General features: G+C 44.8%; 3 protein-coding genes across 3 annotated transcripts; 2 read left to right on the forward strand and 1 right to left on the reverse strand.

The window, feature by feature from the left end:
• The first annotated feature begins 23,363 nt into the window (after positions 1–23,363).
• Positions 23,364–24,414, forward strand: LOC124678753 (peroxidase 2-like). The gene has a single exon (XM_047214615.1). The coding sequence runs from the start codon at positions 23,364–23,366 to the stop codon at positions 24,321–24,323; it is 960 nt and encodes a 319-aa protein (XP_047070571.1). The 3' UTR covers positions 24,324–24,414.
• A 26,742-nt stretch (positions 24,415–51,156) lies between these two features.
• On the forward strand, positions 51,157–52,216 carry LOC124669998 (late embryogenesis abundant protein D-34-like). Its single transcript, XM_047206520.1, has 2 exons — positions 51,157–51,858; positions 51,961–52,216. The coding sequence occupies exons 1-2, from the start codon at positions 51,157–51,159 to the stop codon at positions 52,111–52,113; spliced, it is 855 nt and encodes a 284-aa protein (XP_047062476.1). The 3' UTR covers positions 52,114–52,216.
• A 16,997-nt stretch (positions 52,217–69,213) lies between these two features.
• Positions 69,214–70,820, reverse strand: LOC124673513 (peroxidase 2-like). Its single transcript, XM_047209581.1, has 3 exons — positions 70,679–70,820; positions 70,297–70,538; positions 69,214–69,966 (listed from the first exon to the last, which is right to left on the reverse strand). The coding sequence occupies exons 1-3, from the start codon at positions 70,818–70,820 to the stop codon at positions 69,214–69,216; spliced, it is 1,137 nt and encodes a 378-aa protein (XP_047065537.1).
• Between the last annotated feature and the right edge of the window lie 1,269 nt (positions 70,821–72,089).

The raw sequence follows: 72,089 nt of genomic DNA on the forward strand, positions 1-72,089 counted from the left end.
AGTGTATTTCCTTAAGAGTAGAATTCAGCCTCTTCAAGCTCGCAAATTCCCTCTCCGGAAATATACCGGCGACGAAGACGTGGATCGGCCGTCTGTGGATTTGGAAGTCAAGGACCCGGAGAGGCTTGTCCGAAAAATCACCTCCTCAAGCAAAAAGATTCCATCCCTTCTTCTTGTCGCGTGAAACCATACAAGGCCACCCATGCACTTCCTAAGGTAAACATTGTCGCGCAATTTCTTACCGCCTTGCTTTTTGCATTGTTTGCTCCTTTCCGATATCCTTCCCTCTTTTTATACAGTAACCACCCAAATCTTGTTTCACTTCCTCCTCTTCCCGAAGGTGGGGAAGTCGAAGAAAGGGCCGTTATCTCTAATGATAACCAAGAGGCTTCTTCTTTTGTGAATGAACCCGCAGATTCTCAAAAGTCTCGCGGGATCTGCTGAAAAAGATGCCGCCTCCGAAGACACTACATCGGCCCAATCTCCTCCTCCCGCCGTTTCTCCAAAGAATAAAAGGAAAAGAGATAGTGTCGAAGATTCCGGGACTTCTAAACCCGAAGAAGCTGCTCCTTTACCGCAAAAGGCAGCTTATGACCCATATCTTGCGAGTATCATCAGCTCGTAAGTTCCCTGTCTTTTGTATTTTCCTATTCGAAATTTTTTTTTGCTTGCCTTATTCTTTACGCTGCTGCCCTTTTTCAATAGTGATGATGACGAAGAAACGCCAGCTTTGGACGTGGCTGCTCGAACAAGTACGTCACGTACCCTAGTTATCTCGGAACCACGAGTTGAGGGGGAAGAGTCCTCGCCTCCTCAACAAAACATCGGCGGCTCTACTCCTCCGTCGAGCCCCCGAGCCTCTTCACCGAAAAGAGCAAGGACGGAGATTGTCTCGGAGCCTACTCTCCAATTGAGTAGCTCTTCTAGCTCTCTCATGGAAGATGTAAGTTCTTTACTTTTTTTGTCGGTGTCTATGTTTTCTCTGTTTGCTTCTGTGTATCAACATATTTTTCTCATACCCCCATTTTCTCTTTGTCTTCTTTTTTTTGGTTAACAGCCTGTGATCAAGGATCTTCTTCGCATCGGTACTCAATTTGTTGGGTACCGTGAATATGCGAATAAAGCTGAAGGTAATGCTCGCTCCTTCTTTTGCCTTTGTTCTTTTGTTCCTTCTTTGTTGTCGAGATTTGTAACTATATTTATCTTCCATTGTAGAAAAACCGGCGGAAGCCAATGAGCGTGCCAATACACTTGCTCAGCAATTAGAGCAAAGTGAAAAGGCTCGCAAAAAGGCTGAGTCAAATGCTATTGATGCGCGAGCAGAGGCTAATAAAGCCAAGGCCGATGCCGCCGGTGTCGAAGATCTCGAAAGAGGCTTCACACCGCTGAAACTTTCCCCGAGCGATCGATAGCTGCCCAATCTGCTCGCGAGGAGGCGATCCTGAAACGTTTAACGACGCAAAGTCGCCGCTTCGTAGGTAAGTACCACTTCATTATCTTTTGTAATTCTTTCTCTGCACTCTTTTGTTTGCTCAATAAATTTCTTTTTTGACAGCTAGAACAGCTCAAAAGTTTCAACTTGATGAACCCGCCAATGATTCTCTTCTTGACGCCCTTTCGCTCCTCGAAGTTCATGGATCGTAGGCACGCGAAGGCATTGATCAGTGCTAAAGCAGGGTTGTCGCGGCTTTTTCCTTATTTCTTCCCCAAGAAAGAGGAACCCGCAACTTTCCTTGACCTCGCCAAGTGCTTCAATCCATCAGAAGATCTTGGGCTAAGGGTGCGTCATGAGAATATGAAGGTTGCCGTGGAAAACACTGTCGCCTTGGTTGCTGATAGCCAGCAGTCTATTGACTGGACGAAAGTTGGCGACACTGATCAGATAGAGCAGTCAAGGTGGAGGTCTTTGATCAAGGCAGCTAAGCCCAACACGAGGAAAATCCTCGGCTTATATCGGGATCAAGCCAACCTCAACTCCTAGCTCATCAAAGCCGGAGGTCTAGTTGAATGCCTCGTGCTTTTTCCTTTTTAGTACCTCTCTTGCTTTTGTCTTTGTCGCCGTAGTGTTTTTGGCGAGAACTGCTTCAGTATGCCTCTAGGAGGTCCTTCTTTTGTAATAGACATGTATATATTTATGAAGATGAATGGAAATCTATCTTTGCTCAATGTTTGATGTCGAATTTTTTTTATTTTTCAGTTGATTTTTGACAACTATACGCCAGTTCCTGGTCCTTCTGAAGTGTTTCCTTCGTCCTTGTCGAAGAAATCCTCTGTCCCCGTAAATCTTGTTGATGATTCTGCGAGTAAGGATCTGGCAAATGAGTTGAAAGAACTTCGAGTAGAACTCCAGTCCGTGAAGAAACAATCGCTTATGCTTATGGAGCAATCCCGAGATTCTTCCGAAAGGGAAAAATTGCGCTTGAACAAGCTCAAACCGCCATCGCCGAAAAGGACTCTCGTCGTTGCCGAAGCCGCCGAAGCTACGTCTCGAGAAAATTCTATGCTTCAGCTGCTGATAGATTCTAGCTTGGATATGGCGGGTATGTTTCATTATCTTTGTCGTGCTTCTGCTGCTTATCTCCTTACTTCCCACTGACTTGTTTCAAGAAACAATAGGTGCTTTTTTGGATGCTGCTACTGAGGATGAACGTGTCGAGGCTCGTTCCAATGTTCTTCTTCGGCTTGCGCGTGAACATGGTTCGACTTTTTGGGGCACGCCTGAACGGACCCGCCAAATCGTCAGATTTCAAGATCGCGCGCTTCGTGTTCGCGAGTATCTTGACTTCGTACAAGGACTTTGTCTCTGGTATATGGTACCATGTTTCCTCGCAATAAGATGCCGTAGACCCTTCCCGCATTGATGGATAAATTTCGAGATGCTCCTCGCATCCATGGCTTTGTACGAGCCCAACTAGCTGCCGGCGCAAGGTTTGCGATGATAATGATAAAAATTTGCTACCCGAAGTTAGATGTGGGGCAAATTGTTCCAAAGTGCTTGGAGAAGATGTCGAAGAGAAAAAGAAACTTCGGCAAATATGATGACATTGTTACTCCTGTTGCCGAAGACATGATGGATGAACTTCTTCGGATGGATTCCGAATTCTTCGTGAAGGGTAGCTACGCTGAGCATAGCACTCGTGCTGTAAATAATGAGCGCTTAACCATAGACAATATATTGGGAAATCCTTGAAGACGAACTTATTCCGAAATTTGTATCCCGTATAGACGAGCTATATTGTAAAGTCATTGTGTTTTATTTTTATCGCCAAGCCCCCGGGCGTTTTGATTGCAATATCTTTTGTTTATTATCATGCGAGGTTGTCCCAAGGCAAGATAATATATATTGTGTACTATTTTGTGCGGGTGCAAGCCCCCGAGCATTTTGTTGATCACTATTTTGTCTATTTCTCTTTTTGTTTTGGCGAGGTATCTTTACCAAGGCAGGACGCTTCTTTTGCGTTTGTCGACGCTGTGTTTATATATATATATTGTATCATGTAGGGGAGAACCCCTGATCTTGTCGGGAAGAAGGTATATAATTCCACTATCTTTATTATATTGCAGCACCGCGAGCCCGCCTCATTAAAAACCTTCTCCGGCCCCACTCGGTGCCCCGAAAAAGGAAAAGAGTGCGTCTGAAAACTCGCGGGCGTTTCAGTACATTGTAGCTTTACAAAGGAGGACTATATTTCGACATCTAGGCGTAGAAACGCCTGAGCTGTGCTACGTTCCAGGGATTTGGCTCGTCAATCCCTGTCTTCTTGTCTTTGATTCTGTATGCTCCTCCTTCTATTACTTCTGTGACGATGTATGGACCTAGCCACGGTGACTCGAGTTTTTCATGGCTTTTTTGATTGAGTCGTAAAACCAGGTCCCCAACTTGGAAAGATCTTGGCCGCAATCGTCGACTGTGGTAGTTTTTCAGGGTCCCGCCGATATTTGGCGACTCGTGACAGCACTTCGCCTCGAGCTTCATCGAGTGCGTCGACATCATCCTCCAAAGCTATTCTCGAAGTTTCTTCGTCATATTCTCGCGACTCGTGGAGAATCGTGCTCTATTTCTATCGGCAAGACTGCTTCAGCTCCGTGGACCAAAAAGAACGGCGTTTCCTGCGTTGCTGTATTTGGCGTTGTTCGGATACTCCACAAAACACTTGGTAGCTCCTCTGGCCAAGTATGCCTAGCTTTTTCCAAAGGTCCTAGCAGGCGCTTCTTGATGCCGTTGCAGATGATGCCATTGGCCTTCTCGACTTGGCCATTGGTCTGTGGATGTGCGACAGATGCAAAACTTAGTTTTATGCCCACCTCTGCACAATATGCCTTGAACTCCTTGGAAGTAAAGTTACTGCCATTATCTGTGACGATGCTGTGAGGTACTCCAAAGCGAAAGACAATGCTTTTTACAAACTTTATTGCGGATGTTGCATCTGGTGAATTTATTGGCTTTGCCTCTATCCACTTTGTAAATTTGTCGACAGCCACTAGCAGATACTCGTATCCTCCTGGCGAAGCTTTGTGCAATTTACCCACCATGTCGAGACCCCATTGAGCAAAGGGCCAAGATAGTGGGATTGGCATAAGTTCCGCTGCTGGTGAGTGAGGTCTTGCCGCAAATCTTTGACACGCGTCGCAAGTGCGCACTATTTCCCTCGCATCCTCGATTGCCGTGAGCCAATAAAATCCTCGCTCCGAAAACCTTAGCCGCGATAGCTCGCTACTCGCGTGGTGCCCACATATTCCTTCATGCACGTCCTTTAGGATGATCCTTCCTTCTTCGGGTGTAACACACCGTTGTAGCACACCCGAGATGCTGCGTTTGTATAGCTCCCTTTTACCACAAGTAAAGGCTTTTGATCGCCTAATTATTCGCCTTGCTTCGACCGGATCGTCGGGTATGGTTTTCCTTAGGATATATGATATATAAGCTTGCATCCATGGAATTTGCACCATCATGACTAGCTCTTGCTCTTCTTCTTCTTCTCGTTGTGTCTTTGGCGATACTCGAGGGTTTCTCTTTTTCTCCTTCTTTGTTTTTGCTGGCTTTGTTGATCTCTCGCTAATCTCTTCCCGTAACACACCTGGAGGAATCGCGAGGCATTGTGACCCGATGTTTGCAAGAACGTCGGCTTCATCGTTGCTCATCCCGCCGATGTGGTTTACCTCACAACCATCGAATAACTTCTCCAGCTCATTGTATACCTCTTTGTATGCTATCATACTTTCATTGACTGCATCGCATTGATTCATGACTTGCTGTGCTACCAACTGTGAGTCGCCGAAAATTTTCAGTCGGGTTGCACCGCAAGCTTTCGCCATCTTCATCCCGTGTATGAGAGCTTCATATTCTGCTTCATTGTTAGATGCGTTTGGGAACGTCATCCGCAGAACATACTTCAACTTGTCGCCTTCAGGTGATACTAATATCACGCCTGCTCCAGCACCTTCCAATCTTTTGGACCCGTCGAAGTTCATGGTCCAAGTTCTCGATAAATCTGGAGGTCCCGTGTTTTGCAGCTCCATCCACTCTGCAATGAAATCTGGTAAGACCTGCGATTTTATTGCTTTTCTTTTTCATACGTGATGTCCCGAGGGGAAAGTTCTATTCCCCAAAGGGAGACACGACCCGTAGCTTCCGGGTTGTTTAGTATATTTGATAAGGGAGCCTCGTTGACCACTATTATCGGGTGTGCCGAAAAATAGTGTCGCAATTTTCTTGCCGTCGTGAATACTCCATATGCTAGCTTTTGATATTGCGGGTACCGCTGTTTTGACGGCGACAAGATTTCGCCGATGAAATATACCGGCCTTTGAACTCCATGAAGCTTGCCTTCTTCTTCCCTTTCGACTACTAGGGCCGTGCTGACCACCTGAGGCGTAGCTGCAATATACAAGAGGAGAGGTTCTTTCTCTTTTGGCGCCACCAATATCGGTGGTGTCGAGATTGCTCGCTTGAGATTCTCGAAAGCTCTGTCTGCTTCCTCGTTCCATTGAAATTTTTCCCCTTGTTTGATCAATGCATAGAACGGCAGCGCTTTTTCTCCTAGCCTGGCGACGAATCTGCTTAAAGCTGCGACTCGCCCTGTTAGCTGTTGTATTTCTTTCAACTTTGTTGGCTTTCTCATAGTAACGATGGCCTGTATTTTTTCGGGATTAGCTTCAATCCCCCTTGCTGATACTAAGAACCCGAGAAGTTCTCCAACGGGAACTCCGAAAGAGCACTTTGTCGGGTTCAGCTTTGAGACAGTAACTTGTCGAGGTTGTCGAAGGTTTCCTTCAAATCTTCGATCAAAGTCGATCCTTTCTTGGATGTTATTACGACATCATCGATGTAAACTTGTACATTTTTTCCGATCCGTGTTGCTAGGCACTTCGCATCATCCGCCGATATGTTGCTCCCGCGTTTTCGGACCAAAGGGCATTGTTTTGTAGCAAAACACGCCATAAGGTGTGATGAACGCTGTCTTGGCTTCATCTTCTTCTTTTAGTCTGATCTGGTTATAACCAGAATATGCGTCCAAGAAGGAAAGACGTTCGCATCCCGCCGTGGAGTCGATGATTTGATCGATCCTTGGGAGGGGAAAGTGATCCTTGGGACAATGTTTATTGAGACACGTGAAGTCGACGCACATGCGAAGGACTATTGTGTGTTTTTTCGGCACCATCACCGGGTTAGCTACCCATGTGGCTTCGTAGATATTTCTCTCGATGAATCCAAGCATCTTTGAGTCGATCTATTTCTGATAACATGGCTTTGCGACTAGGTTCCGAAAAACGCCGCAAAGGTTGCTTTATTGGTCTTGCGAGAGGATCCAAATTGAGGTGGTGCTCGGCAAGTTCCCTGGGTACTCCTGGCATGTCGGCTGGACACCATGCGAAGATTTTCCAAAGTGCTCACGGAGGAACTCGACGAGCGCGCTTTCCTATGCGACATCCATGTTTGCGGCAATGGACGTCGTTTTCTTTGGATCCGTCGGGTGGATCTGTACCTCCTTTGAATCCTTGGCTGTGTTGAAAGTTGGCTCCTTAGAAGATCTTCCTACTTCTGGCAGCACGTCATAATCAGTGAACCGTGGCGCCGCATATTCTGCTTGCATCCCGAAAGTTTCTGATAGTCGATGAAAATCCCTGTCGCACTTATCGATAACGCGAAACTTCCTTTGATTGTGATAGGTCCGTTAGGCCCGTGCAACCTCCACAACAGGTATGTATAGTGCGGCACCGCCATGAACCCGGCGTACGCTGGTCGTCCCAACAAAGCGTGATATTGTGACGGGAAATCGACAACTTCGAACTCAAGATTCTCTATCTCGTAGTTTTCTCGAGTTCCAAACTGAACGTCGAGGTTGATCTTGCCCAATGGGTAACTTGGCTTCTCTGGTGTGATCCCATGGAAACGTGTTTCAGTTGGTTTCAGATTTGCTAGAGATATGTTCATCTTCCTCAATGTATCTGCATACATGAGGTTTAAGCTGCTGCCGCCATCTATGAAAACTCTCGACACGTCAAATCCAAGCAATTACCGCGGGTAAGATAAGTGCCGATTGTCCCGGTCGCGGAACTTGCCGCGGATGGTCTCGCGATTGTGAAGCCGATGTCCTGCCCCGACCAATTTAAGTACTCGATCGTTGGTGGGGGCATCTTCTCTCGCCATGAACACTTGTCGCGAAATTACCTTCTCGCGCCCGTTTGATGGCCTAGCCTTCTGAATCATTGAAACCGCACCATTAGAGTTGGGGTCAACATATGGAGGTGGGTGTGGTGCTGCCGCTATTCTGAGCTGGTGTCGATTTTCTTCGGTAATTGCGGGAGGGGGTGGAAGGTGAATCTCGCTCCTTGGCTCCCGAGGATTTCGTTGTTTGCTTGGGCATTTGCGATTCCCGCGGCTCGCAAGCATTGCCTCGAAAATTGCGGCAGCTCTTTCCGGAGATGTCCCGACTGTCTCTTTCCATTGTTGTCGAGGTAAAAGTGCATTTGGCACGGACCGTTCATCATCTCTTCGGGAGACACATAAGGTCTTTGAATCCTTGGTCCACTATTTTGCCTCGTTGCCGCGAAAATCACCTCTATTGTCGCCTTGTTGCTCGTTGCTCCTTTGATAATCATCTCGACTATTTCCTCCGGGATTTCCCCGAAAACCAGCCGATATATGGCCGGGAGCGTCGTTGTTGTAGAACCGGCGAGAAAATCGCCTTCTATTTTGATAATTTCGACCACGATCCTCTTCTCGGCGACCTATGTCGCTTGTTGTATATTGCGTCTTCTCCATCCGCCCATTTATTGGCTATCTCCATGAGTGCTGATATGGTCTTAGGGTTAGTTCTCCCTAAGTCCTCGACAAAATCACCTCGGCGAATTCCTCGCCACGAACGCATCTATTGCCCTTTCGTCGATATATCTTCCGCCGAATTTTTTATGATATTCCACCGCCGTATGTATTTCCTCATCGACTCGTCGTGTTTTTGTCGACACGCTCTCAACTCCTCCAATGACGCAGGTTTTTTGCAGGTGGATCGGAAGTTTTTCACGAAGATATCCTCAAAGGTCTCCCAACTGTCGATGGAACTTGGGGGAGTTTCTTTATCCACGATCTCGCGGCACCGCTCGTATGAACTTGAATACTTTGCATAGCTGTTGCTCTGGTTCCTCCTACCAGCCTTCACCATCTCGAGATAATCCACGAGCCAATCCTCGGATCTTGCAGGCCGTCGAATTTCTTGAAATTTTCGGGTAGCTTGAACCCTTTTGGGACTCGAGTTTTTCGAACTCTTCTCGTAAAACACGGGAGCCCACACATATCTTCGTCGGCAACTTCGGTGAGTGCCGACGCTCCCTTCTTTCTTGTCGTGCTCTGTCCACCCTTACTTGGACTGCCGTGTCTCGAGCTCCACTTGTTCTTGGGGGTCTTGAACTCGCTGTATTTGGTCGTGGACTATTTTGCCTCGGGATTTTCTTCGGGAGGCGTTGTTGCGAACGCCGTTCCCATAACTCCTACTCCAGCCATCGCCATATTGAACAATGGTTCTCTCGGGTCCCCGTGAGGTGGTCCGGACGCGAGGATGTATGCCTCGTGTTGCCATGTAACCTCGCTTCGGTGTTTTTGGGATAATATTTCCCCTTTCATCGATCGTCATGAAGGACATGTCGAGATTTTGGATTAGGTTTCCTCTTTCTCCTTCTCGGTATATTTTGTAGCCGAGATCTTGCTCTCCTTCGAGCCTCTCCGTGACTATCTCCCGATGTTCCCGAAAGGCGACTTAGCTCGCTCGGCGTCTCGCTTGATGCGAAGCCGCTTCTTTCCTCCCGTTCAGTGGATGCCGTCTGTTTTTCCAACTCTCTCGCTTACTCGAGCAAGTCTATATTGATATGCTTGAAGTTCTTGTACGAGTAGCAGTGGTGGTCATAGGTTCTGAGCCATCCATGGCTTTCGCAGCCCTGTCCCACGCTTCTTGCGGGAGCTGTACTCTTGCGCGAGTTGAAGATCCGGCATATTTAGTGCCCAAGCCATGTCGAAGATCAGCGGGATCAACGTATGGGTTTCCCAATTCGTCGAAAGCCTCTGATGTTTGCGGCTCTGATGTGCCTCGCCCTTCTACCACATAGATCCGATGATATTTTGCGCATTGATTTTTTTCAGATTGGTGACACCATCATATAGAGTGGTGAAGACCTTTCCGATGGCAGCAGACTTGTCGATGAAGTTGAAGTTGTCGATGCTGTCGGAGTCGCTGCTTATAAAGGAGTCCGCAGACGACTCGAAGGATGTGTTGCTGAAGATCTTGGCGAGCTTTCCGCTTGCCTTGTTGTCGACGAAGTATGGCGACGAAAACTCCTCGTCACTCGATGAAAAGTTGGAGTCGACCGCTGAAGATTCCGACGAGATCGGAATTTCGAGACGGTAGGATCCTTCTTTATTGACGCCAAATCGGAATTCTCCGAACGCCATGATGATGGGCTCCTCCAGATAGGCACATGCATCCATACGGGAGGGCGGGTGAGGAATAAAATTGAATAGATCGGTTTTTCCCTTGTTACCTCGATCCATCGCGTTGCTTGCTGTTGATGAAGTCGAAGATTTTGAACGTGCCATCGAGATCAGATCCTTGCAGCCTCTAATTCCCACAGAACGGCGCCAATTGACAAAGGATTAACTTGTCAATGCCTACAGCATTGTAGACTAGGGTTTTGCTAGAAGTAGAGGGCAAGTAGATCTCGAAGGTTTAGGCGAAAAGTACTCGGCGATTATGAAAACTAGGGTTATGTTGACAGTAGATTCGATCCCTTTTTGTCCCTCGACTCCCCTTATATAGGAGGTGGAGCCGAGGGTTTCGTATTGTACAAGTTACGTAGTCCGGGATGGTTTCTAACTCATCCCGCCGGATTACAAATAACACTTCCTATTACAACTCTATGTTTCCTTAATATATCTTGGGCTCCCGAATCTTCTTATTCTTCGGATGATGGGCCTTCAGTAAATCCCGGGTACCATCTATGGCAGGCCCATTTGGGATGCCTATGTCACCCATCCTCTAGGTTCTTTCTTCCCCTTAGCCTGGCTCATAATAAGTGAATAAAGATCGAAATGTTAGAAATCCAAAAACATGCCAGCATTAGCCACTTGAGATTTCAAATGTTGACTAGATTAACATGGAGAAAAGAGATAACTTTAAGTTATTCAGAATATATACATTTAGAGAGAATATTAATGACGAAGATACATCAACAAGTCACACATGTTTTTGCTACTATCTCTAGAAATGGTTACACACAATTTTATTTATTTTGCACATCTAATTATATTCTAGAATTAAAGAGAAGGAAAAAACAAAAAGTTTTCTAACAAGCATGCAACATTGAAGATATCGTGGAATACACAGTACTCAGTACTGGTAAGAAGACCATGCATATTGGAAAACAGCAAGAGTTTCACTAGAAATACTGTCCTAGGATAGATGAAAGATGCAAATTATGTGTTCATTTCTATAACCAAACAAGAACATCAATTTACAACCGCAGTTTATCAGATGAGGGCTTGGGGCAAAATCATGGCAAAAAACAGCGATGCAGTGGTCAGTGTCTATCATTATTACAGTACCTTTACCTTTCCATTTTCCAGGCAAGGAATTTCCATAGATGCTTTCATCCTACCCATCTGCGCTGTTTTCCATCACATAATCATTAGACTTAATATTCTCAGATTTCGAAAGAAATGCTTCAATCATCAATTCAACATATACACACCAAGTTTGTGAGGTATCTCTTCACTGGACAGTACATTCTTATAGGGGTGGCTTCAAGAACAAGAAATAATTGGATGTGAACATCATATGTATGCAAAATTATGATCAATTAGAAATAAAAAATGGTGTGCAAAAAAGTACAGATTTCCAATATCTATTCCTTCTCCAGAAGAACAAAAACCACAATCCTTCAAAATCAACGAGACACGATCAAGAACCTCCACATGGGGCACTTGCATGACATAGGGGACAACCTGCATGCCATTTTCAACGCATGAGAGCACCGTAACATAACCAATAACTGATAGTTAGCAGGAAGTGTTGTTTGCAAAGGAACACATAATAAATATTACGGTTGTTCCTAAATACATGACTTCACAGAAAGTGTTGAGTGAAACTTTTCAAACATACTAATATTAGTAAGGTGAAAGCAATTCATTAGATTTGTCATGAAAAAAAATTCTGAACAAATCTAAAACTTTTTATTAACATGACCGCACAAAAAGTAAAAAAAAATGTCTACAACTCCAGCTCTTCACTAGTGGGGTGAGTAATACAAGTTAAAAAAATTTAACAGAAGTAAAATTGTATTATAGTTGCATTTGATTTTAAAAGTATGTTTAGATGCATGCTCAGTATTTGATTTCATTATTACTATGAAATGTATGTTTTTGATTCACAATATGAATTTAAATGTATTTGATTTTCTATTTTTTTGTTACCTAAAAGTACAATCTGTTAATATTTTCACACTTTTGAACTGAAGACAACAGTCCATCCAGGCTGAAGACTGACTCATAGACCGCATTGATTTATGTTTATGATACGTCTCCAACGTATCGATAATTTCTTATGTTCCATGCTACATTATTGATGATATCTACATGTTTTATACACATTATATGTCGTATTTACGCATTTTCTGGAACTAACCTATTAACAAGATGCCGAAGAGCCAGTTGTTGTTTTCTGCTGTTTTTTGGTTTCAGAAATCCTAGTAAGGAAATATTCTCGGAATTGGACGAAATCAACGCCCAGGGTCCTATTTTTGCACGAAGCTTCCAGAAGACCGAAGGAGAGTCGAAGTGGGGCCACGAGGTGGCGAAACACCAGGGCGGCGCGGCCCAGGCCCTGGCCGCGCCGACCTATGGTGTGGGCCCCTCGTGTGGCCCCCCGCATTGCCCTTCCGCCTACTTAAAGTCTCCGTCGCGAAACACCCAGTACCGAGAGCCACGATACGGAAAACCTTCCAGAGACGCCGCCGCCGCGAATCCCATCTCGGGGGATTCAGGAGATCGCCTCCGGCACCCTGCCGGAGAGGGGAACCATCTCCCGGAGGACTCTTCATCGCCATGATCGCCTCCGGAGTGATGAGTGAGTAGTTCACCCCTGGACTATGGGTCCATAGCAGTAGCTAGATGGTCGTCTTCTCCCGATTGTGCTTCATTGTTGGATCTTGTGAGCTGCCTAACATGATCAAGATCATCTATCCGTAATACTATATGTTGTGTTTGTCGGGATCCGATGGATAGAGAATACTATGTTATGGTGATTATCAATCTATTACTTATGTGTTGTTTATGATCTTGCATGCTCTCCGTTATTAGTAGAGGCTCTGGCCAAGTTTTTGCTCTTAACTCCAAGAGGGAGTATTTATGCTCGATAGTGGGTTCATGCCTTCATTGATACCAGGACGATGTGACAGAAAGTTCTAAGGTTGTGTTGTGCTGTTGCCACTAGGGAAAAAACATTGATTCTATGTCTAAGGATGTAGTTGTTGATTACATTACGCACCATACTTAATGCAATTGTCTGTTGCTTTGCAACTTAATACTGAATGGGGTTCGGATGATAACCTGAAGGTGGACTTTTTAGGCATAGATGCGGTTGGATGGCGGTCTATGTACTTTGTCGTAATGCCCCGATTAAATCTCACTATATTTATCATATCATGTATATGCATTGTTATGCCCTTTTCTATTTGTCAATTGCCCGACTATAATTTGTTCACCCAACATGCTTTTATCTTATGGGAGAGACACCTCTAGTGAACTGTGGACCCCGGTCCTATTCTTTACATCGCATACAATCTACTCGCAATACTTGTTTTACTCGTTTACTTCGCAAACAATCATCTTCCACACAATACGGTTAATCCTTGTGTTACAACAAGCCGGTGAGATTGACAACCTCACTTGTTTCGTTGGGGCAAAGTACTTTGGTTGTGTTGTGCGGGTTCCATGTTGGCGCCGGAATCCCCGGTGTTGCCCCGCACTACATCCCGCCGCCATCAACCTTCAACGTGCTTCTTGGCTCCTCCTGGTTCGATAAACCTTGGTTTCTTTCTGAGGGAAAACTTGCCACTGTGCGCATCATACCTTCCTCTTGGGGTTCCCAACGGACGTGTACATCTACGCGCATCAAGCACTTTTTCTAGCGCCGTTGCCGGGGAGATCAAGACACGCTGCAAGGGGAGTCTCCACTTCTCAATCACTTTACTTTGTTTTTGTCTTGCTTTATTTTATTTACTACTTTGTTTGCTGCACCTAAACAAAACACACAAAAAATTAGTTGCTAGTTTTACTTTATTTACTGTCTCGCTCTCCATATCAAAAACACAAAAAAAATAGTTACTTGCATTTACTTTATCTAGTTTGTTTTATTTATTGTTGCTAAAATGAATACCCCTGAAAATACTAAGTTGTGTGATTTCACAAACACAAATAATAATGATTTCCTATGCACACCTATTGCTCCACCTGCTACTACAGCAGAATTCTTTGAAATTAAACCTGCTTTAGTGAACCTTGTTATGAGAGATCAATTATCTGGTGTTAGTTCTGATGATGCTGCTGCCCATCTTAATAATTTTGTTGAACTTTGTGAAATGCAAAAGTATAAGGATGTAGATGGTGATATTATTAAATTGAAATTGTTTCCTTTCTCATTAAGAGGAAGAGCTAAAGATTGGTTGCTATCTTTGCCTAAGAATAGTATTGATTCATGGACTAAATGTAAGGATGTTTTTATTGGTAGATATTATCCTCCCGCTAAAATTATATCTTTGAGAAGTAGCATAATGAATTTTAAGCAATTAGATACTGAACATGTTGCTCAAGCATGGGAGAGAATGAAAACTTTGGTAAAGAATTGCCCAACCCATGGACTGACTACTTGGATGATCATCCAAACCTTCTATGCAGGACTAAATTTTTCTTCGCGGTGGATTCAGCTGCTGGAGGTACCTTTATGTCCATCACTTTGGGGGCGGCTACAAAGCTTCTTGATGATATGATGATAAATTACTCTGAATGGCACACGAAAAGAGCTCCACAAGGTAAGAAGGTAAATTCTGTTGAAGAAACCTCTTCCTTGAGTGATAAGATTGATGTGATTATGTCTATGCTTGTGAATGGTAGATCTAATGTTGATCCAAATAATGTTCCTTTAGCTTCATTGGTTGCTCAAGAAGAAAATGTTGATGTGAATTTCATTAAAAATAATAATTTCAACAACAATGCTTATAGGAACAACTACGGTAATAACTATAGGCCATATCCTTCTGCTAATGGTAATGGTCATGGTAATTCTTATGGGAATTCTTACAATAATAATAGGAGTGTACCCCTGGTCTTGAAGCCATGCTTAAAGAATTTATTAGTACACAAACTGCTTTTAACAAATGCTGTTGAGGAAAAGCTTGATAAAATTGATATTATTGCTTCTAGAGTTGATAGACTTGCCTCCGATGTTGATCTATTAAAATTGAAAGTTAGGCCTAATAATGATATTGATAATAAGATTACTACTACAGCAAATGCCATCCAAGTTAGAATTAATGAGAATATAAGATTAATGGCTGAATTGCGTGCTAGGTGGGATAGAGAAGAAAATGAAAAACTAGCTAAAGAGAATAATGTAGCTAAAGTTTGGACTATTACCACCATTAGTAATGATAATGATTCACATGTTGCTGCACCTCCTACTATCAATGGTAAAATAATTGGTGTTGGCAATGTTTCTACTCCTAGTGCAAAGCGTACAAAACTGCCTGAAATTGCTAAAGCTGCTGAAACTGCTTGTGATAAAACTGCTGAAATTTTTTCCAACCTTGGGGACAATGATCCCATTGCTGTAGCTCATAATGATTTAGATTTTGATGATTGCCACATCTCTGAAGTTATAAAGTTCTTACAAAAACTTGCTAGAAGTCCCAATGCTAGTGCTATAAATTTGCCTTTACAAAACATATTACAAATGCTCTCATAAAAGCTAGAGAAGAGAAACTAAAACTTGAAACTTCTATTCCTAGAAAGTTAGAAGATGGTTGGGAGCCCATCATTAAAATGAAATTCAATGACTTTGAATGTAATGCTTTATGTGATCTTGGTGCAAGTATTTATGTGATGCCTAAAAAGATTTATGATATGCTTGACTTGCCACCATTGAAGAATTGTTATTTGGATGTTAATCTTGCCGATAATGTTAAAAAGAAACCTTTGGGGAGGATTGATAATATGCGCATTACGGTTAACAATAACCTTGTCCCCGTTGATTTTGTTGTCTTGGATATCGAATGCAATGCATCTTGTCCTATTGTGTTGGGAAGACCTTTTCTTCGAACCGTCGGTGCTGTTATTGATATGAGGGAAGGTAATATTAAATATCAATTTCCTCTCAAGAAAGGTATGGAACACTTCCCTAGAAAGAGAATAAAGTTGCCTTTTGATTCTATTATTAGAACACGTTATGATGTTGATGCTTCTACTCTTGATGTTACTTGATTTACACTTTCTGCGCCTAGCTGAAAGGCGTTAAAGAAAAGCACTTATGGGAGACAACCCATGTTTTTACTACAGTACTTTGTTTTATATTCGAGTCTTGGAAGTTGTTTACTACTGTAGCAATCTCTCCTTATCATGTTTTTGTGTCAAGTAAAGTTTCTATGTTAAAGTTGATGTTATATTTGGGATTGCTGCGCAGAAACAGCATTGCTGTCTGTCACGAATTCTGGCATAAGTCTCTGTAAAAAAATTCAAAAAAATCTGCAAAATTACGAGCGTGATCCTCAGATATGTACGCAACTTTCATTAGTTTTGAGTTTTTCCATTTGAGCAAGTCTAGTGTACCTTTCAGGTTCGTCTTTACGGACTGTTCTGTTTTTGACAGATTCTGCCTTTTATTTCGCATTGCCGTATTTGCCATGTTGGAAGAATTTATTTGATCCATTAATGTCCAGTAGCTTTGTGCAATGTCCAGAAGTGTTAAGAATGATTGTGTCACCTCTGAATATGTGAATTATTAATTGTGCACTAACCCTCTAATGAGTTTGCTTGAAGTTTGGTGTGAAGGAAGTTTTCAAGGGTCAAGAGAGGAGTATGATATACTATGATCAAGAGGAGTGAAATCTCTAAGCTTGGGGATGCCCCCGTGGTTCATCCCTGCATATTTTAAGAAGACTCAAGCGTCTAAGCTTGGGGATGCCCAAGGCATCCCCTTCTTCATCGACAACATCATCAGGTTCCTCCCCTGAAACTATATTTTTATTTAGTCACATCTTGTGTTCTTTACTTGGAGCGTCGGTTTGTTTTTGTTTTTGTTTTTGTTTGAATAAAATGGATCCTATCATTCACTTTGTGGGAGAGAGACACGCTCCGCTGTTGCACATGGACAAATATGTCCTTAGGCTTTACTCATAATATTCAAGGCGAAGGTTAAAACTTCTTCGTTAAATTGTTATATGGTTGGAATTGGGAAATGCTACATGTAGTAATTCTAAAATGTCTTGGATAATGTGATACTTGGCAATTGTTGTGCTCATGTTTAAGCTCTTGCATCATATACTTTGCACCCATTAATGAATAAATACATAGAGCTTGCTAAAATTTGATTTGCATATTTGGTCTCTCTAAGGTCTAGATAATTTCTAGTATTGAGTTTTGAACAACAAGAAAGACGGTGTAGAGTCTTATAATGTTTACAATATGTCTTTTATGTGAGTTTTGCTGCACCGGTTCATCCTTGAGTTTGCTTCATATAACCTTGCTAGCCTAAACCTTGTATCGAGAGGGAATACTTCTCATGCATCCAAAATCCTTGAGCCAACCACTATGCCATTTGTGTCCACCATACCTACCTACTACATGGTATTTCTCCGCCATTCCAAAGTAAATTGCTTGAGTGCTACCTTTAAAATTCCATCATTCACCTTTGCAATATATAGCTCATGGGACAAAATAGCCTTAAAAACTATCGTAGTATTGAATATGTACTTATGCACTTTATCTCTTATTAAGTTGCTTGTTGTGCGATAACCATGCTTCCGGGGACGCCATCAACTACTCTTTGTTGAATATCATGTGAGTTGCTATGCATGTCCGTCTTGTGTGAAGTAAGAGAGATCTACCACCTTAATGGTTGGAGCATGCATATTGTTAGAGAAGAACATTGGGCCGCTAACTAAAGCCATGAATCATGGTGGAAGTTTCAGTTTGGACATATATCCTCAATCTCATATGAGAATAATAATTGTTGCCACATGCTTATGCATTAAAGAGGAGTTCATTATCTGTTGTCCATGTTGTCCCGGTATGGATGTCTAAGTTGAGAATAATCAAAAGCGAGAAATCCAAAATGCGAGCTTTTCTCCTTAGACCTTTGTACAGGCAGCATGGAGGTACCCCTTTGTGACACTTGGTTGAAACATGTGTATTGCGATGATCCGGTAGTCCAAGCTAAGTAGGACAAGGTGCGGGCACTATTAGTATACGATGCATGAGGCTTGCAACTTGTAAGATATAATTTACATAACTCATATGCTTTATTACTACCGTTGACAAAATTGTTTCATGTTTTCAAAATAAAAGCTCTAGCACAAATATAGCAATCGATGCTTTCCTCTTTGAAGGACCTTTCTTTTACTTTTATGTTGAGTCGGTTCACCTATCTCTCTCCACCTTAAGAAGCAAACACTTGTGTGAACTGTGCATTGATTCCTACATACTTGCATATTGCACTTGTTATATTACTTTACATTGACACTATCCATGAGATATACATGTTATAAGTTGAAAGCAACCGCTGAAACTTAATCTTCCTTTGTGTTGCTTCAATACCTTTACTTTGATTTATTGCTTTATGAGTTAACTCTTATGCAAGACTTATTGATGCTTGTATTGAAGTACTATTCATGAAAAGTCTTTGCTTTATGATTCATTTGTTTACTCATGTCATTACCATTGTTTTGATCGCTGCATTCATTACATATGTTTACAATAGTATGATCAAGATTATGATGGCATGTCACTCCAGAAATTATCCTTGTTATCGTTTGCTCGCTCGGGACAAGCGGAACTAAGCTTGGGGATGCTGATACGTCTCCAACGTATCGATAATTTCTTATGTTCCATGCTACATTATTGATGATATCTACATGTTTTATACACATTATATGTCGTATTTACGCATTTTACGGAACTAACCTATTAACAAGGTGCCGAAGAGCCGATTCTTGTTTTCTGCTGTTTTTGGTTTCAGAAATCCTAGTAAGGAAATATTCTCGGAATTGGACGAAATCAACGCCCAGGGTCCTATTTTTGCACGAAGCTTCCAGAAGATCGAAGGAGAGTCGAAGTGCGGCCACGAGGTGGCGAAACACCAGGGCGGCGCGGCCCAGGCCCTGGCCGCGCCGACCTATGGTGTGGGCCCCTCGTGTGGCCCCCCGCTTTGCCCTTCCGCCTACTTAAAGTCTCCGTCGCGAAACCCCCAGTACCGAGAGCCACGATACGGAAAACCTTCCAGAGACGCCGCCGCCGCGAATCCCATCTCGGGGGATTCAGGAGATCGCCTCCGGCACCCTGCCGGAGAGGGGAACCATCTCCCGGAGGACTCTTCATCGCCATGATCGCCTCCGGAGTGATGAGTGAGTAGTTCACCCCTGGACTATGGGTCCATAGCAGTAGCTAGATGGTCGTCTTCTCCTGATTGTGCTTCATTGTTGGATCTTGTGAGCTGCCTAACATGATCAAGGTCATCTATCTGTAATACTATATGTTGTGTTTGTCGGGATCCGATGGATAGAGAATACTATGTTATGGTGATTATCAATCTATTACTTATGTGTTGTTTATGATCTTGCATGCTCTCCGTTATTAGTAGAGGCTCTGGCCAAGTTTTTGCTCTTAACTCCAAGAGGGAGTATTTATGCTCGATAGTGGGTTCATGCCTTCATTGATACCTGGGACAGTGACAGAAAGTTCTAAGGTTGTGTTGTGCTGTTGCCACTAGGGAAAAAACATTGATTCTATGTCTAAGGATGTAGTTGTTGATTATATTACGCACCATACGTATCGATAATTTCTTATGTTCCATGCTACCGGTGATGCAACAATCATCGATGATGATGATTCAAGTGATGAAGGGAAGAAGAGAAGCTCCACTCCTCACTCCGTCAACAATGGGCGGAGGAATGTGCATGGTAGGAAGACCGCCAAGGAAATGAAGGGAAAGAAGGCCGGAGATGATGACATCGCCATGGCTATGGAAAGGATTGCAAATGCAAGGTTGCAAGCAAATGAAGATAGAAAGATGCAACGAAACTTGGAGAAAGAGGCTATGGATGCTATTGAAGCTAGGAGAGCCGCTTTGGAGGAGAGGATTGCCGCCAATGAGGAGAAGAAGTTGGCTTTGGAGGAGAAGAGGCAAGCCTCCGAGGAGCATGCACGCCTAGCGGAGGAGGAGAGGAAGCTTTTCTTGATGGATACTTCCCATATGGATGAGAGGCAAAAGGAGTACATCAACCTTCTTCGCGATGAAGTGTTGGCCAAAAAGAGATTGTTGGTAGCCAACATGAACACTTTCACTACCGGCATGTTTGGAGGAGGCATGTTTGGAGGAGCCATGCCGACGTTTGGAGGAGGCATGGGAGGCATGGCCGGCATGGGAAGCATGCCCATGCCCACCATGGGAGGCATGGCCGGCATGGGAGGCTATGGAGGCATGGCCGGCATGGGAGGACCAAGCTATGGAGGAGTCTTTGGAGGAACCATGGGAGACTCGGTGAGTGGTGTGTATGGGAGTATGGGAGCACCACCGGGAGGCTTCTTGTCTTCCATGAATGCTACTATTCCTCCTTCAACCCAAGATGACGAGGAAGAAGAAGAAGGTGTTGACTTGGAAAATGCGAAGTGTGATATGTATTTGTGATATGTGTTCCATTTTGTCCATTTGAACCATATGTCGTGTGTCATTGTTGAACTACGTCATTTTGTGTGTCGTTCTTGAACTATGTGATGTATGTTGCACTTTGTGTCCACTTAAATTATGGTACATTATTTGTTTCATGAATTATGTGTGATTATTTGATCTTTGTGATTGCAAAATAGTATAGAAAACTGTTTTCCGCGCCCGCGCGCGCTGTATTTTGCCGCGCCCGGCGGAGGACGATTTTTTCCGCTTGCGCACGCGCTGCATTTTGCCGCGTCCGGCGGGGGAAAATACGGCCTAGCGCGCGCAAGCTGTTTACAGCGCGCGCTAGCAGAGGTTTAGCGCGCCGCGATATAGCGCGCCTGTTGGAGATGCTCTTACAAACCATCGTATTTCGCTAATATTCAGCAAACTTTCAAATGACTGACAGCAAAACCGACAAGATGAGAGAGTTGGTGGCATTGCGGCACATGATTTATAAAGAAACAAAACTATGTGGCAACAACCCTCTGGCATGCATGGTTGGTGCATTGCGCACATGTATAATCCGACCTTACTACTACTCGAGATCTCTATCGGGTTCTAATCCTTTCCCTCACACGGCAAGCGCAAAAGGAGACGAAAGTCTAGGCTTTATTCGCCTTCCCAGAAAACGCAAACACGACCTACTTCATGGCCTGCAAAAAGGAGTGACAGAAATAGTTAGTCTAAGCCTTAAAGTAAAGGGGCTGAGTTCTAATGTATAGGACAACATGTGCGATTGTGCATGCATATGCATCCATGCAGCTGTATTGAACTGTCGTGTTGCTCATGCATGGATAAAGCTGAGTAACAGTAGTATATTGACGATTCCATTCGATTAAAGAAATCTTATTATACATAAGTATGCATGGGAAGCATTGTCATTATACCAATGTCGCCATAAGTAATGTTTGGTACTGCTAACTACTATGGGCATCCCACTCGATAGCTGTTGTGCTCATACTTTAGCCCCTCCCCAAAATAACACCCATACTGTATTATCATATCGAGAATTTCGACTTTTTGTTAGAAAGGTCATGATACAATCAAGTATTCTTCAAAATATGTACTCCCTCCGTCCTAAAATGTAAGGCGTTTAAGCCTCTAAAGATTGGTTAAAAGTCAACGTTTTAAAAGTTTGACCAAGTTTATACATAAAGATATAAAGATTTACAATACTAAATCAATATCAATATGTAGATTCACCACAAAGTATATTTTCTTAATATTTCCATTTGATATTGTGGATGTAAATATTTTTTCCTAAATATTTGATCAAAGTTAGTAAGATTTTACTTTCAACTAATCTTTAGACGCCTTACATTTTGGGATGGAGAGAGTATATTTTACACAATACCATAAGATTAAAGAAATATAACCCCTATCATTTACTTCCATGGATGCATAGAACTGTGAACCGAATATATGTTTACATAAGTAAAAGAAATATCTTCTCATTCTGATTTTTTTTTCAAAAACGAAAGATTTCATCCAAAGAAAATATTTAAATATTCTTTTGTCCATCCGATTTGTCAAAACCTAGCAAAAAATACGAAGGGACAAAACATTGGTCCTGCCAAACAAAGAACCAACATGAAAAGAATATTTTACAAGCAAACCTAGTTATCTAACGATCATGTCCTTGTGACCGAATCAAGATCTGAAACAGATAGATAGGAGGACGACAAAACCAAGAAACCGATTAGTAGGGTGGTAGTTCGTACCAGTTTTGTGAGTGTGGAACCATATGTCGACATGCATGACAAAATTTAAGTTTTGTGTGTGTTGGGTTTTGTGTCCTAGATGGCATATATCGAGATAAAGACGAAATTGCACAGAAAAATTCATGCGGATCTACCCTTACCCTTGTGTTGGGGATGTGGCCAACGCTCTGCACATGAGAGTGTATGATATGTTGGTTACGCAAATTGATGTCTCAAGCCCAACCTATTGTTGTTTGTCCATTCGCCTAACTTGAGGCAGCTTCCGGAAGTGCAGAAAGAAATATTGTGGGATGACAGTTGCTCAGAGTATATTCAGCCTTGCCGGTTGGCACCATACTAGCAGATTAATTACATGATGTTTAGCTGATATATGCTGGTTGATTCATGTCTCGATCTCGCACGATCCGTAAGTTGTAACAATTTGGAGATTAATTTTTTTTTAATAAAAAGCTGTGTGGAGGAATTGACGCAGAGACTGGAGTTATACTCTCCTTTTCGAGGAAAAAATAGCCTTGCCTAATACCTTATCCTTATCGAAAGATGTGGAAACATCAAAAGATTAAATGGAGCAAGGGACTGTGTTGTTGCAGTACATTTTTTTTTACGGAAATTACATCTAAGTATTTTGATGTAAGTCTGATATGTACCTCTCTTCCTAATTACTCTGAAAGTATAAGGTAAGACATTCTACCAATTTGAATTGAACTTCTAGGACATCTTATATCTGGGCATAGAGGGGGTAGTATATTTTTTGAGAACTAGTTTAGAAAAACATGGAGAACATATTTTGATCATTATGATCAAGTCCATACTCCATAGAGTCGACCGCAAAAATTTCCCATTCCCTCGAGAGGATTCCATATTTTCGTTAGGTGAACACATTATTGCAGCACGATAAACATTTTGTAGATAGAGATATGAACAAATTTATATGGTATTTTCCAAGTCTTCTTGATCTCATTCCATTGAAGTATATAGACAGGGACCCCATACCATTTGAAAAAATCGTTAATTTGAGGAAAGCAGCAATTGAAAGGCACAGAGCGTGTCGTCGTCTCTCACTTTCTCCATCTATAAATAATAAGATCCGTAAACATGGGCAGTGCACAACCATCTCCCCACATTCATCTGTACTCAGTAGCTAAGCTTACACACCATTCTCATCAGCTAAGGAGACATGGCTAAGCTTGCCATTTTCATCTCGTGCGCCTTGCTCCTAGCCTCGGCGTGCCAAGGCCTCCAGGTGGGTTACTACAAGAAGACGTGCCCCAATGCAGAGGCCCTCGTGCGCGCCCAGGTGAAGAAGGCCGTCCGCTCCGACGCCGGCTCCGGCGCCGGCCTCATCCGCATGCTCTTCCATGACTGCTTCGTTGAGGGCTGCGACGCGTCTGTCCTGCTCGACCCGACGTCGGCCAACCCGCAGCCGGAGAAGCTCGGCGCACCGAACAACCCGAGCCTGCGCGGCTACGAGGTGGTCGACGCGGCCAAGGCCGCCGTCGAGCGCGCCTGCCCGGGCGTCGTGTCCTGCGCCGACATCATCGCCTTCGCCGCCCGCGACGCGTCCTATCTCCTCAGCGACGCCAGGGTCAGCTTCCACGTCCCCGCTGGTCGGCTCGACGGACGCAGATCCATCGCCAACGACACGCTCCTGTTCCTGCCCGGCCCGTCCTCCAACCTGTCCACCCTCGTCTCCGGCTTCACCGCCAAGGGCCTCTCCACCGAGGACATGGTCGTGCTCTCCGGCGCGCACTCCATCGGCCGGTCACACTGCTCCTCATTCGTCCAGGACCGCCTCGCCTCCCAGTCCGACATCGGCGCGCCACTCGCCAGCCTCCTGCGTCGGCGGTGCCCGGCTAGCCCGACCACGGGCAACGACCCGACGGTGGTGCAGGACTTCGTGACGCCGAGGAAGCTGGACAACCAGTTCTACAGAAACGTGCTGGCGCGCAGGGTGCTGTTCACGTCGGACGCCGCGCTGCTGACGGCACCGGCCACAGGGAAGATGGTGCGCGCCAACGCCAGGTTCCCGGCGTCGTGGGAGAAGAAGTTCGCTAAAGCGATGGTCAAGATGGCCAACATCGACATCAAGGGCCGCGGCGTCGGAGAGGTCAGGAAGAACTGCCGCATCGTCAACTAGCAATGCAAATGCAAGCTACATTTTGGTTTCGTCTGATCCAATATCTGATTGGTTGTGAAGAATTTTCCTCTTCCCTTTATGTTGCATTTTTGCGGGGAGAAGCCGTATTTGTTGATTACTTTTATTTGCCGATTTGCACTTGTTGTCTGGCATGCACTGCCTTGCTGAAGAAATGTAGCAATGTCTCTTTGCTGTTCGATTTGAATGTCAGATTTTACTGCACTGCTAGTACTAGCTTTGCTAGAATTTCACATATCCAATTTGTATGTGCTTATGAAATATGAAATACCAAAGGGCCAAGGATCCGGAGTGCAACCTTTCCTACAATTTCACATCTCCTCCTCCTCCTCCCCGGCCCCCTCCCCTCCCGGGTCGCTCGTGCGGTGGCGGCTCTAGAGGGCCAATGATCGCAGGTGGGGCCCGGCCTCCAATCGGTGGAGGGCTAGGAAACACCCCTTGTTGATCCTCACCGCGTGGAGGTGACACTGCAATGCGTGTCGCGGAGGCAGCGTCCAGCTGGCAGACGAGGAAGACCGTCAAGGCTGCGCTGAAGGGCGGTGCGACGGCCAGCCCACCGCGGCGGCGGTGCGTTCTGCGCACTGCAAGAGATATGATAAACTATGACGAAAATCCTCGTGACGGTGGTCCATAACGTCATTGACTGCGGTAATATGTGACGTTCCGTACCTAGCATCATGGATTCTCAATAATCCGTGACGTCACACAATCACCGTCACTCAATGACATATTCCATGACAGTTTGGATAGCTTCCATGACGAAACGTGCCTCGTTACAAAAGAATTCAATAGTAGACTCGTGCGAGGGGGGTACGAGACCTACTAACTTAGTATAATTATATTCAATATATTCCCTCTATCCATACAAAGATACCATAGATGTGTCTAAATTCAGATATATCTATTCACTAAAAGGAGTCTAGGTATATCTAAATTTAAACAAACTTACGACATTCTTTTATGGACAGAGGTAGTATAACACATTTCTCCCGTAAATTTACCTCGAATCTTGAGGGATTTTGAGAGAATTATGGCTACATGGTACATGTAAGTTTGCATGTCAACATTTTGTAATTTTTTTTATTTTGATGTATTATCTCGTAAAAACATTATTTGTAATTTCAAAATTTGAGATAATATTAAAACAATATGTACAGAAAAAATTGAACTAGCTCTAAAATGTGCGGGGCAAAGATTACACGGTCCCATTTACACCCGCAATACACTAGCAATAAACCTTACGCTAGGAAAATTTCTCAAGTTGTCAAATTTGCTTTGTAAGGTACAAGTGCGGGAGCTGAAAACTGAAAGGCAACGCGCGATAACTCAAAATTTGGACGGTGTGGCCGCCATATTTTCCTCCCCCGTGTAAAAAAAAAGAAGAAAACTGCACTCCCCACGACCACGAACCCTAACCCACTGATACGTCTCAAACGTATCTATAATTTCTTATGTTTCATCCTACTTTTATGACAATACTTGAATGTTTTATACATACTTTACAGCATTATTATACATTTTCCGGCACTAACCTATTAACAAGATGCCGAAGTGCCAGTTGCTGTTTTCTGCTGTTTTTGGTTTCAGAAATCCTACAAAGGAAATATTCTCGGAATTAGACGAAATCAACGCCCAGGGTCCTTTATTTCCACGAAGCTTCCAGAAGACCGAAAGGGAAACGAAGTGGGGCGACGAGGCGGCCACACATCAGGGCGGCGCGGCCCAAGCCCTGGCCGCGCCGGCCTGTTGTGTGGGGCCCTCGCGTCGCCCCCGGACCTACCCTTCCGCCTACAAATAGCCTTCTTCGCGAAACCCCCTGTACCAAGAGCCACGATACGGAAAACATTATTGAGAGGCCGCCGCCGCCAATCCCATCTCGGGGGATTCAGGAGATCGCCTCCGGCACCCTACCGGAGAGGGGAATCATCACCGGTGGGGCTCTACATCATCATGCCCGCCTCCGGATTGATGCGTGAGTAGTTCATCCTTGGACTATGGGTCCATAGCAGTAGCTAGATGGTTGTCTTCTCCGCTTGTGCTATCATTGTTTAGATCTTGTGAGCTGCCTAACATGATCAAGATCATCTATTTGTAATGCTACATGTTGTGTTTGGCGGGATCCGATGAATATAGAATACTATGTTAAGTTGATTATCAATCTATCATATATGTGTTGTTTATGTTTTTCTTGCATGCTCTCCGTTGCTAGTAGAGGCTCTGGCCAAGTTGATACTTGTAACTCCAAGAGGGAGTAATTATGCTCGATAGTGGGTTCATGCCTCCATTGAATCTGGGATCGTGACAGTAGGTTCTAAGGTTGTGGATGTGCTGTTGCTACTAGGGATAAAACATCGATGCTTTGTCTAAGGATATTTGTGTTGATTACATTACGCGCCATACTTAATGCAATTATCTGTTGTTTACAACTTAATACTGGAAGGGGTTCGGATGATAACCTGAAGGTGGATTATTTAGGCATAGATGCATGCTGGATAGCGGTCTATGTACTTTGTCGTAATGCCCTGATTAAATCACATAGTAATCATCATTGATATGTATTGAATCTTTATGTGTCAATTGCCCGCCTGTAATTTTTTCATCCAGCATGTTAGTTATCTTATTGGAGAGACACCTCTAGTGAACTGTGGACCCCGGTCCATTCTTTTACATCTGAATACATTCCACTGCAATCATTGTTCTTTACTGTTCTTTGCAAACAAACACCATCTTCCACTCGATACGCTTAATCCTTTGTTTTTAGCAAGCCGGCGAGATTGACAACCTCACTGTTACGTTGGGGCAAAGTACTTTGATTGTGTTGTGCAGGTTCCACGTTGGCGCCGGTTTCACTGGTGTTGCGCCGCACTACATTCCTCCACCAACAACCTTCACGTGCTTCTTGGGTCCTACTGGTTCGATAACCTTGGTTTCATACTGAGGGAAACTTGCTGTTCTGCGCATCATACCTTCCTCTTGGGGTTCCCAATGGACGTGTACATCTACGCGCATCAAGCTTTTTTCTGGCGCCATTGCCGGGGAGATCAAGACACGCTGCAAGGGGAGTCTCCACTTCCAATCTCTTTACTTTGTTTTTGTCTTGCTTTACTTTATTTTATTTACTGTCTTGTTTGCTTCATACTAAAACATAAAAAAATTAGTTACTTTATTTACTGTCTTATTTACTAGCTCTATATCAAAACACAAAAAAATTAGTTACTTGTCTTTACTTTATTTGCTTAGTTTACTTTACTACTGTTACAATGGGTACTCCTGAAAATACTAAGTTGTGTGATTTCACTAGCACAAATAATAATGATTTTATATGTACTCCTATTGCTCCACCTGCTACTGCAGCAGAATTCTATGAAATTAAACCTGCTTTACTGAATCTTGTTATGAGAGATCAATTTTCTGGTGTTAGTAATGATGATGCTGCTGCCCATCTTAATAATTTTGTTGAACTTTGTGAAATGCAAAAGTATAAGGATATAGATGGTGATATTATAAAACTGAAATTGTTTCCTTTCTCATTAAGAGGAAGAGCTAAAGATTGGTTGCTTTCTTTGCCTAAGAATAGTATTGATTCATGGACTAAATGTAAAGATGCTTTTATTAGTAAATATTATCCTCATGCTAAGATTATATCTTTGAGAAGTAGCATAATGAATTTTAAACAATTTGATAATAAACATGTTGCTCAAGCATGAGAGAGAATGAAATCTTTGGTAAAGAATTGCCCAACCCATGGACTGACTACTTGGATGATCATCCAAACCTTTTATGCAGGATTGAATTTTTCCTCAAGGAACCTATTGGATTCAGCTGCTGGAGGTACTTTTATGTCCATCACCCCGGGCGCCGCAACTAAATTACTTGATGATATGATGATCAATTACTACGAATGGCAAACTGAAAGAACTCCTCAAGGTAAGAAGGTAAATTCTGTTGAAGAAACCTCTTCTTTGGGTGATAAGATTGATGCTATTATGTCTATGCTTGCAAATGGTAGATCTCATATTGATCCTAATAATGTTCCTTTAGCTTCATTGGTTGCTCAAGAAGAAAATGTTGATGTGAATTTCATTAAGAATAATAATTTCAACAACAATACTTATAGGAATAATTATGGTAACAACAACTATAGGCCATATCCTTCTAATAATGGTAATGGTTATGGTAATTCTTATGGTAATTCTTACAACAATAATAAGAGTGTACCCTCTGGTCTTGAAGTGATGCTTAAAGAATTTATTAGTACACAAACTGCTTTCAATAAAACTGTTGAAGAAAAGCTTGGTAAAATTGATATTCTTGCTTCTAAGGTTGATAGTCTTGCTCTTGATGTTGATCTTTTAAAATTGAAAGTTATGCCTAAGGAAGTTAAAGATGCTAGGTTTGCTAAAGCAAATGCCATCGAAGTTCGAATTAATGATAATATTAGACTGTTGGCTGAATTGCATGCTATGTGGGATAGAGAAGAAAAAGAAAAACTTGCTAAAGAGAATAATGTAGCTTAAGTATGGACTATTACCACCACTAGCAATGTTGATTTTTCACATGTTGCTACACCTCGTACTATCAATGGTAAAACAATTGGTGTTGGCAATGTTTATACTCCTAGTGCAAAGCGTACAAAATTGGCTGAAACTGCTGAAACTGCTGTTTGTGATAAAACTGCTGAAATTTTTCAAAATATTGGTGACAATGATTCCATTGCTGTAGAACATAATGGTTTAGATTTTGATGATTGTCATATTACTGAAGTTATAAAGTTCTTACAAAAACTTGCTAGAAGTTCCAATGCTAGTGCTATAAATTTATCCTTTACAAAACATATTACAAATGCTCTCATTAAAGCTAGGGAAGAGAAATTAAAACTTGAAGCTTCTATTCCTAGGAAGTTAGAAGATGGTTGGGAGCACATCATTAAAATGAAATTCAATGACTTTGAGTGTAATTCTTTATGTGATCTTGGTGCAAATATTTCTGTTATGCCTAAAAATATTTATGATATGCTTGACTTGCCACCATTGAAGAATTGTTATTTCGATGTTAATCTTGATGATAATGTTAAAAAGAAACCTTTGGGGAGGATTGATAATGTTCGCATTACGGTTAATAATAACCTTGTCCCCGTTGATTTTGTTGTTTTGGATATTGAATGCAATGCATCTTGTCCTATTGTGTTGGGAAGACCTTTTCTTCGAACTGTTGGTGCTATTATTGATATGAGGGAAGGTAATATTAAATATCAATTTCCTCTCAAGAAAGGTATGGAACACTTCCCTAGAAAGAGAATGAAGTTGCCTTTTGATTCTATTATTAGAAAAAGTTATGATGTTGATGCTTCTTCTCTTGATGTTACTTGATTTGCAGTTTCTACGCCTAGCTGAAAGGCGTTAAAGAAAAGCACTTCTTGGGAGAGAACCCATGTTTTATTTTATTTACTGTATTGTTGAGTCTTGGAAGTTGTTTACTACTGTAGCAACCTCTCCTTATCATGTTTTTTGTGCCAAGTAAAGTTTCTATGCTAAATTTGATGCTATATTTGGGATTGCTGCGCAGAAACAGCATTGCTGTCTGTCACGAATTCTCGCAGAGCTCCCTGTAAAAAAATCGAAAAAATCTGCAAATTTACGAGCGTGATCCTCAGATATGTACGCAACTTTCATTAGTTTTTAGTTTTTCCATTTGAGCAAGTTAAGTGCCCCTGCCAGATTCATCTTTACGGACTGTTCTGTTTTTGACAGATTCTGCCTTTTATTTCGCATTGCCGCTTTTGCTATGTTGAATGAGTTTCTTTGTTCCATTAACTTTCAGAAGCTTTGTGCAATGTCCAGAAGTGTTAAGAATGATTGTGTCATCTCTGAATATGTGAATTTGTAATTATGCACTAACCCTCTAATGAGTTTGCTTGAAGTTTGTTGTGGAGGAAGTTTTCAAGGGTCAAGAGAAGAGGATGATCATATACTATGATCAAGAAGAGTGAAAGGTATAAGCTTGGGGATGCCCCGGTGGTTCATCCCTGCATATTTTAAGAAGACTCAAGCATCTAAGCTTGGAGATGCCCAAGGCATCCCCTTCTTCATCGACAACTTATCAGGTCACTTCTAGTGAAACTATATTTTTATTCCATCACATCTTATGTTCTTTACTTGGAGCGTCGGTTTGCTTTTATTTTTGTTTTGTTTTGAATAAAGTTGGATCCCACCATTCTTATATTGGAGATATTACGCTCCGCTTTTTCATATGGAACACTTGTGTTCTTAATTGTGCTTTAATGTTCATGGCGAAGGCTAAATTGCTTCGTTAAATTGCTATTTGGTTGGAATCAGAAAATGCTGCATATGGTTTGGATTAACTTGGCAATTGTTTGAGCTCTCATAGATCATGTTTAAGCTCTTGCATCATGTAGTTTAATCTATTAATGAAGAACTACCGTAGAGCTTGTTTAATTTGGTTTGCATGATTGGTCTCTCTAAGTCTAGATATTTTCGGGTAAAGTGTTTGAACAACAAGGAAGACAATGTAGAGTCTTATAATGCTTGCAATATGTTCTTGTGTAAGTTTTGTTGTACCTGTTCATACTTGTGTTTGCTTCAAACAACCTTGCTAGCCCAAACCTTGTACTGAGAGGAAATGCTTCTCGTGCATCCAAACACCTTGAGCCAAAACCCATGCCATTTGTGTCCACCATATCTACCTACTAAGTGGTATTTTCTGCCATTCCAAAGTAAATTACTTGAGTGCTACCTTTAAAATTTTATTCCTTTATCTTTGCAATATATAGCTCATGGGACAAATAGCTTAAAAACTATTGTGGTGATGAATATGTAGTTATGTGTCTTAGTTCTTATAAGTTGCTTGTTGAGCGGTAACCATGTTTCTGGGGACGCCATTGACAAAGGATTACTTTGTCAATGCCTACAGATTGTAGACTAGGGTTTTGTTAGAAGTAGAGGGCAAGTAGATCTCGAAGGTTTCAGCCGAAAAGTACTCGACGATTATGAAAACTAGGGTTCTGTTGACAATAGATTCGATCCTCTCTTTGTCCCTCGACTCCCCCTTATATAGGAGGTGGAGCCGAGGGTTTCGTAATACACAAGTTTACAGAGTCCGGGATGGTCTCTAACTCATCCCGCCAGATTACAAATAACACTTCCTATTACAACTCTATATTTCCCTAATATATCTTGGGCTCCCGAATCTTCTTATTCTGCGGGTAGTGGGCCTTCAGTAAACCCCGGGTACTATCTTCGGCAGGCCCATTTGGGATGCCTATGTCAGTAGCCCCCGAGATTTTGCTTGAATCGTAGAGTCAGGGAAAATCTCCACTGTTTTATTTTTATTCGAGAGCTTCAACTTTTTTATACTTCTTCTCATAAAATTCTATATTGTACAGGGATAATGGTAATTGGGGCTAGTTCATCTGACGGATCAGGTACTAGTTAACTGCTCTAGTGGCAATCCGCAAAAACCTACTTCAAGATCACGTCCCCGGACATGATCTCGGGATACTCGGTGTAAACTTCGACGAGTGCCGCTTAAGGTCTTACCATTCGTCGAGTCCCGATCAAATTTATCGAGTACCTAACGCGTCCGTTAGGATTTTTCTTCGTATCTGTTGATACGGATAAAAGTAGCAGAGCGCAGTCTTCGGCGATGCCACGCCCAGCAGAACGGATCTGGGGTCTTACCTTCGCAAATTTGTGGCATTCAGAAATTGATCGCAACTTTGGCGTTCTGAGAATATATTGTCGAGTGCTTTTCGGCTTTGGAATAGCACATTTTATCGAGTCATATTTGATGACTTATTTTGTCTTTCCCGATGGGAGTATATGTAGAGTTATCTGTGTAACTCGAAATATACTCACTCTTGTTTCTTTATAAGAAATCATCGGGCACGCGAACAGCGTTCCCGATGGGAGTAGCCCCCGAGGCTACATCCAAGGACTTGTGCTTGGGTGTAGGCTCCACAGATTAATCTCCGTTGCCGCTATATTTATAATCCTTCTCGATAATTTTTATTTATCGGGTGCGCGACCAGCGCTCCCGATGGGAGTAGCCCCCGAGGCTATGAACAAATGTTTGCATTTGATCATAGGCTCTCGCCATTTCTATCTTGTCATACTCGAAATTTTTATTTTTTCAAAGTAGCCCCCGAGCATTTGGGCAAAAACTTGTGTTTGATCAAAGACTCCCGAAATAATCTTGTGTTGTCGATAAATTTTCCGCGCTTCATAGTCGAGCTTTTCTTTTACCTTGATGACGTAGTTGCTGACGATAGCCACGATTTCTATGTTGGAAATACGCGAAAACCGCTGTGTATCACTGTCATGTGGGTCCCTTTTTCCTATCCAGTTGACACGTCGTGCAAGTGGGGGACACTATTACTGTATCTCCTACCTTTTCACTTCTCGGTAAAAATACACTTTTACCCCTTGTCCACGTGGTTGCCATCTGCGTCCTTACTTTTGCCAATCCAACGGTTGCGACGATCCGGCACACTGCTATATAAAGCCATCGTCTTCTTCCTTGAGCACTTTCGCTCACGCCGCACCTCTGCTCCTCCGCTGCAACTACCCTCTTGCTCCCATTAGCTCTAGCGCTCGAGCACTTTTCTCCCTTCTCTGCTAGCTCCGTTGATGCCGCCGCGCGCTCGTTTGACTAGACACAGCACACCAGAATCGAAGATGACATCCACAGATCTGGGAAGTGCCGAGTGGGAGAGATCCAAGATCTCAGGCCAAGACATCAATATGCTGAAGAAGATGGGATTCAGCAAGAAAGAGAACGCGCTCCAGTTCCCCAAGGAGGAGAGCTACCCCAAGCCTCCAATCAACTATCGGGCCAGTTTCGTTGACCACCTCATCCGAGGACTTTCTCCCCCAATCCACGAATTTCTGCGTGGTCTCCTTTTTGTCTATGGTCTTCGGCTGCATCATCCGACGCCCAACTCTCTCCTCCACATTTCGATTTTTATCACACTCTGTGAGTGCTTTCTTGGGGTCCAACCCAATTGGGCCCTGTGGAAACGCATCTTTTGCATTCGCCGCAATAGCCACCACAACGTCGCCTACAATATTGGCGGCGTTGTTATATGTGTTCGGTCGGAAGTCGACTATTTTGATGTCAAATTTCCCGACTCCGTCCAAGGCTGGCGAAAAAAGTGGCTGTACGTCCATGAAGAAAGCTCCAACCCGGCGGAAGAGAACATCGCCCCTTTTGACGGAGAAGCTAGAATCTTTCGTCGCCGTTCTTGGGATGCTGAAGCTACTGAAGCGGAGAAATTAGCGACAGAGGCGCTGATGACTCGCATTCACGAGCTACAGAACACCCGCGGGAAGGAACTTTCGGGTATTGAGATTACCGCCTATTTCCTTAGGACTAGAGTGCAGCCTCTCCAGGCTCGCAAAAACCCCTTCTGGAAATACGCTGGTGAAGAAGATGCTGACAGGCTCTCGAAGGATCTTCCCTTGAAGGACTTTGAGAAACTTATCCGCAAAATCTCATCGCTGAACAAGAAGGATTTAATTCCTACTTCTTGCCGTGTCGGGAAATACTTCGTTGTAGCACATCGCTGTAGCACGCCCGAAATACTTCGTTTGTACAACTCCCCTTTTACCACAGTGAAAGCTTTTGATCTCCTGATTATTCGCCTTGCTTCAACTGGATCGTCGGGTATCGTTTTCCTTAGGATGTATGATATGTAAGCCTGCATCCATGGAATTTGCACCATCATGACTAGCTCCTGCTCCTCTTCTTCTTCTACCGTGTTGCTGGTGGTATTCGAGGATTTCGCTTTCTTCTTCTCCTTTGTTTTTGCTGGCTTTGTTGATCTCTCGCTTATTTCTTCCCAAAACACGCCTGGAGGGATTGCGAGACACTGCGACCCGATGTTTGCAAGAACATCGGCTTCATCGTTACTCATCCTGCTGATGTGGTTTACCTCGCAACCATCAAATAATTTCTCCAGCTCATTGTACACCTCTTTGTATGCTATCATACTTTCGTTGACTGCATCGCATTGGTTCATGACCTGCTGTGCCACCAATTGTGAGTCGCCGAAGATTTTCAATCGGGTTGCACCGCACGCTTTCGCCATCTTCATCCCGTGTATGAGAGCTTCATATTCTGCTTCATTGTTAGACGCGTTTGGGAACGTCATCCGCAAAACGTATTTCAACTTATCGCCTTCAGGTGATACCAATATCACGCCTGCTCCAGCACCTTCCAACCTTTTGGATCCGTCGAAGTTCATTGTCCAGGTTCTCGATAAGTCTGGAGGTCCCGTGTTTTGTAGTTCCATCCACTCTGCAATGAAATCTGGTAAAACCTGTGATTTTATTGCTTTTCTTTTTTCGTACGTGATGTCCCGAGGGGAAAGTTCTATTCCCCAAAGGGAGACATGACCCGTAGCTTCTGGGTTGTTCAGTATATTTGACAAGGGAGCCTCATTGACCACTATTATCGGGTGCGCCGAGAAATAGTGTCGCAATTTTCTTGCTGTTGTAAATACTCCATATGCCAGTTTCTGATATTGTGGGTACCGCTGTTTTGAAGGCGACAGTACTTCGCTGATGAAATATACTGGCCTTTGAACTCCATGAAACTTGCCTTCTTCTTCTCTCTCGACTACTAGGGCCGTGCTGACCACCTGAGGTGTGGCTGCAATGTACAAGAGGAGAGGTTCTTTTTCTTTAGGCGCCACCAGGATTGGTGGTGTCGAAATTGCTCGCTTGAGACTCTCGAAGGCCCTATCTGCTTCTTCGTTCCACTGGAATTTTTCGCCCTGTTTGATCAATGCGTAGAACGGCAATGCCTTCTCTCCTAGCCTGGCGACGAATCTGCTCAAAGCTGCGACTCGCCCCGTTAACTGTTGTATTTCTTTTAACTTTGTTGGTTTTCTCATAGTAACGATGGCCTGGATTTTTTCGGGGTTGGCTTCAATCCCCCTTGCTGATACCAAGAACCCGAGAAGTTCTCCTGCAGGAACTCCGAACGAGCACTTTGTCGGGTTCAGCTTGAGACAGAACCTGTCGAGGTTGTCGAAGGTTTCCTTCAAATCTTCGATCAAAGTTGACCCCTTTTTTGACGTTATCACGACGTCGTCGATGTAGACTTGTACATTTTTTCCAATCTGTGTTGCTAAGCACTTCTGCATCATCCGTTGATATGTTGCTCCCGCATTTTTTAAACCAAAGGGCATTGTTTTGTAGCAAAACACGCCGTAAGGTGTGATGAACGCTGTTTTGGCTTCGTCTTCTTCTTTTAATCTGATCTGGTTATAACCAGAGTATGCGTCCAGAAAGGAAATACGTTCGCATCCTGCACGTGGAGTCGATGATTTGATCGATCCTTGGGAGGGAAAGTGATCCTTGGGACAATGTTTATTGAGACACGTGAAGTCGACGCACATGCGAAGGACTATTGTGTGTTTTTTCGGCACCATCACTGGGTTAGCTACCCATGTGGCTTCTGTAGATATTTCTCTGATGAAACCAGCATCTTTGAGTCGATCTATTTCTGATAACATGGCTTTGCGGCTAGGCTCCGAAAAACGCCGCAAAGGTTGCTTTACTGGTCTTGCGAGAGGATCTAAATTGAGGTGGTGCTCGGCAAGTTCCCTGGGTACTCCTGGCATGTCAGCTGGACACCATGCGAAGATTTTCCAGTGCTCACGGAGGAACTCGACGAGCGCGCTTTCCTATGCGACATCCATGTTTGCGGCAATGGATGTTGTTTTCTTTGGATCTGTCGGGTGGATCTGTACCTCTTTTGAATCCTTTGTTGTATTGAAGGTTGGCTCCTTGGAAGATCTCCCTACCTCGGCAACACGTCATAATCGGTGAACCTTGGTGCCGCGTATTCGCTTGCATCCCGAAAGTTTCCGATAGTCGATGAAAATCCTTGTCGCATTTATCGGATAACGCGAAACTTCCTTTGATTGTGATAGGTCCCTTAGGTCCGGGCAACCTCCACAACAGATATGTATAATGTGGTACCGCCATGAACTTCGGCGTATGCTGGTCGTCCCAATAAAACATGATATTGCGATGGGAAATCCACAACTTCGAACTCCAAATTCTCTATCCTGTAGTTTTCTCGAGTTCCAAACTGAACGTCGAGGTTGATCTTGCCCAGCGGATAACTTGGCTTCTCTGGTGTGATCCCATGGAAACGTGTGTCAGTTGGTTTCAAGTTTGCCAGGGATATGTTCATCTTCCTCAATGTATCTGCGTACATGAGGTTTAAGCTGCTGCCGCCATCTATAAAAACTCTCGACACGTCAAAACCAGCGATCATCGCGGGTAAGATGAGTGCTGATTGTCCTGGTCGAGGAACTTGCTGCGGATGGTCCGCGATTGTGAAGCCGATGTCTTGCCCCGACCAATTTAAGTATTCGACTGTTGGTGGAGGCATCTTCTCTGCCATGAACACTTGTCGCGAGATTACCTTCTGCGCCCTGTTGGATGGCCTAGCTTTCGAATCATCGAGACCGCACTCGTTAGAATTAGGATCTACATATGGAGGTGGGTGTGGTGCTGCCGCTATTCTGAGCTGGTGTCGATTTTCTTCGGTAATTGCGGGAGGAGGTGGAAGGTGGATCTCGCTCCTTGGCTCCCGAGGGTTTCTGTTGTTTGCTTGGGCATTTGCAATTCCTGCAGCTCGCAACATTGCCTGAAAATTACGGCAGTCTTTCTGGAGATGTCCCGACTGCCTCTTTCCATTGTTGTCAAGGTAAAATTGCATTTGACACGGGCCATTCATCATCTCCTCGGGAGACACGTAAGGTCTTGGAATCCTTGGTCCACTATTTTGCCTGCTGCCGCGAAAATCCCCTCTGTTGTCGCCTTGTTGCTCATTACTCCTTTGATAGTCATCTCGACTATTTCCTCCAGGATTTCCCCGAAATCCGGCCGATATATGGCCGGGAGCATCGTTGCTGTAGAACTGGCGAGAAAATCGCCTTCTATTTTGATAATTTCGACTACGATCGTCTTCTGGCGACCTGTGTCTTTTATTGTATATTGCGTCTTCTCCATCTGCCCATTTATTGGCTATCTCCTTGAGTGCTGATATGGTCTTGGGGTTAGTTCTCCCCAAGTCCTCGACGAAATCTCCTCGCCGAATTCCTGCCACAAACGCATCTATTGCTCGCTCGTCAGATATATCTTCTGCCGAGTGTTTTATAATGTTCCACCGCTGTATGTACTTCCTCATTGACTCGTCATGTCTCTGTCGACACGCTCTCAACTCTTCCAATGATGCAGGTTTCTTGCAGGTGGATCGGAAATTTTTCACGAAGATGTCCTCAAAGTTATCCCAACTGTCGATGGAACTTGGGGGGAGTTTCTTTATCCAAGATCTCGCGGCTCCGCTCAAGTGAACTTGTATACTTTGCATAGCTTGTTGCTCTCGGTTCCTCCTACTAGCTTCACCATCTCGAGATAATCCACGAGCCAATCCTCGGGATCTTGCGGGCCGTCGAATTTCTTGAAATTTTCAGGTAGCTTGAACCCTTTTGGGACTCGAGTTTTTCGAACTCTTCTCGTGAAACACGGGAGCCCACACATATCTTCGTCGGCGACCTCTGGTGAGTGCTGACGCTCCCTTCTTTCTTGTCGCGCTCTGTCCACCCTTATTTGGACTGCTGTGTCTCTTGCTCCACTTGTTCTTGGAGGATCTTGAACTACTGCGGTTGGTCGTGGACTATTTTGCCTAGGGTTTTCTTCGGGAGGCGTTGTCGCAAACGCTGTTCCCATAACTCCTACTCCAGCCATCGCCATATTGAACAATGGTTCTCTCGGGTCCCCAGGAGGTGGTCTGGACGCCAAGATGTAAGCCTGTGTTGCCATGTAACCTGCTTCTGGTGTTTTTGGGATGATATTTCCCTGTCATCGATCGTCATGAAGGACATGTCGAGATTTTGAATTAGGTTTCCCCTCTCTCCTTCGGGTATATTTTGCAGCCGAGATCTTGCTCTCCTTCGAGCCTCTCTATGGCTATCTCGCCGAAGTTTCGATCGACGAGCGAGTCCTGCTCGACGCTCTGCTAGACGCGGAAGCCGCCTCTTTTCTCCTATTCAAGGATGCTTGTCTCTTTTCCAACTCTCGACTTATTCGAGCAAGTCTATATTGATATGCTTGTAGCTCTTGTGCGATAGCAGTGGTGGTCATTGGTTCCGAACCATCTATAGCTCTTGCAGCTCGTCCCATGCTGCTTGCGGGAGTTGTACTCTTTCTCGAGGCGAGGACCCGACATATTTAGTGCCTAGGCCTCTCCCGAGATTAGCGGGATCGACGTATGGATTTCCCAAATTGTCGAAAGCCTGCGATGTTTCGGTTCGATCGGCCTGCCTCTTCGATCGCATAGATCTGATGATATTTTGAGCATTGATTTTTATCGGGATTGGTGACACCATCGTATAGAGTGGTGAAGACCTTTCCAATGGCAGCAGATTTGTCGATGAAGTTGAAGTTGTCGACGCTATCGGAGTCGCTGCTTATAAAGGAGTCCGCAGACGACTCGAAGGATGTGTTGCTGAAGATCTTGACGAGCTTTCCCTTCGCCTTGGTGTCGATGAAGCATGGCGAAGAAAACTTCTCGTCACTCGACGAAGAGCTAGAATCGACCGCCGAAAATTCCGACGAGATCGGATCTTCAAGACGGTAGGATCCTTCCTTGTTGACGCCAAATCGGAATTCTCCGAACGTCATGACGATGGGCTCCTCCAGATAGGCACATGCATCCATACGGGAGGGCGGGTGAGGAATAAAATTGACTAGATCAGTTTTTCCCTTGTTACCTCGATCCATCGCATTGCTTGCTACCGACGAAGTCGACGATCTTGAACGTGCCATCGAGATCAGCTTCTTGCAACCTCTAATTCCCACAGACGGCGTCAATTGACAAAGGATTACTTTGTCAATGCCTACAGATTGTAGACTATGGTTTTGTTAGAAGTAGAGGGCAAGTAGATCTCGAAGGTTTCAGCCGAAAAGTACTCGACGATTATGAAAACTAGGGTTACGTTGACAATAGATTCGATCCTCTCTTTGTCCCTCGACTCCCCCTTATATAGGAGGTGGAGCCGAGGGTTTCGTAATACACAAGTTTACAGAGTCCGGGATGGTCTCTAACTCATCCCGCCAGATTACAAATAACACTTCCTATTACAACTCTATATTTCCCTAATATATCTTGGGCTCCCGAATCTTCTTATTCTGCGGGTAGTGGGCCTTCAGTAAACCCCGGGTACTATCTTCGGCAGGCCCATTTGGGATGCCTATGTCAGCCATCAACTTTTTACCTTTGTTGGATATCATGTGAGATGCTATGCATGTTCGTCTTGTCTGAAGTAAGTGCGATTTCATGATCAAATGGTTTGAGTATGCATATGTTAGAGAAGAACATTGGGCCTCTAACTAAAGCCATGTATCATGGTGGAAGTTTCGGTTTGGACATACAACCTCAATCTCTTATGAGAATATTAACTGTTGTTGAATGCTTAAGCATTAAAAGAGGAGTCCATTATTTGTTGTCTATGTTGTCCCGGTATGGATGTCTAAGTTGAGAATAATCAAAAGCGAGAAATCCAATGCGTGCTTTCTCCTTAGACATTTGTACAGGCGGCATAGAGGTACCCCTTTGTGACACTTGGTTGAAACATATATTATGCGATGATAATCCGTGTTTTCCGAGCTAAGTAGGACAAGGTGCGAGCACTATTAGTACTCTATGCATGAGACTTGCAACTTGTAGGAAGTATTATGCATAGCACATATGAATTATTACTAACGTTGACAAAATTGGTTCTATGTTTTCAAAACAAAAGCTCTAGCACAAAAATAGTAATCCATGCTTTCCTCTGCGAAGGGCCAATCTTTTACTTTATTGTTGAGTCAGTTTACCCACTTCTTTCTATCTTAGAGGCAAACACTTGTGTTAACTGTGTGTATTGATTCTTACATGTTTAGTTATTGCACCTGTTATACTTCTCTATGTTGACAAATATCCATGAGATATATATGTTACAAGTTGAAAGCAATTGCTGAAACTTAATCATCCTTTGTGTTGCTTCAATTCATTCTACTTTGAATTTATTGCTTATGAGTTAGCTCTTATGCAAGTCTTATTGATACTTGTTTGAAAGTACTATTCATGAAAAGTTTTGCTATATGATTCATTTGTTTAGTCATTATCTTTGTTAGCAATCTTTTGTTCAGATCACTCCATTCATCTCATATGCTTTACAATAATGTTGATCAAGATTATGTTGGTAGCATGTCACTTCAGAAATTATTTGTGTTATCGTTTACCTACTCGAGGGCGAGTAGGAACTAACCTTGGGGATGCTTGATACGTCTCAAACGTATCTATAATTTCTTATGTTCCATGTTACTTTTATGACAATACTTGAATGTTTTATACATACTTTACAGCATTATTATACATTTTCCGGCACTAACCTATTAACAAGATGCCGAAGTGCCGATTCTGTTGTTTTACTGCTGTTTTTGGTTTCAGAAATCCTACAAAGGAAATATTCTCGGAATTGGACGAAATCAACGCCGAGGGTCCTATTTTTCCACGAAGCTTCCAGAAGACCGAAAGGGAAACGAAGTGGGGCGACGAGGCGGCCACACATCAGGGTGGCGCGGCCCAAGCCCTGGCCGCGCCGGCCTGTTGTGTGGGGCCCTCGCGTCGCCCCCTGACCTACCCTTCCGCGTACAAATAGCCTTCGTCGCGAAACCCCCTGTACCGAGAGCCACGATACGTAAAACATTACTGAGAGGCCGCCGCCGCCAATCCCATCTCGGGGGATTCAGGAGATCGCCTCCGGCACCTTGCCGGAGAGGGGAATCATCACCGGTGGGGCTCTACATCATCATGCCCGCCTCCGGATTGATGCGTGAGTAGTTCATCCTTGGACTATGGGTCCATAGCAGTAGCTAGATGGTTGTCTTCTCCGCTTGTGCTATCATTGTTTAGATCTTGTGAGCTGCCTAACATGATCAAGATCATCTATTTGTAATGCTACATGTTGTGTTTGGCGGGATCCGATGAATATAGAATACTATGTTAAGTTGATTATCAATCTATCATATATGTGTTGTTTATGTTCTTGCATGCTCTCCGTTGCTAGTAGAGGCTCGACCAAGTTGATACTTGTAACTCCAAGAGGGAGTAATTATGCTCGATAGTGGGTTCATGCCTCCATTGAATGCTGGGATCGTGACGGTAGGTTCTAAGGTTGTGGATGTGCTTGTTGCTACTAGGGATAAAACATCGATGCTTTGTCTAAGGATATTTGTGTTGATTACATTACGCGCCATACTTAATGCAATTATCTGTTGTTTACAACTTAATACCGGAAGGGGTTCGGATGATAACTCTGAAGGTGGATTATTTAGGCATAGATGCATGCTTGGATAGCGGTCTATGTACTTTGTCGTAATGCCCTGATTAAATCACATAGTAATCATCATTGATATGTATTGAATCTTTATTTGTCAATTGCCCGCCTGTAATTTGTTCACCCGAGCATGTTAGTTATCTTATTGGAGAGACACCTCTAGTGAACTGTGGACCCCGGTCCATTCTTTTACATCTGAATACATTCCACTGCAATCATTGTTCTTTACTGTTCTTTGCAAACAAACACCATCTTCCACTCGATACGCTTAATCCTTTGTTTTCAGCAAGCCGGTGAGATTGACAACCTCACTGTTACGTTGGGGAAAAGTACTTTGATTGTGTTGTGCAGGTTCCACGTTGGCGCCGGTTTCACTGGTGTTGCGCCGCACTATATTCCTCCACCAACAACCTTCACGTGCTTCTTGGCTCCTACTGGTTCAATAACCTTGGTTTCATACTGAGGGAAACTTGCTGCTGTGCGCATCATACCTTTCTCTTGGGGTTCCCAACGGACGTGTACATCTACGCGCATCACCCACCTCCCCGCATGCCCCCTTTCTCCAGTGGTGGCGCCTCCCACCAAGTTCTTTCTCTCTCTCCCGTCGTCGATCTACCTCATCTGCGACCATGGACCTCTTTCCTGACGTGCTCTAAGTTGCCTCCTCTGCTCCACTGGCGGGGTCAACCGCATCGATGGCGGCCACCGGATCTGTATGCAGGCGCTGAGCCGATTGCGGTGTTCACCATGCCGACAATCCCCCTCACTACCGGAAAAAATGCCACTGCCGTTCACGGAGTCATTGCCGTGCGTGGCTTGCACGGCAAAGCCGGCTTTGCCGTCCGGGAACAGTAAAACGCACGGAAAATATTTGCCGCACGACAAAGTTTAAGTAAACGCACGGCAAAGACGGGTGCACGGCAAACGACGCTAAAAATGCACGGCAAAGAAAAACGCACGGCAAAAGAAACGGGGGGCGCACGCCAAAGAAATCTCGCGCGGCAAAGAAAACCGAAGCGCACGGCAAAGACACCACGCACGGCAAAGGTTTTCTTTGCCGAGCACTTTTGAAAAAACGCACGGCAAAGATTGCAGTAATACGGACCGTAGGATCACGTTTGTGTTGAACGGCTGAGATAGATACTCACGCGGATAGATGACATGGCACACCCAACACCCAATTCCTGGCCCCACCATCACCACTCCACCACTCCACCATCAGCACCCACCCGTGACCACACCCCTCCATCTCTTATTCATTTTCTATCCTCGAAATAGGCTTTCGCTCCGCTATATTAATATAGCACACGACCGATACATCATAGGATCCATGGCTGGGGCAAACAGCACAAGCACGCCCAAAAGAAAACACAAAAGAAAGACAAGAGAAACTAATGCCGAAAAAGGTCGGATTGACGAAAACAGAGATGCCTCGCAACCGCTGCGCCCGCCGGAGAATATCCACCACAAGCCTAGCACATGGAAGCCCCGCGTACCAAGCAACACCTTCAAGAAGGGATGCGACGATGACGACGCTGCTGCCCGGAGTGAACCTAGGGTTTCCCCCGGTACGCGCAAGGACAGGGAAAAACAGGGCTTCACCGGATGCCCTTCAAGAAGGAAGGGTGGCGCCCGCGGGCGTCACCGCGTCGGTGTCGGCGGAACCGACAGGGATTTCTCCCGACCCTCGTAGTCCCGCCTTGGACGCTCCATCGTGCTCCACCACACTTGCCGCCCACCACCTCACGCCACCACGGCCTTGCAAGCACCACCGCCGTCTCACCGTGACCAACGAACTGGGGACATCGGGAACAAGATGGGCCACCCGGGAGCGAGAGGCAGCACGACAGCAGCCACGTCGGAGGGAACCGCCTCCACCGCCACCTGCGGACACCGACCGGACGCGGTGACCAGATCACACTAGGCCCGGCTGGCCCGGCCGAGCCCGACGGGCTCGTGAAGATCCGGTCTCCGCGCGCAGTGTACGTGCCGCCGGCAGCGCTACCCCCCACGCTGGCCGCCCCACCGTCCGTCACGAGGACCACCGCCGGGGAGGGAGCCGGCCCGCCCGGACCCAGATGGGGCCCGAAGGGCCCAGATCTGGGCCAGGCAGGCGCCGTCCCGAGCCCCCACGCCGTCCCGCGGCCAAGCAGCCGCGCCGCCGCCTCGTCGTCACCCGCCGCCACGCCGCCTGAGGGACGCGCCGCCGCCGGAACCTCGTCGACCTGGGTGCACCACCGCCTGCCCGCCAGCCCCGCCTGGAGAGGAAAGCGCCGGGTAGAGAACGGCCCCCGCCGCCGGCACCGTCCGGGCTTTGCCCGACGGCTTCCGCCGGCGGCGGCGACGGGGGAGGGCGGAGGAGAGGGGGAGGAGGAGAGCTAGGGTTGGTCGCCCTGGAGTCGCCCGCGGGGGAGTGACCCGAGGGCAGAGCCCGATTGGAGCTTCTATTCATTTTCTATCCACACACGCACAGGCGCACAGAGCATCAAGGCAGAGAGCTCGATGCTCAGCTCTGGAGACGGAAAGATGGAGCACTCGCCGGCCTGGACGCCCGATGCTCCGCCGGTGTCGACGCCCGGCTCGCTGCCCGGTCCGCCGACGCCGCGCCGCCGGCCTCGACGCCCTCCGCCGCCACTCCGCCCGACGCCGCGCCGCACCGCCCGACGCCGCGCCGCCGTCCTCGACGCCCTCCGTCGCCGTCAGCCACCGCCTCGACGCCCTCCACCGCCGCCAGCCACCGCCTCGACGTCCTCCTCTGTCGCCAGCCAACCCCACTCCGCCCGACGCAGCGCCGCCGGCCTCGACGCCCTCCTCCACCGCCAGCCAACCCCGGTCCGCCCGACGCCGCGCGCGCCGGCCTCGACGCCCTCCTCCGCGGCCAGCCACCGCCTCGACGCCCTCCTCTGCCGCCAGCTTACCCACTGGTGGCTCGCCACCGGCGGCTCGCCGGCGCCGGGCGCTTGCCCTTTTTTTTATAATTCTTGAATTTCTTTGCCGTGCACCGCTGGTCAAATGCGCACGGCAAAGAACATGCCGCACGGGAAAAAATGGCCGCACGGCATAGCAGACGATGCACGGCAAAGGAGAGCGGCGCACGGCAAAGCGAACGATGCACGGCAAAGCCTTTGCCGTGCAGTTTGGTGGGACGCACGGCAACAACCGCTTTGCCGTCCGAACTTTGCCGGGCGGAGTTGCACGGCGAAGGCTTTGCCGTGCAAATTATGCCCTTTGCCGTGTATTTTGCTTGCACGGCAATGTCCTCTTCTCCCGTAGTGCCTCGTACTAGTATCCATCGACAACATCAGCAACCTGCAGGTGCTGATCGAGCTAAGGTGGATAAGAAGTATCATCAAATGTTCACCTGATACCCGATGTCCACATGCAGTTATGTTGTTTCATATGTTATGATGTTCACAATTCCTTTTTTAGTCTTAACAGTTACCAATCTACACTTAATTATTCAAGGTTGGTTTTATTAACCTGATGGGTATTTTTGGTAGATTCTCTACTATCAATAGTTTGACATATAGATTGTAGAGAACGAATGTGCATATTCTTGTATAAGCTACAGAGAGCATGCATAACTTTACCATGGTGCAGAACATAGGCACAGTTTTAATCTGCCAAGTATGTGGTAGAAAGCAGCTTATCTAATTCATTGTAGTGCAAACCAGATGAATTCCTTTTTTTGTTCGTTGGATTTAAATAAATGATTCATGTGCATTTTATTTACAGCTGATTGTATATATTGTTTGCTTGATTAGCTCGGTGTGAGTATGAGTTATGCAGCCGAAGGCCTAATTGTTCTGATGTATTAATTATTTGCTTAAATATGAACATGACTAATATTGGGTTACCTGCTGTCTGTTCTTGTACAAAGAGTAGGTCCTATTTTAACTGAAATTGCACCTATAGTTTGTCTGCTCAATTATTTTTAGTATTTTGGTTCAGCATTTTTATTCAAACCTACTCAGACACGAGCATTTTATTCAAACCTACTTAAAGATATCTCGGTTCTGTGTATATTTGCTCAAATATCTCTGAACTGTAACTATTTTGAACTCTTCTCTGGCATGATCTACATGAACTATGATGCTACTGTTGTATACTTCTATGGATAATCATTCAAACACTTCTCCACCACAAACCAAATTGTCTTTTGCTGTTGTAGCTGCTCATTTTTTCCAGCTCTTTTAGTATGAGAGGACCAGGTTGGCGTTGTTGTATACTGTTGATACTGACTTTTCATTGAATTGCCAGCTGCTTGGAAGTGATTTTTTTGACACTTTCTACTGATTACAAATTACAGCCAATTGAGATCATCAAGGAACCTTATTAGGCTGTATGATACTCTTTTTTCAACAATCATTTACTTGCTTGTAAAGATGCTTGCTCTCAAATGTCTGATGTGGCTTTTCCTGCCTCCTTGCATTCTATTTATATAGTCATGTCTAGCTTATCTGAAATAGGAAATTGAACACTACTGCTGAAAGAGCAGTGTTTGTGTTGCTTTTTTTTACTTCATATTATTTTAATTATATAGTATAATAGGTTGATAGATTGCTTTGATGGATTCATGCGCAAAATATATAGTGCATCATGTGTGTTAGCGTCACATGCCGCTGGTAGTTTTATTTTGGGGGGAGCAAATCCTGATTGAAGAGAGAGATTGCCGTGTGGTATTTGATTGGTGGGTGGTGTACAACTGTACATGAACCGTACGTAATTGAATCAGTCACATGAAATTCCAAACTTCATTGGTCTATACATGTCACATCCGTGTGCTTCTCTAGCTCAGTCCGTTGGTTTTCTAATTGTTGACTATATGATCTTTGTATGCGATTGATCCATGGAAGAACCCAACAAATACTACTACTCGTTTGGTTCATATAGGTAATTTATACAAAGATCAAGGAGAACTGAGAAGCTGTCAAGCATCAGCAAACTAGAAGATCTAGGTCTTATACTGCCCATTTCCACTGACTTGCCTGCTTTTTATCCATTATTTATCCATCCTAAGCATTGTTTTTCTTTTGAATCTGCAGCGGATTGTCATTTACGAATAATGGTTGATGCAGAAGAAAAATAGTGCAGAATGTTGTAAATTTGTAGTTGATTATCACATATTGGTTTTTATTGTTTCTTGTAAGTAGGGAATAGGATTCAACATAATGTAATTTTCTTTTTTTTCTTGTTGTAGTTTGTACTATTCGGTTGAATTTGTGGTGAAAAATGACGTGAATAGTACTTCTATAAACTGTTTCCTATGAATAATTTAGCATGGACAAGAAATATGCTGAGCCTGAAGCAGCTTGGATCCGCTAGTATATTCTAACTGAATGGATTGTACCATTCAATAAAATTAAAGTGTCTAAACGTGAGAATGGTCCCAAATAAAAATTGGAAAACCATGATATGACATCACATATGACATCATTTACATCTGTGACTTTTTTTACCCACGTGATGGTCTCTTAGGTTGTGACATCACACATGACATCATTGACACTCCGTGAAGTTTTCTCGCGGGACGCGTCACTAGGAATAATCTGTGACGGGGATTCTGTGACGATGCCTGTGACGCTCTGAATTCGTCATAGAGGGGTCTTCCATGACGTTTATTGCTACTGTGAGACGTCTTGAGCACGTCATAGTATATCAAATCCCTTGTAGTGGTATTTTGCAAACCACCCTAATGCAAAGCTTTTCATGAGCAAGGCATCCTTACATTTTACTTATGCTTAAATAATCCTATCCTATGTTTTTACCTTACAATTTATTTTTCTTTATATTGCAAAGCTTACTTTTTGATTCATGATTCACTGGGTCTAGAATAGCACAAGAGTATCAAAGTTAGTCTAAGCAAATAAAGCTAGATAGCACCCCCTCATGACTAGTTGCTATTGCTAAATAAACAAAATTGACTACGCTAGATGGGAACTAGGTGAAATGAAATGACTGGAATGACTTGGTGAAAGTTTGTGAAAACTGATGATTGGGTTCGGATGCGATACCCTTCCAATTATACAAGTACCCCCACAATACCTGATTATGGGTAGGGCGTAACTAGAAACTTATATAGTTTAGTATGGGTTCCCTCTAAAACAAGCATCATAGGGGTTATGCCGAGGCTGCCTCCGTTACAGTTGATATGATGTGAATATGAGGTGAATGTACGACCCAAGCCCTGTGCAGTTCCCGGGTTGACAGTTGGTTTTCACCGGGAGGCCAAGCTCATGGGGAGAGGTGCCTATACTAGGTTATTTAAGTGAAAGGTTATGGTTGATGATCCGCGTACTGAGTTACGATGATTCGGGGTATTCCCGACGGATGTAATCAAAAGTTGTGGCACAAGAGTACAACCTCTGCAGAGTGTTAAACCTATTCGAATAGCCGTGTCCACGGTTACGGACGATTGGAAAGGCCATACCGTTCCGTTGTCAGGTTTTATCTTAAAAAGGAATGGTGAAATTGAATGGTGACTTGAAAGTTTTAAAACACAATTGATGTTGTGGGAATGCCACTAATGTTCCCACCTGAGTTAGTCTAGTGATTCAAGCATCTTTACTAAATGTTTATGAACTAAACTTGGCTTTACGCAAATAAACCTAGAGCCTAGCAAACCATTAAAATTGGTAGCTACTTACATTAGTATTAGTTTGCGAGTACTTAAAGTACTCATGGCTGTGTCCCTGGCTATTCCAATGCCAGACTATGAAGAGGAGCAACACTGTGAAGATGACGGTCAGCAGGACGTCTATCAGAACTAGGATGCTTCTAACGTCAAGCGTTGGCCTGTGGATAGATAGTTCCACCTACTACGACGCTTCCGCTATTTACTTATGTTCGTTGATCTTATAGATCAACTATTTGTGTAATATTGTATCATGTGATCCATGGTTGTAAGACTTTATGTATTATAATAAATGATGACTCTATGATATTCAACTATTATGTCTCGCAACAATATTATTCCTGGGATTGCGATGTACGACATAATAGGCATCTGGACTTAGAAATCCGGGTGTTGACATATTTTCTCTCCACGCAACCCCCAGAGAATGATCCACGCGAGCTAACGCTCATCGAGCATCTATTCATAGTTTAAACATGTAAAGCGCCGAACTCCACCCAGATGCGAAGCGTGGTACCGCAAAAATAGTTGAGCTTCGATAGGCTGCTCAGCGCCCAAAAGGCGATCGATCACCACGACGCCATCGCAGCCTACTGATACCTTCGATCCGAAATACCAGATATAGTATAGTTAATTTTTTCCTAGAAAACCTACGTTTATATCGATCCTTGTGAAGAGACTATTGTGCCGATTTACTAAAGCAAAACCTTGTTAACTTGTGAAATCTTTGTCTCGCCGGACCTTCGAGTTTACTTGTAGTTTGTTAAACAATAGATAAAGATAGGCCAGGGATAAGATTTTACCTGCAGCTGTACACATGGATGGTATAAAATATAATGATAAGAACAACTGTGCATAATAAATTCAGATTAGACTCTTGCGGGTGATGCATCCTTATGTACTACAGACTCTAGTCGCGCTAGTTATATAGACACTATTGTTCAAACCCATCACTCTAGTCATGCTGAAGGATTATTAAGTCAGGGCCGGCGGCAGGGAGGTGCCGACGACTCCCTATGGGCGGCAGCCGCCCTTGGTGGCGTGCAGCGGCCCTTGGCCCCCTTCTTCCTTGGAACCTGTAGGTGATGTAGATGATCCCTCCCTCTTGTACATGGAGGCCAAAGGGTGTGCGTGCGCAGGGGGTGGGATTCGTGGCTTATGATGGTTACCTGTAAAAGTAGGGTTTTCCCTCAATATGATGTCGGACGATGTATTAATTGACGACGAAACATGTTAGTGTTTTTAAGTAGTGGATATAAAAATAGAATTTATAGCTCTGACTGAATGAAAAACTTCTTATCCCTGGTCGCTAATCCTTCTCCTGTCCCTCGTCGACCTTGTGCAACTCGCCTCTTGGTTCTGTTGATCGCCTTCGTACTGAAATGATCACCCACGAGATCTAGATGGATGGGAGACAGAAAAGTTGGTATGAGACAGAGGTTCGGGAGTGAGCAAACACAACTTCCTCCATTAGACGAGGTGGGAGTTGAGCTCCCTGCAAGGGGTGGTCCGGCCTCGACCCTGTCCTGGCCTTGTCTTGGTGCAGATGGCTGGGAGCTACTAGAGGTGGGCGAGCTGCTCTAGCTCACGCAGGGCCTTGAGGTGGGAAATAGCGTTGTAGAGACCGACCTGGTGGGCTGCTTCGGTCGTGCTAATGGGATGTCCCCGGATCCGGCTCCTCCTGTTGTGCTGCTCGACTACCACGAGAGGGCAACAACCTTTGCGACGTGAGAGCACTGAAGGAGAAGGAGGTGATGGTTGAGGTCTTGACAAGGGAAACGAGGAGGCAGCGATGAGATAGAGATTTCTAACGAGTGAGCAGACGCGAAGGATTTGGATCTCGGATATTGACGTTTGAACGCAGGGATACAGTAAACTCAGGATTTGTAGGATACGACGCCCTCCATCCCGTACGTAGTTTGTAGGTAGGGGAAGGAAATCTTATACGACCTGGGTCGTATGGTGCTAAGGTTGGACCAACTTCTTCAACTGCCACGTAGCAAAACAAATCTCAAAGCAATTTCCCTCAATTAGCCATGAATGCTCAGATTGCTAGCCCGTTTCCTTCTCAATTCGCGCAGCCTCTCCTAGATGCCGTGAGTATGTCGCGCATCCACCGGCGGTCGCTAGCTTGCTGCTCTCCCTTGGTTCACGAAGGCGCTCGTCGGCGGATCCAAGAGCTCTCTCGCCGCAGCTCGTCCAGTGCCCATGGCCACGCTCATCGTCGGCGTCCATGACCATGCTTCTTGGCGTCCCGGCGGCGCAACTCTCTCAGTCGCGTCGTGAACCACCGGAGCTCCGGCCAGGCCTCCACGGACATCCTCCTCGACGGGGCAATCAGAGTATTTAACTAACCTGGAACATGGTTAGGAATTTGGGAATTGAGGGCTAAGTATTCAGATCTGTTTTGCTACGTGGCAGCCGAAGGAGTTGGTCCAGCCGAAAGAGCGGTACGACCAGGTCGTATAAGATTTTCTTCCGTAGGTAGGGTGTGTAGATCATCATCATAGTGCGAACACGCGGAGAGCCCACCGCCTGCATGCCCGGAGCATGCGCGCGTCACTCCACGCTAGCTGCCGTCTCGCCGCTGATCGATACCCCGTACCTCTTCCGCCGGCGCCACCTGCCGTGCACCCACATCCTGTCATCCTGCCTCGCCTCCACGTCTCCACCCTCCCAAGGGACACACGTCCTTGGTCCTTCTACGAACAAACAACGCGCGCACCGCATATAAGTAAGCACCACAGTGATCCGCACAAACCATGTCGATCTCAAGGTTCAGCTGCACTCACCTAGTAGTCGCAACGAGGCAGATCGTATCCAGACGCTTTCTCGCGAAGATGAGCCAGACGCAGCCGAGGAGGCCGGCGTCCTCCGAGCAGGGCCAGGACGGCGCCATCCGGTACGGCGACGTGTTCCCGGCCGTGAGCGGCGGCCTCGCCAAGAAGCCCGTGGCGCCGCAGGACGCGGCCACGATGCAGTCTGCCGAGACACTGGCGTTCGGGGAGACGATCAAGGGCGGGCCGGCGGCCACCATGCAGTCCGCGGCCACGCGGAACGAGCGCATGGGCGTCGTCGCGCATGACCAGGCCACGGACGTTGCCGCCGAGCAGGGCGTATCCGTCTCCGAGACGCGCGTCCCCGGCGGGCGCATCGTCACAGAGTTCGTCGCTGGGCAGGCCGTGGGTCAGTACCTCGAGCCGGATGCCGCCGCCGCCGCCGGGGGCGGCGTTGATGAGACGAAGATAACAATCGGCGAGGCCCTAGAGGCTGCGGGCTTCGCAGCAGGGACCAGGCCGGTGGAGCGCAGCGACGCGGCGGCGATCCAGGCAGCCGAGGTGAGGGCCACCGGCATGGATGGCAACATTCCCGGTGGGTTGGCCGCGCAAGCGCAGTCAGCGGCCGACGCCAACGCCTGGGCTGCGCGCGACGTCGACAAGGCCACGCTCGGCGACGTCCTCTCGGTACGTACGTACATGATCACTATACTTTGTTTACATGTTCTCCATCACCATGACTCATCGATCGACCTGGTTGTGGTGTGAAACCGCGCGCGCGACGTGCAGCATGCGACGGCGAAGCTGGTTGCGGACAAGGAGGTGGAGACCGATGACGCGGCGAGGGTGGCGTTCGCGGAGACACGGAATAAGCAGGACGTGACGGCGAGGCCTGGCGGGGTGGCCGCGTCCATGGCTACAGCCGCGAGGCTCAACAAGTAGTATAGGACGCGCGCATATGTAGACAAGAGCAGCGCGCATGTGTAGGCAGCGCGCGCCTTCCAGAGTTTCCGTTTGTAGTGTATGGATTAGTCTCGAGTTCTTCCTAGAATTTGCTTAGTCAAAGTACTTCTGTTTTCTGGTCATGAGTCCGTAAGTCCGTGTTCGTTTGTACTGTAGATGCCTCGTTTGTACCCTAGACGCCTGGTGTAAATATCAGCATATGCTCATACAATAATGCTATCATGGGAATATGCTCCGTAAGATTCTGTTTTAACGATTCTGTTTTACGGGGTGGGATACGAGGTCTGCTAGCTCGAATGAGTTTTCAACCCCTCAAAACAGAGTTTTAAACAACAATTTTAGACAAATATTTGCGATTAAACATAGCACATCTAATAAAACATGTGATGCATTTTACATCACAACGCGATCATAGCCAATGTCAAACCACCACCAACACCCCTCAAAACAGAGTTTTAGACAACAATTTCAGACAAATATTAGTGATTAAACATAGCACATCTAAAACATGTGATGCATAACTCATAGTTTTTACATCACAACGCGATCATAGTCAATGTCAAACCACCACCAACACCATCAATGCGATCAACCAGCAAAGGCCAACGCCGTCATCACTCGCCGAAGACTCACCTCGAGGAGTCGACGCACTTGCAGCACGAGATTGACGCGCGAGCATCTTCCTCGCCATGATGTCCGCCTTGATCTCCTTCCACCACGCCAGCTGATCCTCGTCCATGTCGTCCGTGCGCATTATCACGCCTAGACGTTTGGGTCTGATCTAGGAGGTCCACGCGGGCTCGATCTTGGCCTCACGGGCCCGATCCGGGAGGTGGGCTTTGGCATGTTGCGCTGCGCTCTTTGGCTCATCGGGACGTGTACCACGACGATCTGGTCATTGTGCGTGTTGCCCTTTCTAAGGTGGAGGTTACATCCTTCGTCGTTTGCTATGCCGTGATGGCGGCGTGGGGCCTCGTATGCATCGATGAATAAAGGTGACTGTCCTATGCTTTCTCTTGTGTGAAGATGAAAACCTACCTTAGGCCAGTCCTTCTTGATCTAGGCAGAGTGTTGAGTTTCGGAAGGTTCCTGGCGAATGTAAAAGTGCACCTTATGCTTGGAGTTTTTTTGGAATGGGTGGTATTCCGTCGGGTGCACACCCATGCTTTTATGCCGACCATTTGGTTCTAGAAGGAGCGACGCGAAGCTCTGCTCTTTGTTGTCACCAGGTGACATTTTGGTCCATGGTGAAGTCAGAGGCGGAGAATATCATGGAGGCCGGATTAGAGGACTAGCAATGGAGGTTTGAGTCTCTGCGTTGTTGAAGGACTTGCTTGGTGTTCCGAGTTTCGCAATAAACAATATGTACGTCGGGGCGGCAGCACAGGTGAAGTTATGAGTCTTACAAAATCCAAGGTCTAGTCTAAATTGGTTGTGCCTAGCAATTGCCTTATTGAAGGCATTGTTTTGAGACCGAGGACTATCTTCAGGGTAAAAATGTAAGATCTTTGATCGCGATGACGATGCTTGTGCACTGTTCACTTCTTGGAGGTGTCGCTTTTGGAGAGACTGGAGTTCACGTGTTGTCTTGGTGGTGGTTGTATTGTTAGTTTGTTACTCCTAGAGCTAGTATTCTGTAGCGGGATTTTTATTCCCTAGTCCCTTTTTTTTCTAGCCGTGTGTATCCGTATTGCCATTAGGGTATTGTGTTTTAGAGGCTAGATATATTTGATATCTCTTGATATTAATATATATCTTTTGTCGGAAAAATAAAATACCTAAGGAAAATTTTCTATAAAGAAAAGAGATAGATGGGGGAAAAAATAAATAAATAGCGGTCCGAAGGGTGACAGGCTTATACTATGCATATGGGCCGCATTTCATTATCGGAATATGTCTACTCCACACGATACGAGCACACGTACCCCAGAACACCCCCTTAAAAAAAGTACACTAGAACATAATAAAGCTAGGCAAAATTTTATTCTCATAGAAATGTCGACAATACCTAAATTTATTGTAAAGTCGGGCACCGCGGGCCGGGCGACTCCCCCCTCTGCGCCATCATTTAGAATTTTAGATCCAATGGTGCATGAAAAATCTGAAAGTAAAATAAATTCGTGGAAGTTGCCAGGCCCGACATGAAAAATAGGCTGGCATCTTCGATTTACTGTCGTGCCAAGGGACTAGGACGGGCACATTTTTTCAATAGATTCTCCGTATAAAATTACCGTCTGTACAAGTGAATCAAAATGGAGAAACAATCGCGTGGTACATTTGATAAGCTACTTTCAAACAATCAAAAAATGGAGAAACATACATGTGAAATCCGGGCGGTACACGATATGACGCCGTGATGGGGGCAGGAAGATGGCTGGCATCGGCGTCAAGGGCCAGGCGGTAGAAGATATCAATTCAAATGGAGGGTACGTTTTGGTTCTGGACTCGGATCCCATTTTTGATTGGCTGTGAATTGCTTATTTCTTGCAACATTTACAGGTAAAATCAGCTTTGTTCGGTTTTTATAGATTGTCTTGATTGTTCGGTACGTTGTGTTCTTGAAGAAATGTAGCAGCATTCTCACTAGTAGAAAAAAATAACCTTTTAGTACCGGTTCTAGAAGGTCTTTAGTACGGATTTTGGAACCGGTACTAGAGATTCGGTACTAAAGCCTCCCTCCTTTGGTACCGGTTTCTTACGAACCGGTACTAAAGGTGCCTCCACGTGGTGGGCTGGTGCAGGGGAAAACGCTCCTCTCCTCGCATCGCCTCCTCCAGGCGGCCGAGGGGACGAGCCCTAGCGCCGCCGCCTCCGCGCGCCCTCCCTCCGTCCCCTCCTTGCCTCGTCGCCCCTGGAGGCGCTGCCGCCAAAGTTCGCAGCGCCGATGAAAGGGGCGGCGGGGATCTTGGCCCCCAGCTCCCCGCGCGGTGATAGATGGAGGAACTCCGTGCGGAGCTCGCCGGTGCCTGTGCAGATGTCCAACGGGTGCCTCTTGCTTCGATCTACTCCTGCCGGAGCGGCGTCGGGTCAGAGCGGTACCAGCTGGTGCTTCCTCCGGTGGGGGCTCGGGCATCTGAGGCGGCGGCATCGAGTGGTTCGGGCAGCACCGGCGGCGGCAGGGGGCGCTTGCCGGTGCTGTGGACCGTTCTCCTTGGCCGCAAGGGCGGCGAGGGGGCGGAGGCTGTTGCTCATGGTGTGGTGGACGCCCCGTCATCTTCCACCTCAGACCTGAAGAAGGTGGCCTCCTGGCGTGCAGTTCCATACCCTATGGCGCTGGTGCCGGGCGTCCTCGCCAAGGTCTGCGTCTTTGGGCTGGTGGAGATGGAAGCTCTGGCCCAGGGAAATCCCTTGACCGGCGGTGGTGGTCACGACGAAGACGACGCGGTGCGCTGATACGTCTCAAACGTATCTATAATTTCTTATGTTCCATGCTACTTTTATGACAATACTTGAATGTTTTATACATACTTTACAGCATTATTATACATTTTCCGGCACTAACCTATTAACAAGATGCCGAAGCGCCAGTTGTTGTTTTCTGCTATTTTTGGTTTCAGAAATCCTAGTAAGGAAATATTCTCGGAATTGGACGAAATCAACGCCCAGGGTCCTATTTTTACACGAAGCTTACAGAAGACCGAAGGGATAACGAAGTGGGGCGACGAGGCGCCACCACCATAGGGCCGCGCGGCCAAGGAGGGGCCCGCGCCGCCCTATGGTGTGGGCCCCTCGTGAGCCCCCCCTGCGTTGCCCTTCCGCCTACTTAAAGCCTTCGTCGTGAATACCCCTGTACCGAGAGCCATGATACGTCTCAAACGTATCTATAATTTCTTATGTTCCATGCTATTTTTATTACAATACTTGAGTGTTTTACCCATACTTTACATCGTTATTTTACATTTTCCGGCACTAACCTATTAACAAGATGCCGAAGTGCCAGTTGCTGTTTTTGGTTTCAGAAATCCTAGTAAGGAAATATTCTCGGAATTGAACAAAATCAACGCCCAGGGGCCTATTTTTACACGAAGCTTCCAGAAGACCGAAAGGGGGACGAAGTGGGGCCAGGAGGCGCCCAGACAACAGGGCGGCGCGGCCCAGGCCCTGGCCGCGCGGCCCTGGTGTGTGGGGCCCTCGTGCCGCCACTTGATCTACCCTTTCGCCTACTTAAAGCCTCCATCGCGAAACCCCCTGTACCGAGAGCCACGATACGGAAAACATTACTGAGAGGCCGCCGCCGCGAATCCCATCTCGGGGGATTCAGGAGATCGCCTCCGGCACCCTGCCGGAGAGGGGAATCATCACCGGAGGGGCTCTACATCATCATGCCCGCCTCTGGATTGATGCGTGAGTAGTTCATTCTTGGACTATGGGTCCATAGCAGTAGCTAGATGGTTGTCTTCTCCGCTTGTGCTATCATTGTTTAGATCTTGTGAGCTGCCTAACATGATCAGGATCATCTATTTGTACTGCTACATGTTGTGTTTGGTGAGATCCGATGAATAGAGAATATTATGTTAAGTTGATTATCAATCTATCATATATGTGTTGTTTATGTTCTTGCATGCTCTCCGTTGCTAGTAGAGGCTCCGGCCAAGTTGATACTTGTAACTCCAAGAGGGAGTAATTATGCTCGATAGTGGGTTCATGCCTCCATTCAATGCAGGACGGTGACGAGAAAGTTCTAAGGTTGTGGATGTGCTTGTTGCTATTAGGGATAAAACATTGATGTTTTGTCTAAGGATATTTGTGTTGATTACATTACGCACCATACTTAATGCAATTATCTGTTGTTCGCAACTTAATACTTGGAAGGGGTTCGGATGATAACCTCGAAGGTGGATTATTTAGGCATAGATGCATGCTTGGATAGCGGTCTATGTACTTTGTCGTAATGCCACTGATTAAATCACATAGTAATCATCGTTGATATGTATTGAATCTTTATTTGTCAATTGCTCACCTGTAATTTGTTCACCCGGCATGCTAGTTATCTTATTGGAGAGACACCATTAGTGAGCTGTGGACCCCGGTCCATTCTTTTACATCTGAATACATTCTACTTGCTTTTACTTGTTCTTTGCAAACAAACACCATCTTCCACTCGATACGTTTAATCCTTTGTTTTTAGCAAGCCGGTGAGATTGACAACCTCATCTGTTACGTTGGGACAAAGTACTTTGATTGTGTTGTGCAGGTTCCACGTTGGCGCCGGTTTCATCGGTGTTGCGCCGCACTACATTCCTCCACCAACAACCTTCACGTGCTTCTTGGCTCCTACTGGTTCGATAACCTTGGTTTCTTAATGAGGGAAAACTTGCCGCTGTGCGCATCATACCTTCCTCTTGGGGTTCCCAACGGACGTGTACATCTACGCGCATCAAGCAACTTTTTCTGGCGCCGTTGCCGGGGAGATCAAGACACGCTGCAAGGGGAGTCTCCACTTCCAATCTCTTTACTTAGTTTTTGTCTTGCTTTACTTTATTTTATTTATTGTCTTGTTTGCTTCATATTAAAAAACACAAAAAAATTGTTACTTTACTTTCTGTCTTGTTTACTAGTTCTATATCAAAACACAAAAAAATTAGTTACTCACATTTACCTTGTTTTCCTCTTGTTTATTTCATCATGTTTCCTCCTAAGTACACTCTAAAAGACATACCGGTAGGACGAGGATCTATCATTGGAAGAGATAATATAGAAGAATTTTTCACTCATGTTAATATGGATGAAGATTTTGAAGATATACCATTATTAAAAACTGCTCCTACTTATGAAAGTACTTCTGCCTGTTTAGTACACATGTTGGAAACTAGATTTGTTAATCTCAATCCCATAATACAACATATGTTTCTTACACTTTCGGATATGGAGATGGGAGAAAAGAGAAATTTTGTTTTAAAAGTCCTTGTTAGAGAATTTGAGGATATAGCTAAAGAAGCTAGAAAAGTTTTTATTAAGCATAAGAGGCTTGGTTTATTTCCTAATTTTAAACAAATACTTGAAAAGATGGATATGGATAGAATTAACTACACTAATAATGTTAATGATGGTAGGGAGATTAAAGCACTGATACCTAGTAAGCTCCTAGGGATGCATGAAGCTTTAGAAAATAACTATGCTTGGCTTGTTTCTGAAAATTTGTTTGATGAAGATAGTAAGCCTAGGAGCAATGAAAGAGGAGATACTTATATAGACCATATACAATGCATTGTTGAAAAAACTCCCGACTCCTCAGGTAATGATGTTGATGCCTCTTCTCTCGATGTTACTTGATTTGCACTTTCTGCGCCTAGCTGAAATGCGTTAAAGAAAAGCACTTCTTGGGAGATAACCCATGTTTTATTTTATTTACTGTATTGTTGAGTCTTGGAAGTTGTTTACTACTGTAGCAACCTCTCCTTATCATGTTTTTGTGCCAAGTAAAGTTTCTATGCTAAAGTTGATGCTATATTTGGGATTGCTGCGCAGAAACAGCATTGCTGTCTGTCACGAATTCTCGCAGAGCTCCCTGTAAAAAAATCGAAAAAATCTGCAAAATTACGAGCGTGATCCTCAGATATGTACGCAACTTTCATTAGTTTTTAGTTTTTCCATTTGAGCAAGTTAAGTGCCCCTGCCAGATTCATCTTTACGGACTGTTCTGTTTTTGACAGATTCTGCCTTTTATTTCGCATTGCCGCTTTTGCTATGTTGAATGAGTTTCTTTGTTCCATTAACTTTCAGAAGCTTTGTGCAATGTCCAGAAGTGTTAAGAATGATTGTGTCACCTCTGAATATGTGAATTTGTGGTTATGCAATAACCCTCTCATGAGTTTGCTTGAAGTTTGTGTGAAGGAAGTTTTCAAGGGTCAAGAGAAGAGGATGATATACTATGATCAAGAAGAGTGAAAGGTCTAAGCTTGGGGATGCCCCGGTGGTTCATCCCTGCATATTTTAAGAAGACTCAAGCATCTAAGCTTGGGGATGCCCAAGGCATCCCCTTCTTCATCGACAACATTATCAGGTCACTTCTAGTGAAACTATATTTTTATTGCGTCACATTCTTATGTTCTTTACTTGGAGCGTCGGTTTGTTTTTCTTTTTGTTTTGTTTTGAATAAAGTTGGATCTCACCATTCTTATATTGGAGATATTACGCTCCGCTTTTTCTTATGGAACACTTGTGTTCTTAATTGTGCTTTAATGTTCATGGCGAAAGCTTATTGCTTCGTTAGATTGCTATGTGGTTGGAATTGGAAAATGCTGCATATGGTTTGGAAATTTGGCAATTGTTTGAGCTCTCATAGATCATGTTTAAGCTCTTGCATCATGTAGTTTAATCCATTAATGAAGAACTACTGTAGAGCTTGTTTAATTTTGTTTGCATGATTGATCTCTCCTAAGTCTAGATATTTTCGGGTAAAGTGTTTGAACAACAAGGAAGAGACAGTGTAGAGCCTTATAATGCTTGCAATATGTTCTTCTGTGAGTTTTGCTGTACCTGTTCATACTTGTGTTTGCTTCAAACAACCTTGCTAGCCCAAACCTTGTACTGAGAGGAAATGCTTCTCGTGCATCCAAACACCTTGAGCCCAACACCATGCCATTTGTGTCCACCGTATCTACCTAGTATGTGGTATTTCCTGCCATTCCAAAGTAAATTACTTGAGTGCTACCTTTAAATTTCATTCCTCTACCTTTACAATATATAGCTCATGGGACAAATAGCTTAAAAACTATTGTGGTAATGAATATGTAGTTATGTGTCTTAATTCTTATAAGTTGCTTGTTGAGCGGTAACCATGTTTTTTGGGGACGCCATCAACTTTATCTTTGTTGGATATCATGTGAGATGCTATGCATGTTCGTCTTGTCCGAAGTAAGTGCGATTTCATGATCAAATGGTTTGAGTATGCATATGTTAGAGAAGAACATTGGGCCGCTAACTAAAGCCATGTATCATGGTGGAAGTTTCAGTTTGGACATACAACCTCAATCTCTTATGAGAATATTAACTGTTGTTGAATGCTTAAGCATTAAAAAGAGGAGTCAATTATCTGTTGTCTATGTTGTCCCGGTATGGATGTCTAAGTTGAGAATAATCAACAGCGAGAAATCCAATGCGTGCTTTCTCCTTAGACCTTTGTACAGGCGGCATAGAGGTACCCCTTTGTGACACTTGGTTGAAGCATATGTTATGCGATGAGAATCCGTGTTTCCGAGCTAAGTAGGACAAGGTGCGAACACTATTAGTACTCTATGCATGAGACATGCAACTTGTAGGAAGTATTATGCATAGCACATATGAATTATTACTACCGTTGACAAAATTGTTTCTATGTTTTTAAATAAAAGCTCTAGCACAAAAATAGTAATCAATGCTTCTCTCTGCGAAGGGCCAATCTTTTACTTTATTGTTGAGTCAGTTTACCCATTCCCTTCTATCTTAGAAGCAAACACTTGTGTTAACTGTGTGCATTGATTCTTATATGTTTACTTATTGCACCTGTTATATTACTCTATGTTGATAAATATCCATGAGATATACATGTTACAAGTTGAAAGCAATTGCTGAAACTTAATCATCATTTGTGTTGCTTCAATGCATTCTACTTAGAATATATTGCTTATGAGTTAGCTCTTATGCAACTCTTATTGATACTTGTTTGAAAGTATTATTCATGAAAAGTTTTGCTATATGATTCATTTGCTTAGTCATTATCTTTGTTAGCAATCTTTTGTTCAGATCACTCCATTCATCTCATATGCTTTACAATAATGTTGATCAAGATTATGTTGGTAGCATGTCACTTCAGAAATTATTTCTGTTATCGTTTACGTACTCGAGGACGAGTAGGAACTAAGCTTGGGGATGCTTGATACGTCTCAAACGTATCTATAATTTCTTATGTTCCATGCTACTTTTATTACAATACTTGAGTGTTTTACACATACTTTACAGCGTTATTTTACATTTTCCGGCACTAACCTATTAACAAGATGGCGAAGTGCCGGTTGCTTGTTTTCTGCTGTTTTTGGTTTCAGAAATCCTAGTAAGGAAATATTCTCGGAATTGGACGAAATCAACGCCCAGGGGCCTATTTTTACACGAAGCTTCCAGAAGACCGAAAGGGGGACGAAGTGGGGCCACGAGGCGCCCAGACAACAGGGCGGCGCGGCCTAGGCCCTGGCCGCGCGGCCCTGGTGTGTGGGGCCCTCGTGCCGCCACTTGACCTACCCTTTCGCCTACTTAAAGCCTCCGTCGCGAAACCCCATGTACCGAGAGCCACGATACGGAAAACATTACTGAGAGGCCGCCGCCGCGAATCCCATCTCGGGGGATTCAGGAGATCGCCTCCGGCACCCTGCCGGAGAGGGGAATCATCACCGGAGGGGCTCTACATCATCATGCCCGCCTCCGGATTGATGCGTGAGTAGTTCATCCTTGGACTATGGGTCCATAGCAGTAGCTAGATGGTTGTCTTCTCCGCTTGTGCTATCATTGTTTAGATCTTGTGAGCTGCCTAACATGATCAAGATCATCTATTTGTAATGCTACATGTTGTGTTTGGTGAGATCCGATGAATAGAGAATATTATGTTAAGTTGATTATCAATCTATCATATATGTGTTGTTTATGTTCTTGCATGCTCTCCGTTGCTAGTAGAGGCTCCGGCCAAGTTGATACTTGTAACTCCAAGAGGGAGTAATTATGCTCGATAGTGGGTTCATGCCTCCATTCAATCTGGGACAGTGACAGAAAGTTCTAAGGTTGTGGATGTGCTGTTGCTATTAGGGATAAAACATTGATGTTTTGTCTAAGGATATTTGTGTTGATTACATTACGCACCATACTTAATGCAATTATCTGTTGTTCGCAACTTAATACTGGAAGGGGTTCGGATGATAACCTGAAGGTGGATTATTTAGGCATAGATGCATGCTGGATAGCGGTCTATGTACTTTGTCGTAATGCCCTGATTAAATCACATAGTAATCATCGTTGATATGTATTGAATCTTTATTTGTCAATTGCTCACCTGTAATTTGTTCACCCAGCATGCTAGTTATCTTATTGGAGAGACACCACTAGTGAACTGTGGACCCCCGTCCATTCTTTTACATCTGAATACATTCTACTGTTTTTACTGTTCTTTGCAAACAAACACCATCTTCCACTCGATACGTTTAATCCTTTGTTTTCAGCAAGCCGGTGAGATTGACAACCTCACTGTTACGTTGGGACAAAGTACTTTGATTGTGTTGTGCAGGTTCCACGTTGGCGCCGGTTTCACTGGTGTTGCGCCGCACTACATTCCTCCACCAACAACCTTCACGTGCTTCTTGGCTCCTACTGGTTCGATAACCTTGGTTTCTTTCTGAGGGAAAACTTGCCGCTGTGCGCATCATACCTTCCTCTTGGGGTTCCCAACGGACGTGTATATCTACGCGCATCAAGCCACGATACGGAAAACCTTCCAGAGACGCCGCCGCCGCCAATCCCATCTCGGGGGATTCAGGAGATCGCCTCCGGCACCCTGCCGGAGAGGGGAATCATCACCGGAGGGGCTCTACATCATCATGCCCGCCTCCGGATTGATGCGTGAGTAGTTCAACCTTGGACTATGGGTCCATAGCAATAGCTAGTTGGTTGTCTTCTCCGCTTGTGCTATCATTGTTATAGATCTTGTGAGCTGCCTAACATGATCAAGATCATCTATTTGTAATGCTACATGTTGTGTTTGATGGGATCCGATGAATCTAGAATACTATGTCAAGTTGATTATCAATCTATCATATATGTGTTGTTTATGTTCTTGCATGCTCTCCGTTGCTAGTAGATGCTCTGGCCAAGTTGATACTTGTAACTCCAAGAGGGAGTATTTATGCTCGATAGTGGGTTCATGCCTCCATTGAATCTGGGATCGTGACAGTAGGTTCTAAGGTTGTGGATGTGTTGTTGCTACTAGGGATAAAACATCGATGCTTTGTCTAAGGATATTTGTGTTGATTACATTACGCACCATACTTAATGCAATTATCTGTTGTTTACAACTTAATACTGGAGGGGATGCAGATGCTAACCCGAAGGTGGATTATTTAGGCATAGATGCATGCTCGATAGCGGTCTATGTACTTTGTCGTAATGCCCTGATTAAATCACATAGTAATCATCATTGGTATGTATTGAATCTTGATTTGTCAATTGCCCACCTGTAATTTGTTCACCCAGCATGTTAGTTATCTTATTGGAGAGACACCACTAGTGAACTGTGGACCCCGGTCCATTCTTTTACATCTGAATACATTCTCATCGCTTTTACTGTTCTTTGCAAACAAACACCATCTTCCACTCGATACGCTTAATCCTTTGTTTTCAGCAAGCCGGTGAGATTGACAACCTCACTCGTTACGTTGGGGCAAAGTATCTTGATTGTGTTGTGCAGGTTCCACGTTGGCGCCGGTTTCACTGGTGTTGCGCCGCACTACACTCCTCCACCAACAACCTTCACGTGCTTCTTGGCTCCTACTGGTTTGATAACCTTGGTTTCTTTCTGAGGGAAAACTTGCCGCTGTGCGCATCATACCTTCCTCTTGGGGTTCCCAACGGACGTGTACATCTACGCGCCTCATGCGCCGCTCCCCTTCCTGAAGGCTTCGTTCAGGTCCATCTTCCATTCCCCTTTCCTCCTCCCGGGTGAAAACCCAAATCTCTCGAATTGGTGGCGGCGGCGCGTTGGCGCCGTTTCCTTGCTGAAGGCACCGTCTTGGGTAGGAGGAGCAGTGTCGAGTTGCGTGTTCCGGTGAGCTGCTAGTGGCGGCATCCCTGTTGTGATGTCGCGATGATGTGGTTTGTCGGAGCCTCGCCGGGTATACTTCTCTGCCATTTGGTGTCCATGTTGCCGGAGGTGCAGCGCCCTCGAGCCTGGGCGAGAGGGGATAGGGATCCCCTCTACAGTGACACGGCCATGATGGCTGGTTCGATTCGACAACTGAGGTGTCCTGACCTGCGTGGCGGCTGCGCTACCAATCTTTATGTCGTTTCTTCGTTCGGCGTCTTCAGTCCTAAAGCTTGCGTCTTGATGGGCGGTCAGTGCGGCGGTCGACGATAGTGTCCATGAGTTTTGTGTGTGGAGGTGTTCTCGGTAGAGTTCCTGCTCTGGGCAACCCGCCCTATGTGACCCTCGTGCTCTAGTTCGAGCTACTCTGCCTCTCGACGGTGCGGCGCCTTTCGATCCTAGGCGAGAAGGTAGGGACCTTCTTCGGTTGTGGAGGCGGATGTCTACACTTTGGCGGCGAGCCAGGAGTCAACGAAGGCTGGATCAATCTCCTGGCGGATCTTCTTGGCGTGTCCTCTCCAATGTCTGACCAAGCGGATGGACGAGAGCCTCGACCCGCAAGCGGTGTTTCTTGTAATCCTTTTCCTTGTGGTGTGTGTGCTTGTAAGCTGATCCTCATGTACTCTGTATTTGCCGTTCAGGCGTTATTAATTTAGCGCAGGGCTAACACCTACTATTTAAAAAAGGTGCCTCCACGTGGGCACGGAGGAGCCCGCGGGGCTGGAGACCTTTGGTACCGGTTCGTAACACGAACCGGTACTAAAGGGTACCGGTGCCATTTTTTATATAATTTTTTATCTATTTTTTCGCTCCCTCTTTTATCTATTTTTCGAATTATTTTCCACTGCTTTTTTTTATCTATATTTTCAAAATTTCTAATGTTTTAGTTATTTGACAAGTTTAGTCTCTAAGTACACTTATCTCTAGTCAAATTACTTACCCGTGGTCAAACTTCCCGACCAGTTATCCATCCTTCCACTACTCCAACACTAGCACGCTTAACTTCCGAGTTTCTTCTCGTCCTGCTTCCAAGTGCCTCGCGCGCATGTTGTTGATAGTAGTATCATATCAATCCTATTAACATGTTGGTCGATGTCACACTTCTTTATTGTTTAAATTCCAAATAATTCTTTTAATAAAAAAAGTAATGATGTAATAATAATGTTGAATAAATAAATAAAATTAACTATTTCAATTTGTATTATTTTTAATTTTTAATATTTTTTGCCAAACCTAAAACCTAAAAATTTGAAAATATTATAATTTGCAAAAAGTAATAGTAATTTTTATGCAGGATACAACTATTAATTTTATTTTTTTAAAAAATAAAAATATATAAAATCCTAAATTTGTGGAAAAAATTAAAATCTTCCTGCTTTCATATTTTCATTTAAAATATTGAGAATCTAAAAATTTGCTAACCGGGTAATCCCAGGTGAATTCGGATGCAACTTTTTCCCACGATCATTTTGATATATTATACGCCTGGAAAAAAAAGTTAATGCCATTTTACCTTTGTCTAAACTTTTTATGCAAAAAAAGTTGAAATTCAAATTTGTTAATTTTTTATAATAGTAGGTTGCGTAACATATAGGAATCTCAAAACATTTTATTTTTAATTTTTTTATCATTTTTTATATTTTGTAGAGCTAAAAAAGGCGATCCACGCGGGGGAGGGGGGGGTGGGGTGGGGGGTGTGGAGGTGCGTGGGGAGCAGGAAAACCTTTAGTACCGATTCGTGACACGAACTGGTACTAAAGGTCTACCCTTTAGTACCGGTTCGTCTCACGAACTGGTACTAAAGGTTTTCCGGCTGACGCCAACTGTTTAGTACCAGTTCGTGACACGAACCGATACTAAAGGTCCCGCACGAACCGGTACTAAAGGTTTCCGGCGCCCTGAAAAGTGAAACCGGTATTAATGCAATCTTTAGTACCGGTTCGTAAGGAAACATGGCCTGGACGGAAGCCCAGTTTTCTACTAGTGTTTTTTCCTTTCTTGGAGTTGTCCACCTGTAGCAGCTTCTCTACAGTTGGAAGATCGGTCACCGTGACCATTTTGCTCAGCAAGAAAACTTGAGACAAGAAAGAAAACTTGTAGTCGACCTGAAGCTGCGTGGGCATTCGGCGACAAGACATTCTTCTTTTTTGAGCAGAAGGTAGGTTCCTTATTAGGGGCAAATAATGGTACAAGATCTGGAGGGTTTATAAGCCACAGGTGGCGCCCAAAGTTTTTCGAAATAGCACTTCTAGCTAATGCATGGGTATCTCCATTATTCTCCCTACCTTCATGTTGAAAACTCATAGATTGGAACAGTTTACAACGTTTCGAAATCTCAAACAGAACGCTATTATATGAATTTAGATTCTTCTCCTTCAATGCTTTTATAACCTCAAAACAATCTGAAACAACCTGAATGTGTGTAATCCCCAGATCTTCTACAAGAGAGTGGGCTTCTGCACATGCCATAGCTTTCAGCGTAGCCATATGAGATATGCCATTAATTGTTCTAGTCGAAGCACCTAGAAATAAGCCTGCAACATCTCTTGCAATTGCACTTATGGATCCATGGTCTTCATTGCGAGATACTGCACCATCCACATTGAATTTAACCATAAATGACGGCGGCTGAGTCCATACAGTAGATCGGAAGCAGACCGACTAGCAGAACCATGCAATCTTCTATGGGGTGATGGGGGAGGCTTCACTCAACTCAGATAAATAACGTAACGCAAAATCATACGTGCTAATAGAACTTTGGAAAACCCCCTCATGAATCTCTTTTCTATGAGTTGTCCAAACTGCCCATAATGTGACTAGCAACTTAGTGAATTTTGAATAATCCAAGGTATCACCCATAGAAAAAAGCCACTTCTTAGCCACGGGGCATGTATTCATCACCATATGCTCGGTGATCTCCTCATCTACCAAATCCCATACACATCTAGCCATATTGCAATCCAATAAAGAGTGTCTCCACGAGTAGGCAAAAGCTTTGCAAATTTGACATTTAGGTTGAAGAGCCATATTTCTTGAGTACAAAACATCAGCCGCTGGTAGACTGTTATGCGCCAGTCTCCATGCAAACACTCGAATCTTAGAAGGTACTTTTGTTTTTCATAACATAGTCCAGTTCTTGACTTCATCTACCGAGTTCGAGGATGTTTTCCGCTGATCCAACCAATTTTCTCGCTTCTTTTTTGTGGTAATCACCATATGGTAAGCGGAACGAACACTGAAGTAGCCATTGCGTTCGAAACTCCAAGCCCACCTATTTTTCTCACTAACAGAGCTCAAGGGGATCTTTATGATTTCATGTACGTCCATAGGCAAGAACTCTGTATTAAGAACTTCCTCCCTCCAACATGCAGCAGTATGATCGTTCAGCTCAGACACTATTTGGCGTTCAGAGTCCCCTTGGCTTGTGATCGGCCGCAAGAACTCTTGCCTAGGGATCCAATTTTGCTCCCAGATCAAAGTATCCTTACCATCACCAATACGTTTAATGGTGCCTTGCTGCAAGATACCCTTACCCTCATGGATAGCTCGCCACACTTGAGATGGAGAGCTCCCAAGTTGTGCATCCAAAAAATTATAATTCGGAAAGTAGATGGCCTTCAGAACTCTTGCACTCAAGGACATGGGATCCTGCAAAATACGCCACACCTGACGAGCCAACATGGCTAGATTGAATAGCTCAAGATCACGGAATCCTAGTCCACCCATATACTTAGGCTGAATCATCACATCCCAAGAAACCCATGCCGATTTTCTGGAACCATCTCTACTACCCCACCAAAATTTCTAAATCATTTCGTTTACATGCTCACATAGACCACGAGGCAACTTGAAGCATGACATAGAAAACACCAACACCGACTGTGCCACTGACTTGATGAGGACCTCCTTCCCACTAGCCGACATAATTTGTTCAATCCATCCCTGAATCTTCTTCCAAACCCTATCCTTCAGATATTTAAAAGCTCAATTTTTTGAACGACCAACATCAGATGGCATACCTAGGTACTTGTCATTGAGTGACTCATTAGTAACCTTGAGGATTCCTTTTACCTCGTTCCTTATTCCAATTGGGCACCCCTTGCAAAAGAAAATTATGATTTATCACGATTAAAACTCTGACTAGAAGCCATACAATACACAACTCCAAAGTAGCATCCAATTCATTCGCTTTAAAGAAAAGAAGACTTTCGTCTGCAAATAACAAATGATTAATGGGAGGCGTCGAATCCTCCACCACTAAACCCTCGAGTCTGCCCGATATCTCTCTGTGTTGGAGCAAACACGACAATCCTTCCGCTGCAAGCAAAAAAAAGACGAAATAGGATCCCCTTGCCGGATCCCTCTAGTGGGTTTAAACTTCTCAGTTCTTTCCCCATTAAACAAAACCGTGAAAGAGACTGAACGAACTCCCCTCATCACCATATTCACCCACTGTTGATGAAAGCCTAACTTGAGCATAATAGCCTCCAGATACTCCCATCAACCCTATCATAAGCTTTCATCATGTCAAGTTTAAGAGCACCAAAACCTCTGTTTTTTACCTCCTTCTTCATGAAATGCAAACACTCATAGGCCGTGATAATATTATCAGTAATTAATCTCCCCGGTACAAAAGCCGACTGTTCGAAGGAGACAATATCTGGGAGAATTACCTTTAATCTATTCGTCGCAGACCTACTAGTTTATCAAAAACATCCCCTAGTGGTTCAATCGAGAGGACCGAGAGAGAAGAAAGTCCATGTTCGTTTTGTCTTATCAACGTGACATACATCCACAAGTTTGTTTTGTGCTTTCACAAGCAGTGGCTATGAGCTCTTTCTTGTTGAGGTTTAGAATAACTAATTGCTTCACTTTAGTTGCACTAGTGGGTTGAATAAAAATTTATTTAGTTCTAACAGAGTGTATTTGTTGTTGATTAATAAATTACAGGTTTTCATATCGAAAAACTACCGCTCCGTCTCCTCTAGATCAGTACATAACTTGTGGAGTTCTCATCATATTCATAATGAGACAAAATATACGAATACTTTCCTTCGGGCATCTACATACGCAAGTACAGTTCAGTTCATGGCTTGATTAAACGAAATAATGTCACAATAGCATGCTTCTACCTACTTATAAATAATAAAAAAACAAAATACAAGCGACCGACAAGGACAGTCAACAGAGGCCTCGAGATAAAAGGGAACACGCCTAAAGGAGAATGCATGTTCGATTGTTAAGTGCAATTGCAGGGAATCCTAATTGTTAATGACCCTGCACATCCTCCTGATCTCCCCATTGGCTGCAGTCTTGAGCTCTATGGCGGCCATCTTCACCATCGCCCTGGCAAACTTCATCTCCCACCTGCTGGGTATAAACGCGTTCTCCAGCACCTTTATTGACGTCCGCTGGGACGACATTAGCGCCGCATCAGAGGCGAAGAGCACGTTGCGCTTGAGAATATTCGTGTAGTACCGGCTGTCCAGCTGGTCTGGTGTCGCGATATCTTGCATCACCGTGGGGTCATTGGATACGTTGCACTTTCTCTTCAACTGGGCAGCGAAGGCCGGTTCCATGGCGGGAGGGTTTGGGGCGAGAAACCCAGTGAAGGACGAACAGTGGGAGACACCAATGGTGTGTGCGCCAGAGAGAACCACAAGGTCGTCCTCATCCAGGTTCTTGGCCTTGAAGTTGGTGATGAGCTGCGAGAGGTTGAAGAATGGCGGCGGGAGGAATTGAAGTGCCTCGCTGGAGAGAGACACACGACCATCGAGGCGTCCAGCCGGCATCTGGAAATTGATCCTTGCGCGACTGAGGAAGAAGGCTGCATCTCTAGCAGCAAAGGCAACGATGTCGGCACATGAGACCCTGCCGGGGCAGACCTTCTCAAGTGCCTCCTTGGCTAAGTCGATCACTTCGAAGCCGCGCAAGCTGGGGAAGTTGGGAGGGCTGAGTTTCTCCGGCTGTGGGTTAGCAGGTGTCGGGTCAAGGAGGACGGAGGCATCACAACCCTGTGAGAAAATGTTGGCGGGAAAAAATTAATAAACATATCTCACAAATGCTAGAAATATATATTCAACTCACAATATATATCCAGTGCAGAAACTAACTAAGAAGACTGGCATGCATGTAATGTTACGTAATACGTTTGATTTGATGGAATGAGTGTATGATATGATTTTCCCAGCTTTTTTTCTGAAAAGAAAGCATCTAGTATATATCCCTTTGATGGAATGAGTGTATGGAATGAGCCATAGAGGAAGTGCATGCTCTCGTTACATTAAGATGTTCTTTTTGCAGGTGGAGAGATTAGTTATCGGCAAATCCGTTTTTTACTATACCTGGACGAAGCAATCGTGGAAGTGCAATCGAATTAACCCTGCACCGATGCCGGGGTTCTTGGACGTGGCACTTCTGACGGCCTCCCTGATGATGTTTTCTGCTTGTGGGCAAGAGCGCATGTAGAAGCCGAGCCTCAGTCCTGCATATGGAGAAGAGGTCGGACTCGCTGGAGTAGGTGTAGCCGTGCTCGGTGGGCTTGGTGTTGGGGTAGCAACGGGAGAAATGTAGCTTGGAAAAGCACCTTGAGGACAAGGTAAACTGGAATGTTAGTACCGTGGCATCATCTTCAGATAAAATTTGGCTCAGAGAAAAACCTTTGGAGCATGGTAAACTTCAGCTAGGTACCATCGTATTATTGGATGATGTGTATCGGGAAATTACCTTTCGGGCTTGGCACCGGGGCGGCAGCAGGCGTAGGGTCTAAGCTTGGCACTGCCGGTGTTGCGGCGGGTGCGGGTGAGCTGTATTGAGCAGTCACGGCGCCGAGGGATGCAAATAAGACCAGGACTGCTAGGGTTGCCATCGATCTTGAGTGGTATATGGGCATATGGCTAGCTTAACGATCTGTGCTTATTAGTCACTGTGTTTCATGACGCTGCTGTGCTTGTCTAATTTATAGATCAGCACTGTGAGAGGTAAGTTCGTGGAACGGGCTAGTCGTCAATTGTTAGGTCGCTACATGTGCAAAAATTGTTTAATTTCTGCATGTTGTAGATCAATGTCAACTAGGAACATGGATGAACAACTCATGCATACGCCCTCGTGGGTTAATTTGACTTGCCATGTCTATCTGTTCCGCGCCCAATGTATGGTGCCTTCGAGGCTCGCCTTTCTCTTGTAAAAGAAATTACAGAGGAGTGTCTTCAGTTTATAAGAAGGTGGGTAGCGTGTAAATGGACAAGTTTATATGTGATTAAAAAACATCGTCTGGCAGAAGACGATGACTTTCGAGACTCGGCAACAATAATTCCATCCATGTGTTCAACTACCTAGGAGATCCAAGTGTGTGTGTGCGCGCGCAGTTGCGCTCAGAAATAGAGTCGGTGCTGCACTGCAGCTTAATGTATGCACGATGAATTATGCTGTGATACCTATAGGACCTAGAGGAGAAAACTCCGATGCTAGACTAAACAACAATCTGCTGGAACTCATCTACATGTAACAGGTTGTCATAATAATATTGTTTTATTTGTAGTTAGGTACTTCCTTAGGACCATTTGATTCATAGAATTTATATATGAATTGTGTAGGATTTGGATTTCATAAAAACATTTCTTACACAAGTTCTTTGATTCATAGAAAAATATTATGTAGGAACAAACTCTATAGAAATCTTATAGTGTAGATTCTATGCACTACCGGAAAATCTGTCTATGCCGTGTGCCCAAATTTTGCCGTGCGGCAACACACGGCAAAGAATGTAATGCCGTGAGCCCACGGAGCCAGCGCACGGCATAGCAAAAGTGCACGGCACATTAGTCCGAAGCGCACGGCAAAGAATGAGCACACGGTAAAACCTGCATAAAACGCACGGCAAAACAAAGCGCACGGCAAAGAATGGTAAAGACGCACGGCAAAACAGACCGCCCGGCATACTGGCACGGTCGGCCCACATCCCCGCCCAACGTCGTAACGGAAATTGTTTGCCGTGTGCGTGCCGTCACACACGGCAGACATTTTGCATTTTCATTTTTTCATTCCGCGCCATGTTTTGCCGCGGAAGTTTGATTTGGGCGCGCGTTTGCTGGGGGCGGGCATAGGTGCAATCTTTGCCGTGAGGAATAAAAATAAC

This window comes from Lolium rigidum, chromosome 7, assembly GCF_022539505.1.
Source record: "Lolium rigidum isolate FL_2022 chromosome 7, APGP_CSIRO_Lrig_0.1, whole genome shotgun sequence".
NCBI classification, from domain to species: Eukaryota; Viridiplantae; Streptophyta; class Magnoliopsida; order Poales; family Poaceae; genus Lolium; species Lolium rigidum.

Bases quoted from the DNA above. Each gene is read 5' to 3' on its own strand.
- LOC124678753 (XM_047214615.1), top strand. From the start codon at position 23,364: ATGGCTAAGCTTGCCATTTTCATCTCGTGCGCCTTGCTCCTAGCCTCG.
- LOC124669998 (XM_047206520.1), top strand. From the start codon at position 51,157: ATGTCGATCTCAAGGTTCAGCTGCACTCACCTAGTAGTCGCAACGAGG. The intron at 51,859-51,960 runs GTACGTACGTAC...CGCGACGTGCAG, and splicing joins CGCTCGGCGACGTCCTCTCG to CATGCGACGGCGAAGCTGGT.
- LOC124673513 (XM_047209581.1), bottom strand. From the start codon at position 70,820: ATGGCAACCCTAGCAGTCCTGGTCTTATTTGCATCCCTCGGCGCCGTG. The intron at 70,539-70,678 runs GTAATTTCCCGA...CTTGTCCTCAAG, and splicing joins CCCGGTGCCAAGCCCGAAAG to GTGCTTTTCCAAGCTACATT. The intron at 69,967-70,296 runs GTATAGTAAAAA...ATTTTCTCACAG, and splicing joins TCCACGATTGCTTCGTCCAG to GGTTGTGATGCCTCCGTCCT.